The sequence below is a fragment of the Amborella trichopoda genome, chromosome 11 (assembly GCF_054954075.1).
Source record: "Amborella trichopoda isolate Santa Cruz 75 chromosome 11, AtrichopodaSantaCruz75HAP2 v2.0, whole genome shotgun sequence".
In the NCBI taxonomy this organism is placed as follows: domain Eukaryota; kingdom Viridiplantae; phylum Streptophyta; class Magnoliopsida; order Amborellales; family Amborellaceae; genus Amborella; species Amborella trichopoda.
Window position 1 is genome coordinate 41,391,339 of NC_142346.1, and position 60,948 is coordinate 41,452,286.

The following is a 60,948-nucleotide window of genomic DNA, read 5'->3' on the forward strand; positions in this document are numbered from 1 at the left end:
TGGTTGAGACACAAGTTGCAAAGAGCAACAACAGAGAGCTTAGAGAGCTCATAGAGAGAAAGAAAGAGAGTTCTGAGTCATAGCAGAGAGAGAAGAGGGCTCTGAAAGCAGAGTAGAGAATATAACACTGATAAGAGAAGAGAGCAGAAGAGATCAGAGCTCTGAGGAACAGAGCAAAAAGAAGAGAGAAGAGACTAGTGCTCTTAGGAGCAGAGCGAAACGAAGAGAGAAGAGAGCAGTGCTCTGAGAGCAGAGCAAAACGAAGAGAGAAGAGAGCAGTGAAGAAGGCTACTGGGGGAGAGCACTCAAATGCCTTTGGGTCTTCCGGCCTTCTTCCTTTTATAAACCATAGACCTGAAAAATTATTAACTAGCTTTATAATTATGGACGCCAGCTCATGAGATTCGTCGGTGGCACAGTAACTCGAGGTGATAAAAGGTGATCAGTGTTTGTCGGTGGCACAGTAACTCGAAGTGACAAAAGGTGAACAGCGTTTGGCAGCATTATTGGTGAACAGTATCTTGAGTTGTCGACAACATCCTGTAACAGTGACTTGAGGGGACTTAAAGTTGTCGGCAGTATTTGGTAATAGAGTTTTTTATCAGTATTTGACAATAATGGAGATATTGGTGTTGGCAGCATCTTTCTTTATTGTCGGCAATTCTTTATTCGGGTTAGGAAAAATAGGGTCGTGGTTGTGAAAGTCCACAATCTTCGTCCTCTTGAGCGTAATCCTCTTCATTATGTGTTGATGTGTACATAGCTTCTTCTTCATCAAATAATTGTAGCAACTTTTTCTTCAGTTCTTCCTTAGTGGTTGTTGGATTTTATTGTCGCATTTTGTTTATATAGTCAGCCATATTATTGACTTCTACCTTTGGTGTTGGAATATGAATCTTTTTCATTTTTATATTATTTGGTTCAATGGCCTTGTTCTCGTATACATCCCACCATTTTATGTATACTTGTTTTCCTAATTTGGGTATATATTTCCAATCATTTGTATAATTATCTGATATATTATAGGACCATTTCATGATCCATGATATTTGGTAGAATGCCATAAAATACATATGAAGATTTATTTGGGTATTATTATTGTTGAATTCAACAAATTTTCTTTGAGAGGCGTGTATTATTGGTGGTAGTATTTCGATTCCCGATCCCCATTAAGGAACCAGTACCAATTAAGGAAAACTTCTATTACTAACATCTTTATTTGGAGAAACCATGTATGGAAGTTATTATTATTTTGGCAAGAGAAAACTTTATGCCATGCATCAATACATTCGGCATATCTATAATATTTGATATTAAATCCTTATGCTTGCAATTTCCTTGTTTTCACAAGATCCATACCCTAGTCCTTATATGATATTGTTTTTCGGATCTGGAACTTGGAGTATGCAATTATATTTGTATTCTTTTTTATAAAAATGGACCAAGGTTATTGATCCGATTTCTAAGAGGAAGGCTTCATACCATTCTCGAGTTTTACTATTATTAAAGGGATGTAAATGATTATTCAAATAGATATTTGCTATTTCTTCTAGATCTTTTTCCAGATGAATATCATCTATTATTATTTCGGCTATAAAAGTAGTTTCCACAAATCTGGATTTTTCTCCTTCTTAGGTATTTATTAATATTGGTTCAGGAGAGAATACTATTTCTTGAGCTTGTCTCTTTATTAATGTATTTGGGGTTATAGGAGAGGATATTAAGGGGTTTTTCTGATGATGGAACTATTTCCATTTTCTCTTTCCCTCTATTTGGCATTATTCTCCTGTCCCTGTCCCCCCTGCAAAAATTAACGGGTTAAAAAGTCAGAAAGATAGTTTTTCCTTTTATATGTTCGATTTCAAATTCAAAGGATGATAATATTGCTTGCCAACGGGCAAAAATTTGTTTTGAGACAAGATTTTTTACATCTTTATGAATAATATCTTTTGCAGCTTTGCATTCAGCTCGTATGAGAAATATTTGGTTAAGAAGATCACTTTGAAATTTGGTGACACAATGAACAATGTCTAAAATTTCTTTTTTAACCGTGGAATAATTTTGCTGTGTTTGATTCCAAGCTTTTGAAGTGAAACGAACTCATTGTTCTTTTTCTAAAGTCTTTGGTTTCAAAATTCCTCCCAATCTTATTTCAGAAGCATCACATTCAATTATTTTAAATGCATTAGGATTATAGAGTGTAAGGTTATAGAGTGTAAGGCAAGGTAATTCTTTAGCCTTAATTTTTATTTTCTTGACAGGCAAGGTATGCATCCGTCCACTTTGGTGGATTTTTTTTTAACCTTTGAAATAAAGGTTTAGCATCCATGGCCAGATCTTTATAAAAATCGACAATATAGTTAAGACATCCCAAAAAACTTTGAAGCTCAGTTTGTTTAATATAATATATGGGAATTTATCAGCAAACTCAATTGCCTTATCAATTGTAACTATACTTCCTTGGAAGATATTATGCCCTAAAAATCTTATTTTTGTTCGACAAAGGCTAATCTTTTTGGCCGATACAACTAGCCCTGCAACCTTTATAGCTTTCATGAAAACTTTTATATGTCTGCGATGCTGTTCAATATTTTCAGAGAATATAAAACCATCATCTATATAGACAATCATAAATTTCATATAAGGATTAAAAATATCATTCATAATATTTTGAAATTCAGAAGGAGCATTTTTAAGTCCAAATGGCATAACGTTCCATTAATATTACCCAAAAGGGACATTAAAAGCAGTTTTGTATCTATCTTGTTCAGAAATCTGGATTTGCCAGTATCCTAATTTTAAATCGAATTTAGAAAATATGCAAGCATTCACAAGTCTATCAAGCAAATTCTTTTTTTTTGGGATAGGATATCTTATCCATCTGAGCACTTTATTGAGGGGTTTATAATTTATTACCAATCGGGAAGCCCCTCTTTCTTTTTCAGAGTCCTTTTCGAAGTAGAATGCCGAGCAGCTCCATAGCGAAGAACTTTTTTTGATAAACTGTTTCTGTAACAAATCATCAATTTCTTTTTTTCATGTTTCTAGAAGCAGATGTTTCATCTGAATAGGTCTTGCTTTTGTAGGTATTTTATGTTCATGGAAATCTGCCTCGTATAGTAAACTTACAATATATTCTTTCTTATTCCAAAAAGCACTTGGTATTTCTGTACAAATTTCACTTTCTATTTTTCCTCTAATATCTTCAATAAGTTTTTTATTCTCAAGCATAGAAAGTTTTTCTTCAATAATTTTGTATCTCATTCTTCTTTTAGATGACACATAAATTTTTCTTTATTATATATAGTTTTTTTAACATTATTAACTTCTCTAATTTTTGGCTTATCAACAAATTTGAATTTTACATTGTGGCTTTCTATATTTGGTTCAATCCCTGAGCTATCTATCTTTAATGGATATAACAAATTCAGGAATGGAGTTCCAAGGATTACAGACTGACTTAATCCTTTTACCATGATGAATGACATCTCAAAACAATTTCCATTGTTACATACTGCAGCATTAGATAATTTATAATTTATGATTAGTGTACTGCCATCTGCTGTATTTAGTATTTGGGTTGTTTTACTGAAATATTTTGTTGGGACTAATCCTTCATTTATACAATTTAGATCTGCACCAGAATCTATTAATGCTAATGATTGAAAACTATACTCTTTATGTACTATTATCCATACCAAGGTGAACCATTTTTGTGTGATTACTTTATCAAGCAAGTTCACATAGTTGTCAGATTGTATAGTGCTAGAGGATTCTGGTTTCTCATCTATAGGGGATAGAGGTATTTTATAATTATTTATAATATTATCAAATTCTAATTCTTCGTCTGTATTTTCAGGAGTATTTTGAAAATTAGATGCTAATTTAAAAACCTGTATTCTATTTTTAAGAGTTATTAGTTCATTTCGGACCTCATTTATTTCATGTTTTAAGTCAGCAATAGATGGTTCCTCTTGATTGTTTTTTTTGCTCTCGATTCTCTTAAGAATTCTTGCAAAACTATAATCTTCTTGGGTCCTAACAAGGGGAGGAGATTTTTTATTTTCTTTAGCTATTTGAATATATTGTATTAAGGCTTATTTCTTTGCTTATGGATATGTTATTTTGTTTATTATTTCTATGATCAAATTCTCTTCTTTAGAGAGTGTATTACAGAAGCAGTCATTATTTTCCTTTTCTGACTCAGAACTACTAAATACCAAATCTTCATCTTCTATTTCACCAACAAGTGATTCAGAATTGGAACTAGAAGAACTTTCATCAGATTCTTCTTCTATCTGTAATATTTGGTATAACTGATTTCTTATATTTTCTTCTATTGGTAAGGCATTTATTTTCTTTTTTATCCGGCACTTATTTTTATAATGCCCTACCTTCCCGCAGTTATAACAAACATGTATTTTTCTTTTACCTTTATATTTTCTAAAATTATTTTTAGGAGCAAATTTTCTAGTAAACTTTTCTTTAGTACTCCTTATATGGCTAAACTTATATTTTTTATTTTTATACTTTCTATCAGGTTTATTGGACATAGGCAAAGTATTATATCCAAACTGCTCGTAGAAGTCTCCTAACTTCTTTTTGCGTATCATTTTTTGTTTTTCTAATTGCCCTTTTAATTTTAAATCAGTGCACAAGGTAAGTCCTTCTGAGTATATTTCAGCAGATAATTCCCCTAATGTATAAAAAGAGTATGGGATTATTCCTTTATGCTTATTTTTAGTCTAGTTTTAACTTTCTCAACAAAGAGATGGGGTAGTCCAACAATAAATTTTTCCTTCCAGTGGTCGGCTTTACTATCTTATCTGGAAAGGAGCCGAGAAAAGAATACATCTTTATACTATTTATTAGGAGATAATGTTGGACACCTTAGGTTAGAAAGGAGGTCTTCTGACCTGGCGTCAAGGGCGCAGTGCTTCCTACAAAATGGAGAGTTATTGTATATATCAGGGTATTTACTGCATCACTTTCACTATTGGGTATGTCTTGTCCAAATTCATTTTCACTGCCCACTTTCTTGTTGCAAGTAAGTATTTCTCTTTTGGTGGTTTCATCTATATAGAAGTCCCACCTCCTCGTAACCAGCCAGTAAATCCACATACGATAACTTTAGCTATCTCTTGATCATGGTTTCCACTTATTTTGCATATTGTCGCATACATAGTTATATGTTTCATTGTATCTAATATTTGATGATCAGACATTCCGTCTATATTCCAATTAACTATTGTTCTACCTGAATAGGCTACGGTACTTGAAATCAAGTCTTCCTCAAATTGGATGTCTACAGGAGTAGGTCTTGAATAGTACATCCTGATTTGGGAAGTTGGTCTGAATTTTCTCCCGTAATCTATTCTATTAACTTCAAGGTTTTCTTCTTTGAAGGCTTCCTCCATTTCTTGTATTTCATTATTGGTTAGATCTTCTTCTTGCAGAACCACAGCTTCTTGATCAATCACAACTCCTTTTCCTTTTATACTTAGTTTGACTAGCTTTTTTACTAACTCATCAATTAAATTGTTATTTTCTTCTTTCTTCTTTATTTCGTCCAAGTTGAATTGTTTCTTATTTATCTCTGGAGGAGGTTTAAATAAAACAACTTTCTTTGTATCTTCTTTTTCTTCAGATACTGTTTGGGATTTATTTACTATATTCTCAATTCTGGTGGTCTGCTTTCCAATGATTTGCAAGCAGAAATTAGTATAATTATTTTGTTCAATTATGTGTGGTATAACATCTATTTTATGAGTATGATGTTCATTTTATTTTGGGATTATTTCATATGGAGAGGCTTTGGTTTCAAGTTTTTCTTTTATTGTTCCTTTTAACTGTAGACTTCTTTCTAGAGGTGGATACTATATATTTCTTCTCTTTTGGTTGTATGAAAGGCTTGATATTAATTTTCTATGGCATTAAGACCAAAGTCTGGGATTGGGATATCTTTTTTTTTAAAGTAGGTCTCAGCCAATAAAAAAATCCTATATTTTGTTTATTTTTCTTTATAAACTTATTAAATCTTTTATGGAGAGCATCTAGCAATTCTTAAAGGAATTCTGCTAGATACCAATCACGTATTTCTTTATTTTCTTCAGATAGATAGTCATTTTTGAGTGCTTCTATATCTATTTTAAATTTTCTTCTTTCTGAAGGGTTAAAATATTAAAATCCAAATCTAAAGGCGTTGGTTTATAAACTGGTTTGTGGATATTACTATTTGTTCTTGTTAATCCATCTAGTATGGGTCTCTGAGATATAGATGAGGTAGAATGTCTAGATGGTAAAGAGATCCTAGATGGGGTCCTTATAGAACTTTCCGAAAGATTTATTTCTATGTCTCCATCAGGGTATTCTATAATTTGATCAGGTTCTCTATTAATTGGAGTATTTGATTGTTGGTTTTCACAATGTAAAGACCACTTTTCAGGAAGGATTATTTGGAACCAACTTATAGATTTGGGTATGACTGTATTGGATTTTTTCATGTTGGTCTGAAAAAATACCGTTTGCCCTTTAGTATCTATCTGAAGAGCATTAGGGCATAAGGTATTCATAACCTTATAATAAATCCTATAGACTAAGGCAATGTTTTGTGATCCAGGGTTCATATCAAACCCTTGGGTTTTTATGTTTAGAGTAAGGACTTTTAGAAGATTAGGGTCTGTTAGTGAAACAGAAAAATTAGGGAAACAGTTGAAGTATATGGGTCAGTTACAAAGGCTGGATTCAACTATTCCTAAAAGGGAATCTGAAAATCTATTATGGCGGCTATCTCTTAAGCATAGGAGAACAGAATTGTTTAAACCTAATCGAGTTAAAGGTTTTATTGCTATTTGTATGAGTCCTATGTGTAAATATTTATATTCTTTAGATCGATGGTTCTGAATCATTCGTTCAGATAGAAGTTGGAAGCTTTCTTGCTCATTTATAATAGATATACTTTTTTCTACTGTTTTTATAGCATAACTAGTCTTTAATTCAAACGTGCCTTTTTTATAGATATCAGTTATAGGAACTTTAGGGATATTCCAATTCTGTATTTGCCTTTCAATATTATCTACAACTATCTCTTCTTTATTTTTACTCGTAATGTATAGTTGGATGAAGAGGCTGAAGTGTACAACCTTGTTTAGATAAGCTAAATGCACCAATGGCCCATATTGAAACTGGGCCTATCTGATGATCACAGATGTCCGGTAGTATTTGAATTTGAATTTTTTTTTTCTACAAATCTAAATCACTTGAAATTTGATGTGTATATTATTATCATCAAAGTGAACCTAGTAAAAATATAAAAAAATTATCTGCAAAAAAATAATTGATCAAAATACCCTCAAAACTTTACAGGGGTATTTTGATCAATTTTTTTCATGTAAAATATTTTTTTAAAATTTTTTTCAAATATTCACTTATTTTTTATGAACACACGCCTAAAATTTCAAGTGATTTGGATATGTAGAAAAAAAAAAAAAAATTCAAATTTTACCGGATAGCCATGATCGTCAGATCGGCCCAGATTCAATATAGACCAATGACGCATTTAGCATATCTAAGCTAAGCTGCGCACCCTATATAAATATATATATATATATATATAAGTATCTACAAAATGCCTATAGGTGAAGTTCTACATTACTTCACCTACAAAACGGCTATAGGTGAAGTTCTACATTACTTCACATACACCTCATCACTATCCAAAGTTCATCGTACGGTCACAGTTTCCGATAGTATTTGAATTTTTATAATTTTTGTACTAATCAGATTTATCTAAAATTTGGGGCGTGTGTACATATGACTAGTTTGCATCAAAATAAAATATTAAAAAAATAATAATCATAAAAATAAATGATAAAATTATCCCTGAAACTTTATAGAAGTATTTTATGTAATTTTTATCATTTAAATTATTATTTTTATATTTTATTCATGTGCATCTTACTATGGCGCATACACCTACAAAATTTCAGGGCATTATGATTTGTAAAAAAATAATCTTAAAATTCAAACACTATCAGGCATCTATGACAGTGTGATAAACTTTGAACGGTGATAAAGTCTCAGGTGAAGTATTGTAGAACTTCACCTATTGATGTTTTGTAATGCATTACAAGATGCACTATTTCCAAAACGTTTCCAATAGACGTTTTGTAATGCACTACAAGATGCACTATTTTTACCTATAGATGTTTTGAAAATTGACAGTCCAAAAATACATTACAAGATGCACTATTTTCATAACTTAAAATCCATTTTTTTCTCATGTCCATGCATCTTGAGGTCAAGATGATCAATTTGAGGATATTTAGACATCAAAATAACCTCTTCTAGTGAAAATTTTGAGGTGTGCTCTAATTTGATTGTTTAGAAGAGCCTCGCACTTATATAAACTTTTTCCAAACAAAAAAGCTTCAACATAAACTTAGATCTGCATGAAAGAAATCATGCCCCAGAAGTGCACATAAAATGCCAAAATTTTGGATATTCAAATATGTGTTCAGATATTCAAAAGATTTTCTTTAATTTTTTGAATAGTGTCGCATGTCTATACATGTTGAAACCTTGACACTTTTAAAACTTAAAGGCAATGGATCATATATCATATAATTAACAATTACACATGGCCTATGAAAATGGAAACGCCTTCCTAGGGGTCATACTATGTCTCGACAATTTTTTGACATCAATATGTGTATTGAAACCTCTAGAAATCTATATGATAATGTCAATGAGTTTCCAATACCCCGTCCGTGTCTTGTGACATGTTTCGACTTGAGAATGTGGCTTTTCTTATTTAGATATGTCATTTTCTTGTTTTTTTTTTTTTTTTTCGCATAGTCAAACCATTCTCTCAATGAAGGTATCCTTTTTTTTTCGGTAAAACTTCTCATATTTCTCTTTCTCTTGAAGTTGTGAATCTCCATCTCGTTTTTTTTTTTTTGAACGTTCTCCCTCTTCCCTTCTTTATAATCCTTAATCAGCAAAGGCATAAGACTTTGTTTACACAGATGGGATGTGTGATTATAAAAACTCGGTTATACCAATTATTCACCAGTAATTATCATTATTGTATTTTTTTTGTTTGAATCTAGCTTTCCTTATCATTATTGTATTCTTTTTGTTTGAATCTAGCTTCCTTTATCACCAGTAATCTGTATTTTAGTCTTAGTATAGTTATTTAATTCTTTTTAATAGTTTGTAGCAATTATTTAAAAATCAGCGAGTCGAACCGGACTCTCCCGCGGTTCGACTCGGGAATCGGCACAGCCCATGTCGATTCCAGCACAAAACCAGGAAACGCCTGGTTCTAAAGCAGAACCGCCAGTTCCCACCCGGTTCTGTCCGGTTCCCTCCCGATTCTAGCCTCAAAAGCACCTTCACACGTGTGTACGTGGCACACACTACTCCTACACTTATGTACGCGGCACACACCACTCCTACACGTGTGTACATGTGACACGAGCAGTACACACTCCCACACGTGCCACACACACTTCCACACGTGTGTACATGTGACACGAGCGGTACACACTCCTACACGTGCCACACACATTCCCACACGTGCCATACATGCGACACGCACATGCACACGTGCACGTGTGCACCGGTTCTAGCCTCAAAAACCCTTTCACACGTGCGACACGCGTGCATGTGTACGAATGCCCTAGTATTTTCACACAGTTATTTACATAGCATATTTGAATACTCATCATTCAATGTGGGATAATTTCTAAATATCATTAAATGAAAACAGAATGTAAATATATGCTATTACTCGGCAACTTTAAATATATATGCTAAAGATGCATGATGGTTATCATTAATGTTATTTGCTTTGACTTCTCCAGTTCGAATCCCCCTTTAGGCCATATAATAATTTATCCCTTCTTGAGCTAATTTTTGTTTCCCCTTGAGCATATAATAAATTAAAGTGTTATTTCCAAAATTTGTATGTATTTTATTAATTTTTACATCGATAATCAAATCTTTTATTTTATTTATTAATTTTTACATTATAAGTCATGTAATGTACTATTTTTTTTATAGTTGTCAATAATACATTTTAAATTAGATAATATTATAAAATATTTTTAATTTGTTATTATTTATCTAATAAAATAATTATAAAGTATAAACTAATAATTATAATTTCAGTATATAATATTATAATTAGTTAGGTTGTAATAATTTTGGATTATAGTTAGTTAGGCTGTAATAATTTGGGTTTTTTTAGTGTATTAGGGTTTTTCGCCAAAATGAGATTTTAATGGCAATTCTTTCATTGATTTTGTCTACTCTTTATTACAGTCCATGTATAATTATATATTTTATCCATGATAATTCTATGATTTTTCTTTTATGTGATGCAAATTTAATACTTAAGTTTATGCAGGGAAAGAACATCTCAATATTCACAATTTGATAAAAAAATGAAATTTAATAATGTAGTACCCTCATTTCTTATTGGATTCCTAAAAAACAACATTTATAATGAATTTTAATACTTTTTTTGGATTTTTTTGAAGCTTTTGTCCGACCGATTCAGCCGATTCTCGATCCAAATCGCCAATTTACAGATCTAGATCGATTTTTTAGGTGCCCGATCCGGGTCACCGATCCGCTTTTTAAACTATTGGTTTGTAGTGTCCTTGCATTGTCCGAGTATAAAGCACTAGGTTAAAAAAAAAAGTTTGATTGATAGTCTGTTGTACTTGAGTCTTTTGTCTTCATTTTTTGATATATTTAATTCTAAGTGTCCAAAGTATCTACAATATTTATCTTTATAAAAAAGCATGATGAGTAAAACGAGTCAATTTCACTTGAGAGTATGGAATAAAAATCACACAAAAATTTCAATATGTAAATATATAAGCACATACACCTATATATTGTATGGAATGTCATGTGTCTATATGATGCTTTTTTTAGAGTTATTGTCTTTGACACTCGCATCCATGTCAAAAATAGATATTCATCCGTTTCTATAAAATATTGCACAAGGCACATGAAAGGGTTCATACTAAACTCATTTTAAGTTATTGTTGCTCAATCTACCACCTCCCCATCTACTCTTTTTGTGTCATAAAAAGAAAAAGGAGAAGGTTTATATGAGGTTACAACCTTAATAATTATATATGTACGTCAAAAATCCATCGAAAAAGGTTGTTTTAATGTTAAAAATCCTTCTAACTGATCATCTCGATATTGAGATGTATGAATATGAAAAAAAAAAAGATTTTAAGACCCAAAAATAGTATATATTGTAACACATTATCTAGACCATCCATTTCAAGATTTTCAGATGTCTATAGATCTACTTGATTTTAACCATTTTTAAAGTTTAAAATTTTATAATTAGATGGGAAAATAGATTTTTAAATAATCCTAAAAATGTTTAACATCAAAATTACATGCTACATGCTATGATAAAATTTGGAGGTTCTCCTTAATTGGATTGTTTAAAGTTGCAACCTTATAGAAACCACACCCAAAGACAAATTATACTATCTTACAAAATATCATATTTTATTCATATAAAATAACTATAATAGTTTAAAAAACAACTATGCTTAATTTTTTATTCAAAAGTATAGACACTCATAACACTGACCCTTGGTCCGTGTACATGTAATACTCATGGAAGCTTCCTATTTAGACGTTTAAGAAAATATAAATAGGTGAAATTTATGGAGGCTGAAAGATTTCATGCAGTTGTGGGAGAATTTTCCTCCATTCACTTGGGTAAAAAACCCATTCAAGGAGTATTTCCACTTATAAATTTTTGGAGATATAACTTCTCCAACCCAGTGGCTAACTTAAAAAAAAAAAAACAAAAAAAAAAAAGAGGTAAAAGAGAGAGAAAAAGAAAAGGAAAGAGAGGGAAGAAGAAGAAAAGAAGAAAAAAAAATGTGGAATATATCTATTCCAACTATTCTTGCTAACCCTCATTGACGCCATAAAAGTGAAGATCCACCACAATGACAAAAATGGCCGGAATTATTGACCTGCGTGCAAAGTAATGTGTCCTAAAATCGTTGATCGGTTACTTCATTTACTTTTGAAAATGAGTAGCAAACTTTATACTGACCCTACCCTTTTTCAACACATATATCATTGTCTGCGAATTCCATTAGCCAGATTGTATCTATGTGGCTTCATGTACTAATTTTTACTAAGAAGTCGTTAATTCCCTTGAGATAGGCCTATTTGTTATTGTCAATGGAACACATGGGTAGCATTATGATAGCATAGTTTATTAATGTCCGATGATAGCATAGTTTTTTAATATCCGAACGCATTGATTTACACCATGCCATATAACACACGTGTCTAACATACTAAAGGCATGACTATAATTTTAAAAATTTAGACTCTTTTTTTTATTTTTTTATTTTTTATTTATCTTCTTAATATCACCCAAACTCCCACTTCGCTTAATTACAAGCCAGGGGCCAATTCTGGCCTAGCTCAAACTTGAAATACTGGGACCTAAGGCAAAAAATGTGCCCTCGAGTGTTGGGCCGAGGCTAGGCCGACAATAGGTGTCGGGTTTGCGTTTTTCTTTTTCTTTCTTTTTTGAATATACTAGGCATGTCGTGGCCCTTTGGCTTGGTTTGGGCTAGGCTCAAGTTGGCTCTATAGGGACTTAAGCTAGCAAGAGCTAGGCTCTACTTATTGCCAGTTGGGCTAGCAAAGGGCAATGTCTAAGGTGGGCTAGCTCTGGTTTAAGCCCGGCCCAGGCCATATAAGGCCAGCATGAGCCGAGCCTTGCCTGGACGGGGCCAAAAAGACTCTAACACATCCCAAGAGTAGAAATGAAAAAGTAGTTAAGATTAATGGTCAAGAAATACCTAAAAGAAATTGTTTATGATATATAGGGTTGATAATCCAAGAGAATCAAGAAGTTCAGGAAAATGTTGTGTATAGAATAAGAGTTGGTTGGGCGAAGTTGAGATGTGTATACGAAGTTTTATGTGATCGCCATATACCGTTGAGATTGAAGGGGAATTTCTATAGGACACTTGTAAGACCAGTTATGCTATATGGGATGGAATGTTGGGTGGTCAAGAAACAACATATCTATAGGATGAACATAGCTGAGATAAGGATCTTGACATAGACTGAGTGGCAAGATAAGAAATAATAAAAATCACAATTAATATATATATGAGGGAACTTATGTGTGGCTTCAATAGGTGATAAAATGAGAGAAATAGGTGGACCAGTCATGTATCACGTAGACTGAATACAACACGAGTTATAATGTACGATTTAGTTCCAGTGGAAGTTCATAAAATAACAAAGGGAAAGACCAAAAGAACATGGATAGAAGTAGTGATAAAAAATATTGTGACTTTTGGTCTTACTGAGTGTACAGAAGAATGAAAGAACAAGATTCATATAACCGACTTTAAATAACTGTGATAAGACTTGGACGATGATAATGATGATGATGTTTTGGAATATATAATGGTAAAATAGCCGATGCATATTGGATTTTGATGTGTTATATGTGGTAACAGTTGTGACGTATATCCGCTCTATCTTGCTATTATTTACATATTCTAAGCTGCAAGTATAAACGGACAGATATAGAAAGAATGCAAAGGACCCTATCTTTAGTAGAAAACTAGAACAATGGCTTTAGAAGTGAAAAAAGTTCTATTCTTAAAATCTGAATCTATTTCTCTCTCCCCTCTAAAATTAGTACATGAGATTCCTATTTCTCTCCTATTCAAGTTGTAAAACCCCTCTCTCTCTCTCTCAATTCCAAACCGTAAAACGAAACTATGTTTTCCTTTGGCCCTCTTTGGGCCAGTCGGGTCAAATACAATCAAAGGAAAACTAGAAGAAAAAAAACAAGGTCGAGAGTAGGCATGCCAAACCGGGCCGATCTTGTCACGGATTTGGCCTAGGCCCTGCCCAGCCCTATATTCAGGCCATGGTGTCCATTCTTCAGGCTAGGCCCTAGGTTTTTATTTTTAAACAGAATGCTACTTGTAACAATTTATCTGAATTTTTTATTTTTAATTGTTTATAGATCTGTTTGATCTATACCATCTTTGAAATTTTAAATATCAAAATTACATTTGAGAAAGGAATTTCAAGCCATCATAAGATTTCTAACACCTAAACTACATCTTCTAACAAAATTCAATGATGCACCTTACTTGCATAGTATAATGTCGGTACCTTATACAAATCTCACCCCGAAAACATTGAATTGTAAAAGGTAAAATTTGTGGAGAACTTTTCATATTTTAAAATACTTTAAGACCAATCACCGAATTTCTCGTAACAAATTTTAAGATGCTTCATAAAATCCTTTTTTTTTTCTTAAAAACAATTAAGAGGAATGTATTCTTTATGTATTTATAATCAACGCGTGGGCCCATCCTTATTTTCTATGGATATAGGATTTGAAACCTGTCCTAAATCATTGCAACAGCATTTTTGGAATACATGAGTACAGATCTAATGATCTACAAAAAATTAAAATGAACAATCCAAAACAAAGTTCAAAATATACTTTTTCATGAAATAAAATTCATTTATTGTTCAGATTAATGACGGGGTGGTCGAGATTATTGACTTGTGAAGTCGAAACTCACAAATATAGGGTGGGTCAACTTAGGCATCAAAACCCTATCTAGATATTATTGATGGGTGTGGTTTGTATGAGTCTGAGGGTCTAAACAATCAAAGTAAGACATGCTCAAATAGATATTATTGATGGATGTGGTTTGTATAAGGCTGGGGGTTATAAGGCTGAGGGTCTAAACAATCAAAGTAAGACATACTTTCAAATAGTGTCAAAAGTTGTTGCTTTGGTATTGAAAATCTTTGTGATGGTCTAATAATTTATTTTTTTCTCTAATTATAAAATTTAAAGTTTAAAAAATAGCATATTTCTATGAATATTGAAAAGGGATGAATTAATTTTTTATCATGTTTATACATATTGAGTTCGAGAAGATCGATTTGAGGATTTTTGAACATCGAAAGAACCTTCTCTAATAAATTTTTTGAGGTGCGCCTTAATTGATTGTTTAGCGCCCTCACCATTATATAAACTTTTTCAATTATTGATTGCTTCTGTTTGTTGAATCTTTAGTTCTTTATCTCTTAGACTGTTACAACGTAAATTATTGTCAAAATAAAAAAAGAAAAAAGAAAAGGTAACAACGTCGAATCACTAGCATATCGATGGGGTGGATCATCCGCCCCATAGATTCATGTCTGATCACTAGATTGTCAATCTAAATCGATCCAAAAAAACGTAAAATAGGGGGTTTTTTCTTTTGAGGGAGGCGTAGCGGTAACGATATCTTTGCGGAAGCAATTTGGTCCCGGAAGATCCTAGTTCAGATCTGCAATTCCCAATTTAAATCCAATTTAGATAAATGGGTTTTGAAAAACTACTTTAAAAAAACGTAGAAAAAGAAGAATATTTAAAAAATCAAATAATTGATTTTGTATTACATGAAGCATAAATAAAAATCAAAATAAAAAAATAAAAAAACCACATAAGGAAAATAGCAAAAAAAAAAAATCTAAATTCAATCTTAAAGAATTTTTAGTTTAGATTCTGAAAAATTTGTTAGTGCTTTTGTAGATCAGTGTGATAGAAACATTTTGGGACAAGTCTAAGGAATTTAATGAAACAATGATAGATAAATCAAATACTTTCAAGGGTTGCAAAAAGGTATATTAGGGGGCTCTATGATGAAGAATTTGAAAAAATTTCAAATTATATCATTGAAATTCGAGAGAGAAAATGTAAATAAGGTTTTATGCATGGAAATGAAGAGATTTTGTTGAAATGTATACCCCAAAGTGAAAACTATTTAAAAAAACAAACTAATTTTGGATCTCAATTTGGACTAATAGGAGACGGATCTTGTTAAAATTGATCCAAACTGGGGTTTATTTGGGATCAATTATTCATCTAAAAAATAATTAAAAGAATGATATAAAGCCTTTTCTTTTGGGTGTTTCAATTGAAAAAATGGGAACCAGGCTGACTCACTTGAGTCTAAGGGAGAACAGGCCCGATAAAAGACTCCGCCTCCCATACCTAGCCAACTCAGGCAATTCTGAGTTCAACTCAACAATTTTTTTTTAACATTGATTGAAGGGTGTTTATATAACGCTCCAATCTTAAAACAATCAAAGTAATGTACACCTCTACACTTTGACGCATATGCAATTAAGTGCCAAAACCTACTATGATGTTTGAAAATCTATTTTTATCCTTAATTATGAATTTAAAGCTCCAAAACTTATGCATATCAAGCAGTTTTATAAATACTTTTAATATCTTAAAAATTGTTGGTCAAGATAATGTGTTATAAGATGCACTATTTTTAAAAATCGAGCTTTTTTTTCTTCTTCATGATCATACATTGAGGCCGCGATTGTAAATTGGAGGGTTTTCCAGCATCAATAAGGCCTTTTTGGGTGGATTTTTGAGGAGTGCCTTATAGTTTATGGTAGAAGGCTGATGCATTAAATAAACTGTTTCCTTGATTGAATCCATGCATGACAGATGTTTGTATTTTATATATATCATATTGCACATTGATGCACAAAATACTTACCTGGAAAGAAAAAGCTAACATGGTAGATGCAGCCTCAACCTTCAAATGTTAACAATGTCCATACAGTGATATCCAAAACTTACTGCCTTAAGGAAACCCATGTATATGCGATTGATATGACATTGATATTGATAAGTTTTCAAAGTTTTTAATTGAAGCTTTTGATTTGCTTTAGATTCTTAATATATATAAGAATTGAGAAAGAAAAATGTGTACAACTCAATTGGGGTCACCATATGGAAGATGTGGCTTCTCAAGGGAGAGAAGCAACTGCCATTGCGTAGAGAGATAAGGCATCTACATATTAAGAAATGAGCTTCTTAGAGAGAGAAACACTTCTATAGTGCCTCTTGTAGAGTCCGATGTTGGTTTCTTGTAGAGAAGAGGTTCCCAAGAATATTTTGGATGGCATCCTCTTTTAGTAAGAGAAAGTCTTGACTGCTCTTAGTGCTCGCTTTTTGGATAGCACTTGTTGTGGCTTAACTAGAATTTTTCTTTTTTCTCAAAGAAATGTTTGCCTGCAAAGCGAAGCTAGGGCTTCTATGGGTAGGTAGCACTAGTGGAATGACTCTAAATAGGTGCTTTGGGCAACAACATTAGCGCTAGTTCTATCTAAACTTCTAAATGCTGCTTATTGTACTGAAACTATGACTTAGCGGCAAAGCAAAAAGTGAAGCGAAAGTGGCCCGAATATTTAGAAAATGCTGCTCTTCATTGACTGCTAGGAAATGCTATTTCGAGCTCAAATGGAAATAGCGACGGGAATGGATGATCCTATTGGGTTTCTGTGGCTATAAAAGACCTTATGAAAACATATAATCAATATTGTACAGTGGAACAATGAACTTTAGTAGGAGTGTGGTTTACACGGACCAAGAATTAAGGTCCAGAGGGACCAAAAGATTGTGGTCCAAAGGGACTAAAAGATTGTGGTCCAGAGGGATTGAGATAGGCAATACTATTTGGCGATACTCAGACTTGGCTTAATGTGCTAGGCTGGTTGCGTTGGAAAACCTTTAATTACATGAGCATAAAGCACAACCAATGAGGGTTAGCAGAGTCATCCTTTAATAAGGTCAGAGTTGCCTAGGGTAGAGAGCCAAAGGGACTGTGTGATTATGACATTTTATATTAAAAGTAAATAATCTTTAAAACACTTTTTCTTGGTTTATTTTAGTCACAATTATATAGTTTTACAACTTCGACGTAAATCCCTCAATTCAATATTTGTCATGAGGCATAAGTTGGTTCAAGTCAAAATATAAAAATAAGACAAGAGGTGGCTTAAAAGACATGGTTAGAAGAAATGAGAAAAGATACAATGACTTATTATCTCATTAAATGTATAACTTCATAATTTGTGGGCCTCAAATAATTGGAAAAAAAAAGTAATGATAATGATATAGGTTGAAGTGAAAAAGCTCAAAAATAAGAAGTAGAGGTAGATTGCAATTGAGAGAGATAGAGAGAGTCTATAGAGTGAGAAACGCAAGTCGTGGCTTTTTCAAAAAGTAAAATAAAAGAAAAATTACTGAAAACCCCCTAAAATATACTTTCTAGACACTCTACCTCCACCTTAAACTTTTATCACTTCTTTTTCTAAAAAACCATCCTTTCTAACTAATACCCCCAACCTAAAAAAATAGAAATAAAGACAAAATTACCCCCCCACTATTTTAACTTATACGTTAAAAAGGGCGTTTGCGTAGGCAGTCCGGCGTTTGCATAGGCAGTTTGGCATTTGCGTAGGCAGTCCGGCGTTTGCATAGGCAGTTCGGCATTTGCGTAGGCAGTCCGGCGTTTGCGTTGGTAGTTCGGCATTTGCGTAGGCAGTCTTGTGTTTGCGTAGGCAGTTCGGCATTTGCGTAGTGTAACAATCCTAAAATTAAAAAAAAAAAAAGGAGAAAAGATGCTTTTAAATAGGTGATGGTCTGTTTGAGTATGATGGTCCTTGGGGACCATCACTATTTTCAAAAACTTTTACTTCGTTTAACTTTTGCTTGCCTGTTTTGCTTGCTTGCTTTTGCTTCCTGCTTGCAGCTGGCAACGTCTTTTAGCGGACGTGGTTTTCGTACGTTAAAAGCAGACTTTTAACGCGACACCTCAGGTATGAGGTAGAGCGTAATAAAATAATATAATAATACGTTATAATAATTTAAATAGGGGATGTGAGCACTCCCACCCTAGAACAAAATTTTGAGATCTCTCTCTCTGGTCGAAACGCAGTGAACTTCTCTCTCGAACCGAATTTTTTTATCGAAAGCTCCCTCTCAAATAATTGTGGGTAAGTGACATTGTCTTCTTGAAAAATAGTTTGTTTTTAATAAATAGTGATATTTCTGTCCAGGATCTTTATTTTATAAGTTTTGTTTGTAAGTGACCTCATTGTCTCGAAAAATAATCCATTTTTTTTAAAAATGAAATGAAATAAATATTTCTGCTTATTATCATGAATTTTAGGCGCGATAAATTTTATGCGCACGTGACCTCATTATCTTGAAAAATAATCTTTTTAATAAAAATTGTGACATTTTATCTATGTTAGAAATTTTGAATGCTGTAAATTAGAAAAATAAATTTATTTATTTTTCTTGTCTATTGTTAGAAATAAATGTGATATTTCTGCTTTTAGTAAACTTGTGATATTTCTTTCTACTGTTTTGAATATTTAGACATTGTAAAATTCATGTGCAAATGACTGCCTTATTATTTAAAAATTGACATTTTTGCAATTGATTATAGTATTGTTGTGAAATGTTTATTTGTGAATTGATATTCCATAAATTGTGATAATTCTGTATTCTTAAATTTTTATAAGAGTTTTTCTATACATATTAAATTGGCAATTATGCTAGAATGCCTTTACAAACTGCTACCTTTTTAAATTTGAGCCCAAAATATTTGATTGGTTATTTTTGAAATGTTATAGAGAGTGACTGTTATTAATGGTTTAAGTGAAATTCATATTAATGGTTTCAGTGATATGTTGAGTACATGATATTGCTGCTTTCGAATGTTTAAAGAGATTTAGAAATAATTTAAGTATGCAAGTGGACTCATCCGGTTCGCCGGTGAGGAATAAGTGGACCTATCTAGGACGCCGATAGGGATTAAGTGGACTCATCCGGTACGCTGGTGAGGTATAAGTGGACCTGCAGGGATTAAGTGGACCTATCTGGGACGCCGATAGGGATTAAGTGGACCCATCAGGACGCTGATGGGGTATATAGGTGACCTACTTGGGACGCCAGTAGGGTATTTTGTGAAATCCTTTGAATTATGTACTGCCGTTAAAAGTGTTATAAACATTTCAATTACTCGGATTATACTTAATTATGCGATTATTGAAAGTGAAACTGTTGATGCATTTCTGTTAATAGATCTCATTTTGGAAAATATTGATATCTTTCAATCATGATTATTTTTAGGATTATGATGATCACTTACTGAGTAGCCAAACTCATCAAACTATGGTAAACATTTTTCAGGATAACTACGGATTCATTTTGAGTGCTAGTCAAGATCAACCTTGGAAGATACTGTTGTTGTGCTAGCTTTGTTTATTTACTATGTAAGACCTCGCCACTGTAAATTTGTCCTATCAATAGATGTATATATGTTTTGTCTGTCACATTTCAGGAATAACAGTATTGTAAATTCTTGGGGTGTGACAATTATGGTATCAGAGCAATAGGTTTAAGATCCTTAGGAAATTTAAAAAGAATGTACTTAAAATCACATTTATTGTATGTACAGACCGGGATAAAGTCAAGATCCAGAATGGCTGAAGCCAATATGGAAGGAATTCACAAAGCCTTGGAAAATATGGTTGCTCTAATGCAACATCAAATGAAAAACAACAATCCACCCAAGCGGTCAGTTACAGGAAATGGTGGGAGCAATATCGAACAATTTAAGAAATTAAACCCACCTTCTTTTAAGGGTGCTGTAAACCCACTGGAAGCCGAGGGATGGATTATGCAATTGGAAAAAATATTCGAGGTTATGGAATGTCCTGATGATAGGAAGGTGGCCTTGGCAGTTTTTATGTTAGAAGGTGAGGCACAACACTGGTGGCGAATGGCAAAAGGAGTATTGGTCAATGAAAATAAAACCTTGACTTGGGAAGTATTTCTAGAAGCATTTAATGAAAAGTATTTCCCAGATTTTATTCGAGACCAAAAAGAAATGAAATTTCTAGAATTAATCCAAGGAAATAAGACAGTAGCACAGTACAAGGCCAAGTTTACTGAATTGGCCAGGTTTGCACCACATATGATTAACAATGAGGCAAGAAAGGTGAAGAAATTTGAAAGGGGTCTCAGGCCAGCTATTAGAAGCAGAATATCAGTCTTGAAATTAAGAACTTATGCTGAAATAGTGGATCATGCCCAAATTGTCGAAAAAGATTTTGAAGATTACCAAAAGACGAAAAATCAGAACAGTCATGTTAGACCTACATCATCTAATCGACAACAGTTTGAAAGGCCAAACAAGAAGCCAAGGCCCTCGCCATTTCAAAACCCAATAGAAACATGTAGAAAATGTGGGAAAAATCATGGATCAAGCCCTTGTTATTGGAATACCGGAGCCTGTTTTAAATGTGGAAAATTGGGACACCAGATTAAACAATGTCCTAGCTTACAGACACAACAGCCTTCAAAGCAGGGAGAGATAGCTCCAAAGCCTCAGATGAAGGGAAGAGTATTTACGATTACCGAGCAAGACGCTCAGGCCTCAAAATCAGTGATCCAAGGTACTCTTACTATCTTCCAAAAAGTAGCTCATGTTTTGATTGATCCTGGATCTACTCATTCATTTGTGTCACAACACTTTGCATGCCAATTAAAGGTAGAACCAGAACAATTAGAATACATTCTAGAGGTAGCCACACCGATGGGAGATTCAATTAACACCAATATAGTGTACAAATCATGTGTAATAGAGATAGAAGAAAAGGAACTGTTGGTTGATTTAATACTCCTGGAAATTCAAGATTTTGATGTAATCTTAGGCATGGATTGGCTTTCTGCATACCATGCAAGTATTGATTGTTATAAGAAAATTGTTACCTTTAGTATTCCGAATCAACCAGTATTTTACTTCAATGGTGTCAAAGAAGACTCCCCATCATATTTAATCTCTTGTATTCGAGCTAATCGCCTCCTTCGAAAAGGGTGTCAAGGCTTTCTTGCCTATATCAAAGAAGATAGGAAGAAAGAAATAAATTTCGATACCACTCCGGTTATCCGAGAATTTCCCTACGTTTTTCTTGAAGAATTGCCATGATTACCGCCTGACAGGGAAATTGAATTCTCCATTGAATTATTGCCAGGGGTAGCACCAATTTCTAAGGCACCTTACAGAATGGCTCCTGCAGAACTTAAAGAACTGAAACAACAATTATAAGAATTATTAGATAAAGGTTTTATCAGGCCCAGTGTGTCACCTTGGGGTGCTCCAGTACTGTTTGTCAAAAAGAGAGATGGGACTATGAGATTGTGTATTGATTATAGACAGTTGAACCAAGTGACAGTGAAAAATAAGTATCCATTACCTAGAATTGATGATTTATTTGATCAACTACAAGGATCACAAGTGTTTTCAAAAACTGATCTTAGATCTGGATACCATCAGCTTAAGATTAAAAGTTCAGATCAGCAATTCCCAATTTAGATCCAATTTAGATAAATGGGTTTTGAAAAACTACTTTAAAAAAACGTAGAAAAAGAAGAATATTTAAAAAATCAAATAATTGATTTTGTATTACATGAAGCATAAATAAAAATCAAAATAAAAAAATAAAAAAACCACATAAGGAAAATAGCAAAAAAAAAAAATCTAAATTCAATCTTAAAGAATTTTTAGTTTAGATTCTGAAAAATTTGTTAGTGCTTTTGTAGATCAGTGTGATAGAAACATTTTGGGACAAGTCTAAGGAATTTAATGAGACAATGATAGATAAATCAAATACTTTCAAGGGTTGCAAAAAGGTATATTAGGGTGCTCTATGATGAAGAATTTGAAAAAAATTCAAATTATATCATTGAAATTCGAGAGAGAAAATGTAAATAAGGTTTTATGCATGGAAATGAAGAGATTTTGTTGAAATGTATACTCCAAAGTGAAAACTATTTAAAAAAAAAAACTAATTTTGGATCTCAATTTGGACTAATAGGAGACGGATCTTGTTAAAATTGATCCAAACTGGGGTTTATTTGGGATCAATTATTCATCTAAAAAATAATTAAAAGAATGATATAAAGCCTTTTCTTTTGGTGTTTCAATTGAAAAAATGGGAACCAGGCTGACTCACTTGAGTCTAAGGGAGAACAGGCCCGATAAAAGACTCCGCCTACCATACCTAGCCGACTCAGGCAATTCTGAGTTCAACTCAACAATTTTTTTTTAACATTGATTGAAGGGTGTTTATATAACGCTCCAATCTTAAAACAATCAAAGTAATGTACACCTCTACACTTTGACGAAGATGCAATTAAGTGCCAAAACCTACTATGATGTTTGAAAATCTATTTTTATCCCTAATTATGAATTTAAAGCTCCAAAACTTATGCATATCAAGCAGTTTTATAAATACTTTTAGTATCTTAAAAATTGTTGGTCCAGATAATGTTTTATAAGATGCACTATTTTTAAAAATCGATTTTTTTTTTCTTCTTCATGATCATACATTGAGGCCGCGATTGTAAATTGGAGGGTTTTCCAGCATCAATAAGGCCTTTTTGGGTGGATTTTTGAGGAGTGCCTTATAGTTTATGGTATAAGGCTGATGCATTAAATAAACTGTTTCCTTGATTGAATCCATGCATGATAGATGTTTGTATTTTATATATATCATATTGCACATTTATGCACAAAATACTTACCTGGAAAGAAAAAGCTAACATGGTATAATATTAATATGCTAGATGCGGCGTCAACCTTCAAATGTTAACAATGTCCATACAGTGATATCCAAAACTTACTGCCTTAAGGAAACCCATGTATATGGGATTGATATGACATTGATATTGATAAGTTTTCAAAGTTTTTAATTGAAGCTTTTGATTTGCTTTAGATTCTTAATATATATAAGAATTGAGAAAGAAAAATGTGTACAACTTAATTGGGGTCACCATATGGGAGATGTGGCTTTTCAAGGGAGAGAGGCAACTGCCATTGCGTAGAGAGATAAGGCATCTACATATTAAGAAATGAGCTTCTTAGAGAGAGAAACACTTCTATAGTGCCTCTTGTAGAGTCCGATGTTGGTTTCTTGTAGAGAAGAAGTTCCCAAGAATATTTTGGATGGCATCCTCTTTTAGTAAGAGAAAGTCTCGACTGCTCTTAGTGCTCGCTTTTTGGATAGCACTTGTTGTGGCTTAACTAGAATTTTTCTTTTTTCTCAAAGAAATGTTTGCCTGCCAAGCGAAGCTAGGGCTTCTATGGGTAGGTAGCACCAGTGGAATGACTCTAAATAGGTGCTTTGGGCAACAACATTAGCGCTAGTTCTATCTAAACTTCTAAATGTTGCTTGTTGTCCTGAAACTATGACTTAGCAGAACCGCAAAGCAAAAAGTGAAGCGAAAATGGCACGAATATTTAGAAAATGCTGCTCTTCATTGACTGCTAGGAAATGCTAGATCGAGCTCAAATGGAAATAGCGACGGGAATGGAGTGTGGTCTAGAGGGACCAAGAATTAAGGTCCAGAGGGACCAAAAGATTGTGGTCCAGAGGGACCAAAAGATTGTGGTCCAGAGGAATTGAGATATACTATTTGGCGATACTCAGACTTGGCTTAATGTGCTAGGCTGGTTAAGTTGGAAAACCTTTAATTACATGAGCATAAAGCACAACCAATGAGGGTTAGCAGAGTCATCCTTTAATAAGGTCAGAGTTGCCTAGGGTAGAGAGCCAAAAGGACTGTGTGATTATGCCATTTTATATTAAAAGTAAATAATCTTTAAAACACTTTTTCTTGGTTTATTCTAGTCACAATTATATAGTTTTACGACTTCGACGTAAATCCCTCAATACAATATTTGTCATGAGGCATAAGTTGGTTCAAGTCAAAATATAAAAATAAGACAAGAGGTGGCTTAAAAGACATGGTTAGAAGAAATGAGAAAAGATACAAGGACTTATTATCTCATTAAATGTATAACTTCATAATTTGTGGGCCTCAAATAATTGGAAAAAAAAAGTAATGATAATGATATAGGTTGAAGTGAAAAAGCTCAAAAATAAGAATTAGAGGCAGATTGCAATTGAGAGAGATAGAGAGAGAGTCTATAGAGTGAGAAACGCAAGTCGTGGCTTTTTCAAAAAGTAAAATAAAGAAAAAATTACTGAAAACCCCCTAAAATATACTTTCTAGAGACTCTACCTCCACCTTAAACTTTTATCACTTCTTTTTCTAAAAAATCATATTTTCTAACTAATACCCCCAACCTAAAAAAATAGAAATAAAGACAAAATTACCCCCCCACTTTTTTAACTTATACTAATAAGGGCGTTTGCGTAGGCAGTCCGGCGTTTGCATAGGCAGTTTGGCATTTGCGTAGGCAGTCCGGCGTTTGCATAGGCAGTTCGACAGTTGAGTAGGCAGTCCGGCGTTTGCGTAGGTAGTTCGGCATTTGCGTAGGCAGTCTGGTGTTTGCGCAGGCAGTTCGGCATTTGCGTAGGCAGTCCGGCATTTTGTGACCATCGATTCGACATCTGTGTTGGTAGTCCAGCATTTTATGAGCGCGGTTCGGCGTTTTGTGTACTGTAATAAAATCACTTCGATGTTTTGATGCAGTTGTTCGGCAGTGTATGTGCGCGGTCCGACGATATGTTTACTGTAATGTGGGCAGTTCGGCGATTTGAAGTAGTGCTCTGACAATTTACTTATTGGAATGGGGTCAGTCCAGTGTTTGCAATGTGCAGTCCGACATGGCATAATGGTCAATCTATCCGGCATTGGGAGGATGCAGTCTGGCAATATCTTACTCGCGGTCCAGCGTTACAGAATTTCGCTCCGGTGATTTTACTATTGGAGATGTAAGTCCGGTATTTCATGTTCTCGGTCTGGCGAACGTATCATTGGGGTCCGTCCAAATGATTTGTTCATACAGTGAAGGTATGGGAAGGGGTATTTTCGTCAAAAAAGATATCACTTTTTGAGTTGGGGGCTTATTAGTTAGAAAAGATGGTTTTTGAGAAAAAAAAGTGGGTAGAGTGTTTAGAAATATATTTTAAGGGGTTTTTCAATTTTCCCTAAAACACCGGAAAAAGTTTATATGGAGCGAGGCTCTAAACAATCAAATTAGAGCCCACCCTAACAACTTCATTAAAAGAGGTTATTTTGATGTCCAAATATCCTCAAATTGATTATGTCAACATCAAGATGCATGAACATGAAAAAAAATTGGATCTCAAGTTTTGAAAATAGTGCATCTTATAATGCATTTTTGGACGTCAATTTTCAAGATTTTTAACTTTTTATAGATATGCTCAATCTATGTTATTTTTGAAGCTTTAAATTTTATAATTAAATATAAAAAATGTATTTTAAAGCAATCACAAAGATTTTCAGTATTGAAACTATATTTTTGGATATCATTTAAAAATACGTTTTACTTTGATTGTGTAGAGCCTCGCCCTATACCAACTGCAGCCTACTTATACCAACTGTAGCCTACTTTTATCCTCGTAACTGAGGACAAAGAAACACGTGTGACACGCCAGTTTTGACCAACTCACATTCCGAAATGCTAATTACTGAATAGCAAATGTAATGTGTTGTTTCCAATGTATCGCCCAAACATAACAAAATTTCGGAATATTTCGTTAACTTTCGTGCGAAGCACGAAACCAAGCGGAAAAACTCAACTGATTTCGGTGCAAACCGTTGAAGTCCGATTCCAGTTAAGGAAACGAAGGACAAATATGCTATACTCCCTCGGGAGTATATTTCACATTTACTCCATTGAGATTTTTTTATTTTTTATTTTTTTCAATTTTAAATTTTGGGAATCACATAAAAATCAGTAAAACAATATCCTCAATAAAAAAAATTTAAAATTTGAAGCTTTTAATACTTAAATCTCATTCTCTAAAATAAAAGTAGTTTCTATTCAATCCACATTTTTTTTAAGTGCATAGAGGGTAAAATTAGAGAAAAGAATTTATTTAGATTAATCAGGTTGAAGATGCTATATCCCTAAAATTTGGGATCCTAAAACTAATCTTAGGTGGGAATTTATCTGAGGGAGTATATCAATAGTATACAGTTGAAGAGTATAAAATATTTTGCCGAAAACAATAGGTCGTGGTTCATTCAGGAGTAAAGTGGAGGAGAGAGAGGTGGAGAGGGAGGAGAGAGAAAAGGTGAGGTAAGAGAGAAAGAGGAGAGAGAAAAGGTGAGGTAAGAGAGAAAGAGGAGAGAGAAAGTGGAGCTTTGGCAACAGTTGCTGTCAAAATAATGCAACCACTGGAGAATCACACAAATGGACCATCCTCTCGCTCTCTCTAAAAACGCACGAATGTGGGCCATGAATTCTCTGTAACCCACCATTAAAATATTGCGGTACCTCATCCGCTGGATGCTCACGGTGGAATTCGATCTTTTTTCTATACAAGGCCGTTGATGCTCTGAAGACCCCTGTTTCTGCAATTTCTTACGCCAGAGGTCCCTTTCATTTCATCTCACTTTATTACTCTCTTTCTAGACTCTCTCTCTCTCTCTCTCTCTCTCTTGTTTTTGAGCTTTTGCAGGATGGTAGTCTAACCCATGATTGTGGGTATGGTGTTGTAGGAAGTAGGATTATAAAATCATGGTTAGTTCATGGATTAGGAGTAGAGAGAGAAAGACTTGGATCTCGTTTTGTTGGAGTAGCTCAATCTGAGGTAGAGAGAGAGAACCCTGAGTTGGGTCACTTTTCCAGTTGTGGCTGCATCTTGGGTAGTTTTTGGATTTGTAGTGGAAGGCAAGGTTTGTGGCTTTCTTCTGGTCTTGCATGAATTGGTATTCCTTTTTGAGTCGAGATTAGAGAAGAAGATAGTATTCTTTCGTCTAGGTTTATAGGGTTCATTGTTTCAGAGAGAGAGAGAGATTGAAATTTGAAACTTTATTTTGATGGGTTTCCTCTGTAAATTTGATGAAATGTGAATAATTGTTCAGAATTTGAAACCCAAATGCACAATTCTTTGATGGGTTTTCTTTGAGGCTCTTCTTGCTGGTTTCGACTGTAGAACATGGCGGCCATGGCTTGCCCTTTACAAGAGAAGCCAGTTCCTTCTCTTAGCTATGGTGGTCCTCTAGAAATTGGAGCCCATGAAGAGCTTGATTCCCAATATCAAAGCTCGAACTTCCTCCAAACGTTACCAGATGATGTGCTCGCGGTGATATCAAAATTTCTTTGCCCTAGAGATGTCTGTAATCTTAGCTTGTGTTGCAAAAGCCTCACTGGTTTCGCCGTTTCTGATAAGGTCTGGTTCTCTCAGTGCGAGAGATTGGGTGCTCTTAAAGCTGAGGATTTGATCCTATGGAGAAAATCCATGGCTTCTTATAAAGCCCTTTGTCGCTTTCTCCTTAGTGTTAGGCCTCTGATTGGAATGTGGGTTCATCAGAACCCAGAGCTTGGGAATGTGGTGTATGTCATGTGGGGCTTTCTCTCTCTAGTCGCTTGTCGCGTAATTTCTCAAGAACTCGGTCCTCAAGGCTTCAATAGCCCTCTACTTTGGGCCCCTGTGTTTGAAATCATTAGTGAATCAGATGGTTCACTGGTTTTCTATCTTCATGGTAGAGAGATAGATCAGGACTACTTTTATCCTGGTTCTTTGAAGCCCATAAACAAAGATTGTAATGTTCTTTTACTTGAAGTGGAGCCTAGGAGAGGCGAAATTCAGGCTTTTGATCGAATAACGAAAGGGAAGCTACTGCAGACTAAGAGCTCACTTAACTCAAATTCCAATCTTTCGAGATCGGTTTCTAGATCAGAGTCCAAAGTTTCGATATCACAGAGAGTGGAGGTACAAGAGGCTACTGAGTCAGTTCCCTTTGGTCGATTAGCATTTCGAGAGAGGCGTAAATTGCTTGAGCTTGTCGCAAGTCAAGTGCGAATGAGAATTTCTTCTTTTGTTAATGGACCGTTATTTCCTGGATCAAAAGAGTCTTTTAGTAATGAAGAGGACCCTGAAGCGAGTTTTCAAAGGGAAATTCTGCAGCTTACTGAACGGAGGTCAATACTTGTCGATATGTATAAGCTTGGGGATTCTAGTGACAGAACACCCACCTCAGGGACACAACTTGATGGCATCCAAATGGATGTTGCCGCTAAGGCACTGTGCCATACCATGGATTCTAAAGAGATAAAGTTTTCTAGAGATAGATTAGGCCTTGATGTAGGCAGAAGCATGATGAACCTCTCCGAAATGAGCTCTCATGTCTTGTCTTCAAACAATTTGCAGAAAACCAAAAAGAGAAGCCTAAAGGCATATTTCAAAGATGGCCTTAAACAGATACTTGGAAGGGGAGCTGGGATGGCTGGAACCTCAGGTCTAAGATGTAGGGGGAGCTCAAGCAGTGACAACAAGCACACCCAACTTCACAAGTTTCTCTCACTAGGAACTACAATTGGGCTGTGCTTGCATGCTTCGACATTGAAGCTATCTACTTATCGAGCATGGCCTATTATGCATGATAATCGATTTGCTCTCTACAAGCTTCCTGAACCAGTACCTTGTGTGGATCAGGAGTTTGCAGGCCTTTGGGGTGGGACCTTTGGTTGGCCACCAGGGATTTTGGCTCAGGATAAACCAGGAAAAGCCTTGTTTTTCCTCCTGATTTCTTATGAGGAGGCAGAAGAGGGGAGACTTCTTATTGCTACAAAGATATTGGAAGGGACCCATTATGTGCTTCATCCTAATGGGTCTCCAATGTTTATAGTGAAGGCTAATGAGCCTTCTTTCGATCCATTTCCATGGCAAACTTATGGGGATTCCCTCTCAGTGGAGATAGTTCAGGCTTACAGTGGAGAGGGAATTGCCAATGGCTATGGGTTTAGGTACCCTGGGTCCAAGCCAGGCACTTTGTTTGTGACTCAAAATGGGCTCCTTGCATTTGTATGGAAGGAATCAAATGCTGTACTAACATTGCAGAAATTGGACTTGCAATCGCTGCTTAGGAAGGGCGAGAGAGTGCCTGCTCTTCCCCCCATTGCCAACTTTGCTTATCTCACCAAGTCTTACTCGAATGTGTTTGCCCCTGGTGGCTCAAATAATCTGGTGCCTCTACAAAGGTTTGATTCTTATGCGCTTCTCTTTCACTTTACTTTTTTATTAAAGGGTTGCTTATCATGCTTAATGGATGGGTCATTTTTTGAGATGTGATGATTTCGTTGATTTCTAAGCTGTATATTGGAATTTAGAAAATCTATTATGCTTTTCTTTTTATTTGTGGCTTTGGGCACTCCAAAAACACCTAACTGAAAATTGTGAACACGATACCTTTTTGATCTATCATTAATTTATGATTCTGTTCATTGTGGAATATCCTCTTGATGAGGAGGGGTGGTTTTTCTTTTTTTCTTTTTTTTGGGTGGGGGGGGTGGGTTGTGTGGGGGAGGTGTCATTTGGAGGGAGGTCTCAGAAGACAAAACTTGGGATTTATCAAAGAACAAATGCATGACAGCTTACACAATAGAATATACTGTGCATGTTTCTAATAACCTTCTATCTTTCAGTCAATTTTATTTGTGTAAGACGCTAGTTGATCGTTTCATTTCATTGATTAAATTTGTGCTTGAGAAAATGTATCATATATCTCAAGGCGGCAAATTGAAAATGGTGAAAGTTCAATATGGTTCTGAATCCTGATGGCGCTAAGACTGTTGATTTGGTCCACAAAGTCCTGGGAGAACATGAACTTGGGATCATAAAGTTGTGTAGATAATAATCAAATATAGTTGATGCTAAAAAAAAAAACATAGTTGGGTCACATCATGGCGCTAAGACTGTTGATTTGGTCCACAAAATCCCGAGAGAAGTGTGGTCGCAAAATCTCCAAGCATCAAGGGCAACCAATCGTAAACATAAACTTGGGATCATAAAGTTGTAGATAATAATCAAATATGGATGATGCTAAAAAAAAAAAAACATAGTTGGTCACATCATGGGGTATAATCTGTTCATGTTTCCAAGACCAGAGGGAAGGGACAGGGGGGTATTAAGGTCTCAATCTTTGGAAAATGATAAGAGGCTTGCTATAAAAGACTAGATCCATGAAAGGTGTGGCGATGTACAGGTCTGCTCCCATTCGTATGTTATTGGAACTGAGTGACAAATTCAGAAGGGAAGCATCAAAAGGCTGTGTACCGTATGTCCAGGATATTGGTCGTGGAGATGGTCGAAATGCGGGAGAGTAGCTCAATGGGAATAGAATGGAACAAATATCTTAGTGAGGTAAGGTAAGTGTTGTGTGTGACAGTTGTGGTTCTGGTATGGCTACTTTATAACAATTGCACTCAGTGATCAAGTCAAGTAGATGAAAATATCAAAAATGAGATAAATGAAGTTCTTACGTCCTTGGGGAAAGGAACGTGAATGTGAATTCGATGATTTTACCCCCTAGCTTTTGAATTGCCTCACAAAAGTACACCAAACGATAGTAATGGGTGCATGTTAAGAGTTGTTGAAATGGAAGAGTTCATATGATGAGCTGTCTTCAACTAGGTGAACGTTATCCACATGACACGAGGAATGTTTGCCGGACAATACATGCAACGCTTTATTAGCTTAGAATGATTTACTCTGCTTGTCTTAGCCTTGTTCTTAGTATATCTTACTGATTTGGAAAACTCAAAGGGCATTTTAAAATTTAAATGTGAGACATTATACAGTGTGTGATTTGATGACACTTTTTCCTGTGGGTGCTGAAGTGTCTATTCAAAGAGTTTTGAATATGTGTTTCAAGGATTAGATGTCATGAATGCTGTTTTAGGCAATAATTTGTGTGGAAGTTTTATTTTTTTATTTTTTGTGATAAATCATTTGTGTGGAAGTTCACAAGGAGATGTCATGAATGCTGTTTTAGGCAAGTGAGGATTTTTTTTTAACAGAAACAGGTGGTAGTGGCATGCTTGGCTGCATGGTCAGCCAAATCCATCTGAACTATTAAGTTAATGTTGGGCACTGTGCATTAGACCATTTACAAATTAATCTGTCTATCCTTGTGTGCATTCATCTTGGAGCTACAGTTTTTTCTAAAGAATAATTTGAAACATCCATGGAGACAGCTTCAATTTCAATTCAAAAAGATTATTTTCTCATGGACAATTTAAAATATTTTTGGTATGAGGTGTGGGGGAAAGCATGATAACTTAATAGGCAGTTCACAGATTCAAGTGAAGCAACTGTATGATTGCAATTTAGTATTGGATGGAATTGTTGAGTAAGAGTGATGCATAATCCTACAAACTTTCACAAACTTATATAAAAGAATCTCAGGCTCAAACAAGATGAAGATGAAAGGCTGCAAGATATTAAAGATGTAGGAAGGTTAATTCAGAGTGTACTTATATCACCATATACTGTTAAAAGAAAATAAAAAATTCCTCTCCATACAGAATTAATAAAACAAACTCCCACTGTATCCAAAGGCAGACATGATATTGGCCTGAGAGCAAGGAGTTAAGGTTGCATCCAAATTGGGGTGGCCTCAATTATGGACTGAACCAGATTCCCTGGTGTAATTCATGAGCACATGATAGAAAAGATAGTTTTATGGCATTGCTGCAATATATTGAAAATAGGATGTGCTTGCTTTTTATGTACATCAAGTGAGGAATGAGCAGATCATCTATGAAATCTGGTACTTAAATGGCAGCTTCTAAGAATGGATTTTGATATTGTGTTCTTTATGAGCTGATCTCCAATGAGATGCTTTAGCTCATTAAACCTTAGTTGCAAGAACCTCTTATTCAAGGAGCTTCCTTTCCAAAACCATGATCTTGCTCCTGATCTTGGTGTTACTTCTGAATTTTATTTGTGGCTGCTTTCCACCCTAATCTTTCTAAATAGTGATGTTTCCTTGCTCCATCATTTCCTCCTCCCTCCTCTGAATCTAATCTTCCTACATGCACGGTCCAAAAAGTGTAAAGCATCCATCTTAAAGATGGATGCAAGTAGGTGTTCCATCTAAAAACAATGGAAACTAACGGTCCAAATGTTTTCTTACTAGAATTATTATTTCTATTTTTAAAATTTATTTATTTATTCATATTCATGATCTCCATGTTAGAGATTACATGTCCTTAAAATTTAAGTCTTAAAATCCATCTCAAAAATAGATTTATTAAGAGGCCCGTATTTCTACATATGCAGCCTTGGCCGTATAGAAACGGGTCCAAAACTAAAAAAGGACACAATGAGGAAAGAAGTGGACACGTAGCACAAGAATGAGTGAGGAGCCTTGCTTATTTCCACGTTGAACACCTACCTGCCTCCTCCTTTTCCACTCAACATTCCCCAAGACATCCACAGCTAATCGAATGAGTCCTAGAAACCATCTCTCTTCAAGACTTCAAAACCACCCAAGGTGCCCTAGTTTTAGAACACTGAATGCTTTGACACCATCAGAAAATTTACCATCTTCCCTTCCATGAGGGCCTGTTAGAGAGCTTCTTGCACAACAACATCACTACCCATTCAGAGTCTTTAGAGCCGAAACCGTCACCTAAAATCTACAAGTACTCCCAACCTAGCTACTAGCCCATCACCAAAACCTCTTACATCCTCATTGGCACCCAAAGTATTCCTCAACCCCTTGCTTCCCTTACCTACACAATCGGACTGCCTCATCACCAATACCAATCAATCTCCGACAAACACCAAACTCTTGAGACCAGAAAAACCAGACCCTCCAAATCATGTACCTTCCCTGAAACATCCATGACTGGCAAAAACAAGCTCAACATATCAGAAACAGAAGGCTCAGATGAGGTTTTATCTGTTGGTGTGTTAGCGGATTCAGACAAAACGGAAAGAATCTCAATGGTGGAAAGTAGCATCAAAGAAATGGTGCAATGGGGGCTCTCTTAAGAAAGATGTTTTTTTTTTTTTTTGATAATGTTAACCTAAGAAAGTTCAAGTGTTTAACCAATGAAATTACTGGTGCCTTTTAGATGAATTCCACCAAAGTACACTCCAGCCATACCAGTAATGCTAGGAAGAAAGAAATGCAGTAAAGGGAACTAAAAAACCTAGCGTGCAACATCAGCTATGACAGAAAGACCACAACTGAAACAGAGACAGCTCCTCTCGTGCAGCGACGTCATACCACGAAGCGCAACCAATTAAACCTCCCATTCATTGAAGATAATTGCTTGGAGCATTTGGGATATGGGCAATCATGTTAAAAAGAATTCCATCTGAAATTTCGATCTAAAATTCGATCCAGAAATTTTGGCCATGTCAGAAACCAAACATAAAGGCCTCAACCCTTGCAAAATTTTGAGAAATCTGGGGAAGAAGACCTGCTAACTGAAACACCCTCCCAGCAGAAGGTGCCTTTTGGGGAATCTGGGTCATTTGCGATCCCTCTTAGTGAAAGTAAACTCCAGATTGGACAAATTCTTTGTCCTTGTAGATGTTGCCATTCACAACTTTCTATGGCCCCAATTACCCATAGAAACCTGTACAGTCATTTTTATCCACCAATGGGCAGGATATATGTCAACAAATTCAAAAAGAAAAAAAAAAAAGAAAAAAACATATCCAACAGAAATCACTATCCCATACCTCAGAGAGCTCCCTAATCCTCACTTTAGGTTACCCCACCGGCGGGCTGCATTAAACTGAATGTTGATGGCAGCTCAAAGGAAAATCCCAGCAGTGCTGGTTTTCATGGCCTTTTTGTTGAACATCAGGGACTGCCTTTGCTGACATATTCAGGGCCTTTGGGAATGTGCGACTCTACAGAAGCTGAAGCTCCAGTCCTGTTGGCTGGCCTCCAAACAAACGATAGATATTGGGGTGTGACCTGCTTATAGAATGAGACTCAAGGAATGTAACATCCTGGCAACAAAACAGCCTCTGGCCCCTGCATAGCATACTTTTTTACCAAATTCACCAACTTTGCAATGCCTTAAATGTCACTTTGTACATGTGTGGCGAGAAGCCAACAGTTTGGTGGATGCAGTGGCCAGAGGAGTTGATCTTCCTGCTATCCTAAGTACCCTATCTCAACTTCAAACCCAACCCATTCCCCACACCACAGAAATTTTGTAAATCGTTGAATTGCCACAATTTGGATTTAAAATTTGGGAACTCCCATATCCAGGGTCCAACACTCTGTAAAAGCGTACACAATCAATATAATTACTAGGTATCCAGGAAAAAAATAAAGAAAGAAAAAAGATGCATATCACACCCATGAATTCTTTTTAAGGAAAATTTAGTTATTGTTGAAAAAGGATATGCATGTCCATTAAATCAGTTTAACATTCTCAATCTTTCTATATAGTACAGTTAAGCTATTCTATCTGTGCCATTTTTGCTGCTGCTTGTTTGATTGCCTCCTTTTTTGGTTTTGGTGCAGGTCATAGCGGACGATCGCAGGGTCCAACTTTGGCTCATTAAGTTTCAATTTGGTTGCATCCATACTCAAAACTCATTATGTATATGCAGACGATTGTGCCATACCGTGGAAATTCGTTAACATGCATGGAAATAAATGTTCCTAATGAGAGAAAAGGTGACCAGCCACTATTAGAATGCTTTCCGTTAGAAGTAACTTCTGTATTTCTTGAGTTTGTCAACCCATATTTCATCAACATGTGATCCCGTCTCTTTATAAATTCATGTGGCTAGTACCATCATTTGTAACTTATCTCATGAATAGAACAATTCTTAATTCTATTGAGTGAATGAAAAATTGGCATGTGGTCTCTGCATTTGGCTCAAACACACACATGCATTCATGTGATTTGAGTATATGAATGTTTTTCGTGTATTGCATTGCCTCTCCTGTATCATAATTTTGAAGTGTTGAAGCCCCATCAATGATTATAGATTTGATGTTGAGTGGATGCATTTTTTATCGAGCGAGTTATTCTTGAAATTCATCGACATGTCCATCCAATCTTATTAGAAACCCATACCTAAAAAGTGACTGAATTCTTGTGCTTTGGATTGAGCTTGGAGATGTAATACACATGAAAGAAACAGATGCAGTTAGTTATGGATGAGGATGTGCATGCATAACCTTTTTGCTTGATTTTCTTTCCTCATGTGCATACACAATTCTGCAATCACATGCAACCACCCACTCCTACATGGTCATGAATATGCATGGATGCGTACGTTCACGCACACAGCATATATGGATTACCATTTGCAGGCCATGGTTCCCACTTGATGCCAGGGCGATCCTACGTCTCTCCTGTTTCCTCTATGAATTTGATGGATATGGATGCTGAGCTTACTGACTAGTGACCAAAAACATGTCATTCATGTAAAAGAAAAAAAAACAGAGTAATTATGGAAAATTTGGTCAATTTAATTTATGCGAATTAGAGATATTTTGGTCAATTTAATTTATGTAAATTATTTTTTTGATATTTTTATTAGATTCTATTATTATTAAAGAATATATGTATTCCAAATTTCAAATAATTTGGATTTGTAAAAAAAAATTCAAATTCAATTACGAAATACAATTGTGATCATTGGATTGGTTCAGATTCAATCTGAACCGTTGGACTTACAGTGTTCCATGAGCCCATGGGCTGACAGGAGCTTTTTCCATTAACCAAAGATCTACATGTTAGAGTTGTATTTACAATTTGGGTTCGCGGTCCTTTTATATGAAAATATTGTCATCAATTTTCCTTTGTTCTTTTTAATTTAATTTTCTTTCTTTGTTACAATTTCTTTGGGCAAAGCATGTAACCAGAACCCGTCGCACAAAATTTCAAAGAATCTAACAAATCTGTGAGTGTTGTGTGTGTGTGGATGCGGAAAGGGTATATTTGAACGAGGATCGCTCAAGATTGTTTTGGTAAAAAGCCCAGACAAGCCTCGACCAAATTCAGAAAAGCTTCATTCAATTTGACGAGAACATCACCTCAACCAAATTCAGAAAAACTTCATCCGATCTGACTGACAAAAACAATCCCGAACAAATGAAGCTAGTGAGTTTGAAATGCGAGGAAAAAAAGACTATTGAAACTGCTGATCTTGGAAAAGGAATGCATCTCTAGATATACTTTACTAAAATGCTCATTTGATATTTCTCAGGGAAGCTTTTAGTCATAAAGCGACTAAATTTAGGGTTGTCTGAAATTTAACTAAATTGGGGCACAAATTTCATTCAACGTGCATGGAATTGGTCAAGCATACAATTGGCCAAAAACGAAATGAGATAGAAAATAGTTTCAAAAAGCCTAGGAAGTATTTCAGCCACAAGAAAAAGAACTAAGGCTTAATTGGTTAGCACTTGATGATTCCCTCTCCCCACTTACCAAAAAAAAATGTGGGAACATAACCAGGACATTGGTCATTGTACACATCCCCAGTTTGAAATTAAGCTGAACGTAGAAACCAAAATTCGCTAAATATTCGAGTGTTGACTCCAGCTGCACTCAACCACGGCTCTCAACCTGAAATTCTCCAAAATATTTTTTTTGTTTTTATTTATTTTTATTTTTATTTTTTTGAGTTGTTCGGCGGGCGGGACGAATCAAACTTAGGAAATAATATTTCAATCATCAACACCTTAACCAGTCACAGATCCCAGGAAACACCCTCGACTTCAGAATTTTTATGACAACACATTTCCTAATCGATGACACGTTTGTAACAATCTGATACAAAATAGGAATACATATTTGATGTACAAATAGACTTTTCCAACGAAAATTTTAACTTTCTTCGTTCTCGATAATTTAATACATAACATCATTAGAGATCATCCACATGCATTCTTTCTTGAGATATAGAAGTACCCACATAACCCTTTGACTCGTTTATTAACGAGCTTGAAAGCCTTGACAAGATGAGCCTTGCCACATTCTCAGCTGCAACAGCACTGGTTTCCATGGTACTAGCTGCATTTTCAAAAGAGTTGATGTAATACAAGTGTAATTGGTCCAAAATGATTGGAGCGAAGATCTCTGGTGCCCCATAGTGGGGATAAGCAGCCCAATTTATCCTCACCACCTCTTTTCTGACACTGAAACAATAATGGTAAAAGTCAACTTTTCATAATCCTTACTCCGTATTACTCTCAGGCTTGGATACGTAAAATAAGAGAATTTTTACTTGGCCGAAAACAAAAAAGAGATTTTCCTTGGGAGTGGAGTGCACAAATCTGGAAAAACAAAGTAGCTTTTTCTGTTAATGTTGATGTAAAGGGGTTTCGAAATTTGACCTCGAGGTTACAGCAAGAAGCAACCCCCTAATATATAGGAGACCCGTTCATGATAATTGTTAAAATGCTTTTTCTTTGGCATGTAAACTAAGTTTTGAACCCAAAACACAGTTCTTGACCCTTGTGTCCATCCCCATTATCCAAGAGACGAAATGCATCATAAGAGACATGGGAATCCTACAGAGAAGGGGAGGTCACCTGAAAATAAGATCCAGCAGATCATCATTCATTGGAACGCGAGAAAATACTTTATAGGCCTTGTCTTCATTGCTGTATTCCTTTAGAACAGAGATACTGGAAAATGGCAGATCCGGCACTTCGACGGTGCCAACAAGGTTGGGAATCTCAGATATGGACTTCAACCCAAAATATCCCTAGGAAGTAATAACAAGCAATCATTAGTAAGTAAGGAATTGTCATTTATAATATTTGGAGAAATAGTGGGTATTAAAAGATTTTCCTTTTAAGAATGTGGAGTGCATTAAGGAAGCTCAGTAAGAGCTCAATGTTTCTAGTATTATTATTTTTTCCGCAAGGAACAGCGAGTTTCCTTAATACACTCTATAATCTTAGCAAACTTTTTCATTTGCTACACACTACTTATCCTAAATTATTATAGTAACTCTATTCTATGATAAAAACACATATTACATGCATATGAGTTTCAACTAAAGGTACTCGCTGCAAATAGCATTAGCTCTCCTATGCATAAAATTTCACCCAAGTTGGAATTCAAATAGTGCAGTCAATTTGTGTAAGTATGAACAGTGATACACATAAAAAAGTTTCTCCTTGGATCAAACAATAAAGAAGATTAAGGGGGTGGTGACAGGTAGAAGTTACAAGAGAATATGCAATTCCCAAACTTTTCAAAAGTTTTGGCCATTAGTTGTATATTTAGATATATGAGAACAGATTATTTCATAACTACCAATATTTTTTCATAGAGAAGATGTTGATTACTGGGCAGTTAACTCATTGAAATAAAATTCCCCACTAATTACCAAATTTTCAAAAGATATTATTATCACTGAGTTCTTTATAAAACATGTACAGGATAAATACAACGTAAACCATCAATACTCTCGTGCAGAAGAGTATAAAAACAAGAGGAGGAGGCTCACTGCATTAGCTCTCCTATGCATAAATTTCCACCCAAGTTGGAGTTCAACTAGTGTACTCAATTTGTTAAAGCATGCACAGTGATACAATTCTTTTGTTCCACATAAAAGAATTTCTCCGTGGATTAAACAATGAACAAGATTAAGGGAGAGGCAAAAGACAGACGTTCAAAAGAATAAAATTTTGGCTATTAGTTGTATATTTAGATATTTGAAAACAAATTACTTCATAACTACCATGATTTTTTTATAGAGAGGGTGTTTGATTTTTTTTCCTTGATTCAGTTAACTGTTATCTTGAGTAGAGGAAGAATTACACGTTTCAAAAAATAGGCTTCCCACAAGCCGGGAGCTCAATATAAAACATAAGCTCATAGAGAAGGTGTTGATTACTGGGAAATTAACTCACTTAGTTTCTCCATTAATTACCAGATTTTCAAAGGACATTATCATTATGAGCTCATTATAAAACATGTACAGGATCAATACAAAACAAATTACAATCCACCAATGTTCTTACCTAAAAGAGTATAAAAAGAAGAGAAGGCTCACCGGATTCAAAACGCCCCTTACAAATGTTGCATGTGTATGTTGCAGCTTCCTTTTTGGAATTGATATTGGAGGAGAAAAACTAATGTTAAGCTCATCTAGAGGGGTGGCAACCACTGTAATGTTACAATGATAAGAGTTTCCTTTGGTTGAGTTAAGCTCGTAATAATCTCCAAGATTTGAAATAGACATTATTTCTTCTTGAAGAAACAAAGAAGCATTTGAGCGGTCGATCAAGCCAGCAGCCATCTGCCAATTGCCTCCTTCCACAGCCCAGAGTCCAGAATCAGAGCCTGCCAAAGAAACTGCACCAGCCATGCCACTGATGTTTACATCCTGACCATAGTTAATTCTCATAATAACCTGTGGGAAAACATTCATCCAAGAATTCATAGGCACATATGAGAAAAATAAATTAAATAATCATACATAAACAGGGATGGACTCACATAACACGATTAAGGGAAATAAACATCGAAGGCATCCAACCAATTGACAAGAAGAAAATGACTGAACAAGATTTGGACATGACAATAAATGCTTCATTACTGCAAAGAGATATAGTCTCAGAAGGTGGGTTTCTTGGATTCCCATCAAATCCCATGTACATGATGAATCTTGACATATGATTAACTCCAAATATGTACTTATGCACATTTCCTCTTCGAATTTCCCATAAAAAAGGCATAGTTCAGGGAAATTCTGTCATCATCAATTGAAAGAGAGAGAGAGAGAGAGATTTTCCATTACTCCAGGGGTTTGTAGTGGCTATTACGCCTTGATTTGGGTATGGAAGCACTCTCACCTTTGGAGATTTGGCGAGTAATAGAGAGCATAAATTCAATGGTTAGTTACTTATGAATCAGTAGAGGATGCATGACAATGAGAAAATTAGTATAACCGAGGAATTGCTTTCCGACCCACCTGATACTGATTTGTTTCTTAAATACTGCAAGCCTAAATTTTGGCAGGGGTTGGCATGGCCACCATACTGGAACTCAAAAACTACAAAGCTCCTAGGTAAGAAAAATAAAAACAGACTCCTTTCTTGCTTATTGTAATCCTCAAAGGATATACAATAATTACAAGAGGCTCTAAACAGTGACACAGAGAAGTTGAACGCCATATAAAGTGAAAAACATATGGCCATTACTCTCAAGATTTTGACATGATCAAAGCATCACTGAAATTAAGAATACTCGTGCACGATGCGATAGATCAATTGACTAGTTAAATGTGAAAAATTAAAAGTTCCTAGGACTTGATAGAGGATCCATGCCACAGAAACATCCATTGTTACTCTTCTTTATCTAAAGGTACAAGGAAGCATCCTCAAAAAGTCTAGTGCATCCAGATCATGGTCAGTATGGTACATCACAAGAAAAGGAATTGTGAACAATCCAAAGTGGTGGCAAAGGAAACCCAATTTGTGTGCCATCCCATAAGGCAATCTAAGCAGCCTCACAAAACAATGTCTCTTGTTTTTTAGCCATAAGGCAATCTCAGCAGTTGTGCTGTCATAATCCCAAAAATCCTAGTTATCCACTGGTACCAGAATTGAGCAGAAGTATCACCAAAGCTTTCATGTCCTGGAACCGAGGAAATGACAAAGCCATGCATTGAAAAATTGGAATTTTCGCCATAGAATAGAGTATTCATCTAGGTTCTAGTGCGCACTAGTTATGAGTAGAAACTCTTTGTTTGGGTGCAACGGGCTCAAACCCAAAACAGTTTTAAGTGGGAACCTATATTCAACTCTCTTATTAAAATGACAAATTGCTAATGGAAGCAAAAGTGAAAAATGTTCATAAATAGATCTCTAAATTTTTTCGTAAGTAAAGAGATCTATAAGCATTCACTACAATCTGTAGTTTAAAATAAGGAAAACAATTGATACAATTTGTCACAACTAGAACACTGCCCTCAAATACCATGATCTTACCACTATGATAAGTTGTAGAAAAGAGAAAGTCCCCCACCAAAATCAAGAAAAGACCCTCATCTCTTGCCCCTGATACTCATCCCACAGGTAAGAAACTTCCTAGCCATTGGCTTCATTGTACACATTTGAGAAAGAGATAGATACCCATCACTCTATTCCCTCCATGATGATATTAGGTAATCTTTAAGAGCAGTTTATCACTCAGAAAGCCCATCACATGACATTAAGAAAATTTTCCGCAAAATCAGCAGGCTTGAGAAGTAGCAGGAGAGAACCCTTTGGCTAATCAAGAGGGCCCTTTCTTCCGCTTCCAAAACCTGCAATCCCAATAGGCCCTGTGCCCCTAATAAAGTAATGAAGGTGCTAATGTGATCATCTCTGATTAAACCAGCAAACATAGATGACCTTCGCTTACTCCCAAATGGCCCAAGGTATAATCAAGCCTATCCTATATGATACAGGTTACTAGTTTCCATTTACAAATTGGGTCCTTCGCATTGAAACATAATAATGCTAACGATCCACTTTATCCATATGATTAAATATTGCTTGATGCATTTCACAAGTATCATGAAATCAGAATCTAGTAATTTCTTTGTTTTTCTTTCAAGAATCCCACGAGATAGCCCTGCATAATTTGTAGAAAAAGCATCCTTTCCCAGGAAGCATTGTCCGGGATGAAAGAATCAGGAAACACTTCTCTAATTTGGACCTGATTGAAGACATCTTACTTAAGGAATGAATCCCCAAATCCAACGTTGTAGAGACCCACTGTTTGATTCGCTAAACAAGAAACAAATGCTATGGGTTTGTCATCCTAATCTTTAGAGGTAGTCTAAAAAAAAAAAATCCTATCTATGATAGTAGTCAACCAGACGAGGAGCGATGTGGAGCGGGAGCAGGATGAGGCTACCCCATAAAACAACAAGAGATCCATCCCTATAATACATTTTGTCTTTAAGGATCTGAGAGAACGGGTACCTTTTTTAGAATAAATTTTTCCTGCAGGCACCCAAGCATAGAACATAAATATTCTATCTCCTCTTCGCTCAGGTTCCTCTTGAAGTGGGGACAGCACAGTTCTTTCTCATTTAATTGGTAGGCAGCTGCATAATTCTTCCTCCATTCATCTTGAAACAATCCCAAAACAGTGTTCCAAGATCAGAGGCTAATCTGGACAAGCGTGAGACCCTGCCTCTCCATGCCCCCAACATCAAAAATCTCTTTGTATCTACCACGGTCTCTCATCCCCATAGGTGCATCCAGTGCTTTGCTTGGAGAGATTGAGGTTCTTCCCCAAAATATTAATACTGTTTTGCCAAAAGGGCGTTGTCATTTCTTTCAGGTGTTTGATCCCCATCCCACCATGGTGATTTGATTAGCAAAGATCCTCCCACTAGAACATATTGTATTTGTGTCGTAACACTTCCATCTCTCCTAAGAACTCCCTTTGAGTCCTTTTTAAGTTCTTGGCCACTGGAAATGGAATTTGAAATAGCAGTAGACATAATTTATTGGACTGTTTCAAAGAATGGTAGTGAATGTACCGTTTCCAAAGAGACAAGCATGGCTTTTCCAAGGCACTAGTCTCCCCTCAATCAGACACATAATAAACCAGAATCGAGTCCAATAATTTGCTTAACTTAAAGAGATTATGCAAGATCAAACAAATGATGGAAAAGAACAAAATTGGATACAAGTGATTAATCTTTCACTAGATGTTAAAATATATCCCAATAAATACCCATTATATTTTTTATTTGTTCCTTTTATCTATATATGCAAGTGCAGCACAGACCTAATACATCACCTGTTAGGAGCGGTAATTTAGTTCAAGTGGAAGGCTTTAAAAGGGCAAGTGGAAGGCCCAAAAGGATTTGGATGGAAGTAGTGAGAAATATGGTGATTTATAGTCTGACTGAGGATAATGGAGCAAAATAGTAGAACATGATTCATGTAGCTGACCCCAAATTGTTGGGATAGAGGATGATGATGATGATCTACATATGCAAGTGAACACAAAATTTAGCATAATGACTAGTATGAAGCTTGTCTAGAGTAAAATGATTCGTGTCATATTGAGGGCATCCTCGTTTTTGTTCTATTGTGTAAACTTGGTCTGTTTATCTAAAACCTACCATGCCCTTTATCTAAGCAATATAGTGCAAAGAAAGAACAACTGCTATGACTTTAGATGCATTGGGAAGGGTCATGTGCCTAAGATAACTTTATTGAATCATGTTTCTAGACTCGATCGAGTCCACTAGGACTCAGCAGCATAACTTGCCCTTATCCTATTTGCAGGGCGAGGAAGGTGCAAGTTGGAATGTCCAACTCGCAGGGGCACCCAAAAATAGCTAAATAGTACAAAAAATATTTAAAAAATGCAAAACATTTGGAAAATAATAATATATTATTTAGAATTTTTCTTTTAGATAATTTTGATGATTTTTAAGATGATTTGGGAACTTTTTCTGAAATATTCAAGGTATAAATCAAAATGTTCAACAATCCATCTTTTATGGTTTTTTTTCATCTTTTTTAGTCTTCTAATCATTTCTATTGCATGCTTTATTGTTTTCTATTTTCCACTTTTTTTGGCAAATTTACTTTTTTTGACTTTTTAACAATTTTGGGGGTGTACATAACTTGGCCTGGTCGAAGTAGACTTGACTGAGTTACTCGCCTCGGCCAAGGGCCGAGTACCTTGGCCAGGGCGAGCTTTAAAACACTGATGTTGAGGATGGAATTGCAGTTATACTTTCATGACACTTTTTGCGTCTCAAGGCCAATCTTCTATAGCTACAGTTGCAAAGTACCTAAGGTCTTCAAGCCATTTATGTTGTTCCAAATATTTATTTGAAATATGAGAAAAAAAAAGTAAAAAAACATATACAAGTAATAAAATGATAAAATTATTTAAACATAGGGAAAGAAGAAAAGATTATCTTACAATAATAGCACATTCAAGTTTCAACAAACTTGGTGAAGTGAACAATTATGGTAAGAAATCTGCGACGCCTCTCAGGATGCATTAATTACCGTGACAGGTCTACAAATAGCTAGTAAATGGGATCCTAAACACCAACAATTTCAGGTGATATAAAGACACCAAATATGGAGCACTTTTCATTTGGCCAATAGATGTAAATAAGCAATCTGAAATATCCTAAATAAGATCATTAAAGACCTAAAAGAGTATAAAGACACCAAATATGGAGAACTTTTCATATGGCCAATAGATGTAAATAAGCAATCTGAAATATCCTAAATAAGATCATTAGAGACCTAAAAGAGCTTTAATCACAGAGGAAGTATCCCACCAAATCTTTCTTCTCAGATACATAAATGAAATGATCAGTGATTGGAAACACCAAATCTTAACAAAAGAGTTACAACTAATAGGATAGGATATATGTGGCTCTCTAAATTATAAAATAAATAAAGGATTAGACAAAATGCTAACGTCATTAATTGCTTTCCACTCTGGTTAAGTATTGGTAGCAGGGACTTGAAGAACTGGTAATGCCAATCCAAAGGGTTGATCAAAATGGATTAGAACTGGTAGTGCTCTCTAAATTATAAAATAAATAAAGGATTAGACAAAATGCTAACGTCATTCATTGCTTTCCACTCTGGTTAAGTATTGGTAGCAGGGACTTGAAGAGCTGATAGTGCCAATCCAAAGGGTTGATCAAAATGGCGAGGCTGCCTTAAACAAAAAACTTGTGGGATATTGCACCAATTAAGAATGAATCTCAATTTTCACACATCTGAGTATTCATCTCAAAGAGGTTGGAACTTTGGATTTCAGCCAAGTGTGCTCCCAGAGGGAGGACATGTTTGAGAACATCCACATAGCTTTCATAAATCAAGATAACAATCATATATCGATAGTAGCTATTAGCCTCAGGTTCCACATTTCTAAGTCCGACAATGTCCTTCACAATGACCCTTGTTATGTCTGACTTTGAATAAAATAGAAGAAAATAAAAAAACCTAACAATCTTAAGCCAAAAATATATTACTGTAAAGTTGCATCCACAATGTAAAGTTATAGCAATAATAACAAAAACTTTTTACGTTGATGTACAGTCATATTTCCTCTAGAATCTGTTACATTTACTACTGGAAATGCAACTTGCGATGCTAAAGAAAGGCCATATGAATGGAGTAGAGATACTTTATGCTATACAGATCACCATTTGCCAATGAGAGATGCGAGCAGATAGAATCCCTAACATAATCTACCAAACAAAGCTCTAACTTAAGACGTCAAAATGTAGGACAATCCAAGTTCAGGGCTAGTCCAATATAAATTTAATTACATGGAGAAATAATGTTACACAGAAACAGGAGAGGTTTTCTTTTGTGATAAATGGTAACACAGGACATATATTCTTGATCAAATAAAAGAATAAAATTGAATAAAAAAGTCAAACAAATTAAGTTTTGGCTTGGGGTAGGTGGATTACAGTGACAAGCTCTGATATTAAGCGATCAGAGAGACCAGCTTGTTCCAATTCGACCTGCAATGGCTGAGTTGTAAGTCCATACAACCCAGCCCACTTCAACATCTCCTCCACTGACTCAAAAATCGGCCGCGAGTCTTCATAGTACTTCAAGAAATTCGCCACTGCACTCTGTGAAAACCGTCATACCCAAAGGTCAAAACTTCAGCATGTCCAATTCATGTTCGATTTGAACAAATAATTAAACCACTTTAGCCGAGGGTACAACAAAATCAAACAAGAGAAACACAAAATCAAACTTGAGCTAAGAAAAAAAGAATGGCAAACACTCACAGACTAAAACCCAAGAATAAAGTAAATTTGATCCTAAAGAACCCAAAAAAAATGTTAATGTGCAGAGAGAGACCAGGGTGAAGCTCTGCATCCTGAGGAGAGAGAAACCATATCGACCAAACATGAGGAGAGAATTGAAAAAAGACGCCAATTTCCTGAGAACCACCCATTGACATGGAGGCATGGTCTTGAACACGAACCCCTTTCCATCCCACACACCAAACCATGAATCATCGTTATCTCCCCTCCGCCCGAGCCCAAGAAGCTCAGTGAAATTGAGAGCATGGTAATTCTTGGGGTGGAGTATGGAAGCCCCTGCTTCAAAGGTATCACCTGCGAGCTCCACAGTGGCCATGCGACCACCCACTTTCTCTCTCCTCTCGAAAACAGAGATCTCAAGGGAAGGAGAGAGAGAGTAGGATTTCAGGAAATGGGCAGCAGAGCTCCCCCCTATTCCGCTCCCGATTATGCAGACACGATGGCCTGAAGCGGTGATGAGAGAGAAAGAAGTAAGGGAGAGGAAGAGAGAGAAGAGGAGGCCCCATTTCTCCATGCCCATGGACTCCCTCACCAGCCCATAGGCAGGTGATCAAGGCCGCATTTGTCTACGAATGTTGTACAGTATAAAAATAATAAAAGGATGTGGTTTATATAAGGCTGAGGCCCTAAACAACATAATTAAGGCGCACTTTCAAATAGTATCCGAACAAGAAATCTTTACAATGGACTGAAAATTTATTTTTATCTCTAATTATAAAATTTAAAATAGTGTGGATCAAAGTGGATCTATAAACACTTTTAAATTTTCAAAATTGATGGTCTAGATAATATATTACAAGAGCACTAATTTCAAAACTTAAAATCTTTCTCTGTTTTTTTGATAAAGTTAACGTTGTATTAAAAGGCCGAAAAGATACATAGGTAGACCGAGAGGACCCACATGCTGGGCCTTTCAGTCGAAGAATGAGGAAACCTCAAGGGTGAGGTGTTGTGCAAATATGATGTCTAAAAAGAAAGCCTAAAACTCGTAAACAGGAGCAGAGGTTGAAACACCAATGTAAAAAGACAAGCAGCGATAGTTGTAGCATATATAAACACAAAAGGTAAAAGTACTAGCTAGTAAAACTGAGCCATGGGGCTAAGAAGTGGCAACGGCTTGTGTAATCGCTCCCTCCTTAGCTAGTCAGTTTGCCAGGCCATTTGATTCCTTCCAAATATACATCTATGAGACGGCTATATCCCTGAAGAGGTGGGAAATTTCGTCAAAAATCAAGACGAGGTACCAGGGAGGAGAAACAAGACAAGCAGCCGAAGAGATTATGTTGCGCACATCCCCTTCCACCAGGAGGGGTTGACCACACATAGGATTGAAGAGGTTAATACCCATGAGCATAGCCATGGATTCTGCAAACTGTGAGCCAGCCTAACCTACTTGTTCGGAGAAAGACGTGAGGGTGTTCCCCTGGTGATCTCTCAAAACCCCCCTATCCCCAAGGGACCAGGGTTACTACGCGAACAACAGTCAAAGTTGAACTTAATAGCATCGGGTGGAGGAGGTGACCAGCCCCCAGGGCGAGTGGGACGATTGTGTTGGAGCAGGAGTAATTGCTGTTAGTTCGTGAAGAATTGAGAGGTAGGGAGATCCTTGAAGGCCTTGTGATTGGTAGTCCAGAAGATCACGAGGGTTTAGATCTTGTGAAACAAGGCATGGGTTTCACTATAGACTCCACGGAAGATTCTTGCATTCTTTTTCATCCACAATGTCCACGTTGTGGCCTCTATAGTTGCCTTTCAAAGAAGCTTCCCAGTTTTGGGTCAGGGAGAACAGTCGGTTAAGTGGAAAAGGCCGTAAATGGAGGTTGGCATAACCCATGTCAAGCCAAACAGGCTGAGGAATCTGATCCACAAGTTGTAGGCTAGGTCACAGTGAATGAATAGGTGTGGGTGATTTTCTTCTTCACTTAAGCATAGAATGCAACGATACGGTATAGGAATGCCTCTGCACTTAAGTTGATCCACTGTCAGCGCTCTTTCAGAACAAGCAATCCAATTGAAGGCTCGCACTTAAAATCTCTTTTTTCCATATCCATATATCATGAGGTCGAAATAGCATTGAACCAACCTCTTATAGTGAATATTCGAGGTAGGCCATAATTTAATATTCAGAGCCTCACCCTTATATAACCTTTTTTCACAATAAAATAGGGTTGTACACTAGGAAACCATTTTATAATTTTTTATCAATAGGTCACAATTATCCTTAAGTGTTAAATATTCAATTAAAATTTCATTTTCTTTATTGAGTTTTTGAACACTAAATCTAGTCAACGATACTCTTATATCCACTTGATTTGAAATCTGATAATAAACAAAAAAAAACAATCCACATCCTTGTACCAAAAGTAAACAATCCCTCTATATACTTCTCCTAATAAAATTGCATAAGAATGGACAACAATGAATGCACAATTTAATAGTAGGTGCCGGTTGGACAATTTTTTAGTTGAATGTTGGCTAGTAGGTTTTATGAGGTGAATTGCAACCAATGTTTTAAAATACAGCGATATCTGATTTGGATTGTCTCGATTCTAATAGAAATCGATTGTGTGGGTTTGGGATGGCATAGATCCAGGCCGATTTCCCTTAAAACCCTCCTTTATATAATTTTTTTTTTTTTTAGCTTATGTAATATTTTTTTGGGTCTCCTCTAAATCCCCACTTGAAAAACCTTATTTTCTAATTTTTTTGCTTTTAGCTTTTGGGATACAGAGTGGATCTTACATACTAGGTTTGTCGCTCAAAACTAAAACTAGGAATCTCTCTCCCTCAAGTGGAACTATTAACTATTTTTTTCCTCGCTCCAATGCTTCTCTCTCTACACAAACATATTCGTTATTTTTTGTATCTACCCCAAGCCAATCCTACTCTCTGCATGAACCCCAATTGTTATTCAGACCCTCTCCCAACACCCAATCTGGGACCGATAGCTAGACCCGACCCGGGTCCAAGTATGGGTTCTGGGTCCAAATCTTGGACTTGAACAGTCCAGTCGTGTTCAGGTCCCACATTTCTCAATTTATAAAAAATATTTAAATATATTTAAATACATATATTTTAATTTTGGGTTAGATCCAATCGGGTCTAGGTCTAGACTTAGATCTGGGCTTCACATTATATTTTCGAATCCAGGTCCCAAATTATATTTTTGGATTTGGGTCCTGGTCCTCCCAGACCTGGACCCGACCCAACCCAACCCATTGCCACCCCCAGGCAAAGAATATGAGTTAAAGGTGGTCTGGTTAGACCACCATCTACGTGCCCAAAAAAGGCATAGATTAGGTGGTCCACAAGACCGAATTGTACGTTTGATGCGTGCGGTGCTAACTTATTCGATACTCCCGCAAGAATAAGCGAAGGTCTATATTGGGCGGGAAACCATGAAAGTTTTAGTTTGATAAGGCTTTCGCACTCATGGCGTAACAGTTACAGCGAACCCTAGGGTTCCCTGCACTTAAGCACTTGCTTTTGCTTCTCTAATGCTATAGAAACCAGTATTGTTTCCTCCATTAAAGCGCTTACTTTGCTTTTTTAAAGCATAGTTTACAGGACTTTGTGAAGGCCTTTTCTGCCATTAAAAAGCTTTATAAATTTCGTTTGCATTAGATGTATTTTTAATTATTTGTTTTTGTTCTTTTGTTTTGTAATTTTTATCTACTCCACCATTCAGTCATACATAAATAAAAGTGATTCGATTCTATAAAATAATAAAATGGAAAAAAAACCCTGTTTTGTGGGCTAATGATAATTTTTCAGTCACATGAACCTACATTTATATATGCCATTTTTAAACCATAATAAACCTTTCTACACAAAGATAAATAAAAATCTCAGGAACGTAAAAAAACTCAACCCAATGAATAAAAATATGAAACCCCAATAAACTATTAAAAAAAGGCCTTTTCTTTTTTTTCCTCAAAAAAAACAAATAAAAGAAACAAGAATTCCATGAATCGCCATATTTTCCAAATCTACAGTAAGTATGATTTTTACAAACCTCAATAAAATAAAAACCTCAAAGATTGTAACCCGATAGAATGACAGTAGTTACACTACTTGAAATCCAACATTCACTGATTTAAATTAATTAATAACTCGAAAGAAAAATTCACAGTAACTTTAGAGAGAGAGTTTCAAAAGGCGCATAAAATGAGCAGGGAAGAATAAGCGCTCGAAGCCCTGAACTTTCAAATTGGGTTTTGGAGGCTCTGAGCGATTCAAGGACCTTCATAACCAAAGTGGTCTTCCCATTCCCCTGAAGTTAGAGAAAACGGCATGACATAAATAAATAAAAACACATATAGTTATTGGGGGATCCAGGGGAAAAAGGATTCAGGGTTGTGAACTCACATGAGGGCCGGTCACTAGCAGGCATTTGCAGGAGTTCCCATGAGATCGTATTACGTTTGGTTTCACAGGTAGTGAGAGACTGTTACGCCATGAGAGGGAAAGCTTTTATGAGATCGTATTACGTTTGGTTTCATAGGTCGTGAGAGACTGTCCCGCCATGAGAGGGAAAGCTTTTGGTGTCGATGAGCGAGAGTGGGAGACAGTAAAGGTTTTGCAGAACAGGAGTGGGTTGGAGAGAGAGAGAGAGAGTTGGTTTTATGTTTGAGGCGAGAGAGATTGAAAAAGTAGTACCTCACACAGTTAAAAATAATATTAAAAAAATAAAAAATGCAACTCATAAAATAATATTAAAAGGTAAAAAATGCAACCGGCTGCTTCAACCAACTGAGAATCTCAATTATCTACGGCTCTTAATTTTGTGATCACCTTATTTGAAAGGTAAATGGTCATAGATTTCTTTTATTATAATATAAATTTTATTTAATTTCATTATTCTTTTTTCTTTTAACATGACCTCAACTCGCATGAGTTTTTCACACTCAAGCTGAGGAACACACTCGGGCCGAGTCGATTTCGCTTTTTTTAACACAAGGAGAAATGATAGAGAAAATGATAGAATTGGGCATTGGGAAATACTGGAGAAGTTTTGGAAAGGTTTTTGCAGATCTTAATGTGCTGATGATAATGCACGGTGACTTTCTCTTTATTTGATCGGGAAGGAGCGTCTCTTTATTCAATTTGATGTGAGTTTCTCTTGATTCGACTGGGAAGGGGTGTCTCATTATTGAATTTGAGGAGCGGACATTGAAGTGGAACACCACAAAGTATAGGTATTTCTGCAGGCTGCTTCTTTACAAACTTAACTTAGCAGTGTTGTCGAAATCGCTTTTGCTTCAGCTGAAAAAGGTTGAAGCTTTCGAATTTTAGGCCACACTGAAACATTTGGCTTTCAGCAACATGTCATATATGTTTCTTCTCTCTATCCAAGATCCATCTCCAATTGAACTGTTGATACAAATTTATTGATAGTGGTCTACGCTTACTTCCTCGAATTTTATATTTGTTTGTTTGTCCTTTCCAAGGATCTTTATGTAATTGAAATGTTGATATATATCTTTTTTAATTGCTTTTGTTTCCTAATTGGATTTTCATTTGTTTGGCCTTTCGAGGGATCTAATTCTAATTGACTTTTAGATAAATTTATTTGGTTTATTTTTATTTTCGTATGTGTGTGAAAGAGATCTCCAAGGAAGTGATTTCTCCTTTTAATGGACCCGTTCCCCTTTTTTAGTTATATCTAGTTGGTATGGTTTGTTTTGAGGAAATCTTTTATATACAGTTGTCATCTTAAAATATAGAATTAAGGTGCACTTTTAAAAATCCTTTGAAAAAGGTTGTTTTGATGCTGGGAATACATCTTTATAGGTTAGGAGGAAAAAGGAGATTTTTTTAAGTCTTAAAAGTAGTTCATCTTGTAACACATTATCCGTAAAAGTCGGACTATATAGCCTGGGTAAGTGTATACCGATTACAATTTTTTTTTTTCTTTTATTTTCACCCCCTGGATTACTCTCAAGTCCTAACACATTATGATAAATAACTAAATAAAAACACAAGGGGTTCTTAAGGACTCTCTCTTGATGCCACTTTAACAATTCTTTATTACATAATTGAAATTGCATAAACTTGATCTTGGAATCATGAAGCACATAATACTCAAGGGAACAAAAAAAACTTAATATTGCAAATCATAAAGAATTACCTCAATAGGACTTTCTACATCCTACTTTGGGTCTTATTTTCCAATGGTGCACGGGATCAATGGTCTATTTCATATCTTTGAAGTATGAGAAAACCCTCATCCAATAGCGCACGGGATCAATGGTTTATCTCAGATCCTTGAAGTATGAAAAAACCTTGACTAAAACCCTTAATCTAATATGAGAGCAATGAAACGATAGCACAAAGCTTAAGGCTTCAATGCGAATGGGGCATGCTCCCACTTAACACCTTGCGTTGGGCGTGCCCCTTTTTTATTTCTCAGGTGCTCCCTCTTACCACCTAATTTTGGGTGTGCCCCTTTTTTCTTTTTCAATAGTTTTCTAAATGAGAGATAGAGATCCTAGATAGATGAGAGAGAGAGGTGAGATGGTGGCGTGGCAACCCTTACAGAAGACAGAGGTTAGCACCTAGCTTTGGGCATGCCCCTTTTTTCTTTCTCAATATTTTTTCTGAAGTAGAGAGAGAGATCTTAGATAAATGAAATAGAGAGGTGAGGTGGTGACGTGGTGCCCCTTTTTTCATTCTCAATATTTTTTCTGAAGTAGAGAGAGAGATCTTAGATAGATGAAATAGAGGTGTGAGACGGTGACGTGGTGCCCCTTTTTTCTTTCTCAATATTTTTTTCTTTCTTTCTCAATAGTTTTTCTAAAGTAGAGAAAGAGAGATCTTAGATAGATGAGAGAGAAGCGCGCTGGTGACGTGGCAACCATTTGGGAGAGAGGTAGAGAGGTGTGAGGAGAGGTAGAGCGAGGTGTGAGAAAAGTGTAGAAATGACTTCTATTAATAGATTTTTTCAAAGGTTAGGATTTCTTAAGGTTAGTCATCTTTATGGAGATTAGATCCAGACCATTGATCGGGACCGTGTGGGGTGAGATAGTTGAATTATCCAATCTTTAAATCAGCTATCATGATTTAAATAAATGTGCTAGAACCTTCTCCTTTAGTTTCCTAAACCTAATCCCATCAAATAATGAAATATGAAAAAAATATATCATAGTTTTCTATCTTATGAGTAAATCTCTTATGCATACTATCTTTGACTATTCAAGCCTTCTTCAATATCAAACTTTTCAAAAAAAAAGAAAGAAGGAAAGAACCCCCACTAAATGGGGTGTGCCACATATGGGCCCCTATGTGGGCCCCGCGCAATCACAATGGTGGATTTTGTGGGCCTCATGGGCCCTCATAAATATTTATGAATTTTAAAAATATAAAATTGATTTTTAAAATATCGAAAATAATTTTAATTTCTTTTTGAATATTTAAATACTGAAAATTCAATGTCTCTCAATTTTTAAATTCATTTTGTGAAAATAAAATATCAGAGGCTTCTAGAAATTCAAATAATCAATCTAAAAATCATTTAACATTAAAGTAATTAGTTCCAAGTAATTTTGATGGGAATCGAATCCAACTAGGTCTAGGAATTATAAGATTGCTAAAACATTATATCTTCTATTATAGATATAATTCACACTTGCTTGACCCAGCACTTCCAATGACCCACAGACTATTGCAGGGGTTCATGATTGAGTTATCAAAGTCATCGAATAAGCAAGGGGATATGATCCAAGTCTATGAATTACAGGTTCTCTGCTTACCATCACGCAGAATAGTCACACAATCCCTTGACACATTATCCTGAGCAACTTCGACCTCATCAATGTATGGCCCTGCTAACCCTCATTGGTTGTACTCTATGCTCAGGTAATAAGGATGTATTACCAGGTAAGCATGTAAAGCCAAGTCTGAGTATCGGCAAATATATTTCTCCATCTTGGTCCAATAGGATCATACTCCCACTATCTTTATATTCCACAATGTGAAAATATTGATTACATGCACTCAGCCTTTAATTCCCACATAAACCCAATAATCCGAACTGTCATTTTCAAGATTAACACATGTTTATAGATGTAGTTGATTTCAACCAATTTTGGAGTTTTAAGTTTGGAGGCGCACCTTAATTTGTTGTCCACGTAAGTTTGGAGGTGCACCTTAATTTGATTGTTTAAGGTTGGGACCTAATGCAAACCACACCCTTGTTTTGACGGTTATAATTTCCACAATAATTTATATAAGGTTGCAACCTTAAAATGTAGAATTACAAATGCATCTAAAAAATCCATCAGATTATGTTGTTTTAATGTTGTAAAATCCTCTAATCGATCATCTCGACATCAAGATGTATGAATATATAAAAAAAAAAGATTATGAGTCCCAGAAATAGTGCATCTTACAACACATTATCTAGACCGTCCATTTTCAAGATTTTCATATGTTTATAGATCTACTTGATTTTAATATCTTTAAATTCTCTTATATTCATCTTTTATATCTTCTTGATCATTTTAATCTTTTTTAAATCATCTTTAGATTTATCTTGATCATCTTTTATGCCATCTATATCATTTTTTTTAGATTTTCTTTCATTAATGCTTATCATCTTTAGATCATACGTATCTTCTTTAATTACATCTTTATCTTTTTAGAATACAACTTTTAGAAAAAATCTTTATTTCTTTTCTAAAAAAAACGAAAAAAATTTATCTCTTTTGATAAAATAATTAAAAAAAAAAAAAGATTGATCAAGGTTTTCTCAGCTTTATTAAGTCTATTGCCTAGTCTAGACCCCTTTGGATGACTAGACCTAGCGGACCTTATGGCTCAGTTCCCTGAGCCTACCCTGTCTCAGGTTAGTCGATATCGAGTTTCAGCGGGTTCATAATCCCACACCCAGGGCTAAGTCTAGCTAACTCATATGTAGTTCAACAAGTATGAATGGCTTGAGCTTTCAAAACAGTCAAGGCATTCAACCTCAGATTAAAGAACCGGGGTTTGAATACACCTTCTTCTTCAAAGTCTTGGTCTAGGTCTAGGGCTAGGAAGATGTTGCCCCAATCAGAAGCACACCTCCCACAAATGTCCAAGTCAAAGGTTGATGATGCCCAACTAGAGGGACACCACCCATCTATGTCAAAACCTATAGTAGATGCTACCCAATTAGGGGCACACTTCCCACCTCCTCAAAAGACCCATTCTAAGAGCCACTAACTTAGTAAGGTCCATAGCAATCCAGATGATGAGCTCATCAGGCAGGCTAACCTGTTAGACTTAGAGTACTCCGAAGATTAAGTCAGGGCTCAAGCAAGGGTAGCCACCGAGGAAAAAACTAGAAAGTCAAACGTCTTCGCCTAAATCCAAGAGTTTATCAAGTCATGCATCTTTTCCTCAAGGTTCACCCTTATCCAATTCTATAGACTACGAGTCCCTTTCAATCGAGTGTCTTCAGAACTTACCGAAGGTCGAGGCTTTCTTGAGGCCTGTTGACCGTATTGAGCCACATACCCCACCTAGGACATCGAGTTGTTAGTCAAGTCAAAGTCATAAAATCTTTCTAGCTCTTGACCATCAAAGTCATGTGAGTTCCAACCCGTCGACGAGCCGGCATTGCTAATACAGCCTCTTCAAGCAGCCCTGGTCCCACGTCATTATTCACAAGTGGCCTATACAACCTTTGTTCTAACTCAGTATCCCCTGAGTCAGTCGCACTTGTCAGCTCTATACCCTTTGGCAACACATTCGGTTTCTAGTCATCCTTACCTGAGATATCCAATGCACCATACCCCCATTATCTATTTTTAGGCGCCGGCACTGGCTTTCCTGCCCCCTGCTCTTCCAGTCCAGGTAGCTTCTCAGACCTACCCATATTATCCCCCCGACTTAGGCCCTCATGTATGCACCACCTCTCTATTTGAAACCAGCCATCTCACAGGTTCAGGTTGCCTCTAGTCTGATGCAGCTCATATCAGCTGTATCTCTTGCACTACAAATTGTGCCATTAGTTCTGGGCAACCAACATACTTTTGAGGTCAAAACCCCTGAGTCAGTTGAGCTCGCCCAATTGAAAGGCGAACTAACCACATTTAAAGAGACCCTGGCTAAGATCGGAGTTCCAAATATGTTTCCTTCAAGATCTTACGTCAAGGATGTTTTTGAGGATGTCGAACATCTTCCTATGCGTTTCGAATTCTCTCAGTTCGAAAACAAGTTCAACAGGAAAGGTAATCTTGAAAATCACATTAGTGCTTACTTGTTAACTGTTCCTGAACTTGAAGAGAAGCCATGCCGTCCAAAGGCCATGTTTGAGAGCACCCTATCCGGACAACCCTTGACGTGGTTTCGAGAGCTGATGTCTAAAAATATTGAATAGACTCCCGATGAATTGTTTCAACCCTTTGTCGAGGAATATCACTGGACCAGAGAGAGATCAAAGACCCTTGGCGAGTTGGTATTCACCTGACAAAATATGACGAGTTGTTCATAGAGATTGTCCAAAGATTTAAAGAGACTGCATCAAAAGTCATTGATTGCACGCTTTCTAAAGCTTTGAGATCAGTATGGCCATAGAGAATGCTTCTCCTGAGTATAAACTTTACTTCAGTAAAAACATTTCGCCTTTCTCTTTCGACTCAATACTCGAAATGGTTTCACATTATGAGAGAGCAAGGGAAAGGGCCCGAGATCAGTCACCAATCACAATGGGGCAAGAGGCTGATGAAACCATATTGGGGCAAGAGCCAGATGAAGTCATGATGGAACAAAACCCTACTACAATGAAGATTCATCTGAATGTAACTCTAAAGAGATGACAATTGAAGAATTTGAAGTAGATCCCAAGTCAGGGCCATCCTCAGAACCGCTAAGGGATATAGATGGGGCTAACTTATGACAAGACCAGAAGATGTCAAACGATATGAGTGAAGATGGAGAAGTCTTAGCCGATATCAATTTGATAAGGATCGACCAGTCAATAGTCATATCTGAACCTGGAAATCATCCAATATGTCATTGGGGCACAAGAATAAACCGCTCTGAAAATGACCACCGCAATGATAGAGTGACATATTTTACTAAGGAATTTCAGAAACCAAATGATGAGAATTGCCTTAACCCAGGGTCCATGATCCAAGAGACAATAGAAGAGCAAACTACCCCACAAAAAATTCCCATTGAAGTGGAAGGAACAAACTTGTAGAAGACTCAAGACACCTCTATCCTAGATAGTGGGGCAGAGGCAAATGACTCAAATCCTGAGGCTATAGATTTTCAAATTCCAATTGATGAAAGTAACTGTAGTCAGAATTCTGAAACTCAATAAAAAGAGAAAAATTCAAGAAAAATCTCTATTCCGGTTGAAGATACGAGCGTACAGAAAGTTCAAGACATCCCTGTGATACATGTCACCACAAAAGAAAATGACCTAATCAATCTCATCTTTCAAATAAGTGTAATGGGTGACCTGTAGGAGGCTCAAGTCATCAATGAGCTCAATCGAGATCCTGAAGCTAGGGGTTCCCAAGGCTACAATTGTGAGGAATGCCTTAATCTCGATAGTGCAATCCATAAAGAAATGAAAGAGTCAAGCTTAAAGGATTCTGCTGAACTATTCCCTAAGGTGAATCCAAAAGAACATCCATCCCCTCAAGAATGGATGAAAGAACTTGAACCTCTAGAGATCCTAAGAGGTCCACCTGGGCCACCTTCACTTGACTTCTTGGCAGACCCACCTATTTGGGATGAAGAACTGAGCCTAGAGAATTCAATTACATCAGACTCTAAGATTGATCTAGCAATAAACATTGAAGAAGCGATGGACCCAAATTTGATCATTCCTGAATATCCAACACCTCTACAAGAGTTAAGAGAAATCAAAATCCTCAAAGTTCTAAGGGGACTACCTAGGCTACTTTCACATGAATAACCCGCATATGTGAGATGAAGAACCAGTTATTCCCTCAAGGGAAACTATTTCAACAAGAAGACCTTACAGGGGTAGCCACACCAAACCACTTCATAAGGGTACCCTCACTTGATGCTGAAAATAAAGTAGGGGCAACCGGTGAGGCCCACGCCTTATCTCACGACCCCCAACATGCCTTGAGGCAATATACTCAAGAGCAACATGAAGTTGCAACTAAAAAAGACTATCAAAAAGACGTGAGGTGATCACTTACTCCTCCCTTTCAAATAAGCTAAGTGGGGCATCCATGCTATGCTTAGACATCCTACTCCGAGGTATTGACAACCTAAGGAGTCGGAAAAAAAAAAAAAAGCTTAGCCAACCCAATAAGAGATTTAAGGACTAGGAAGCTAAAAGTGACTCCAAATATGAAGATTAAGTCTCGAGTGAAGCAATTCAAAGAGAAAAGACTCTATAAGAATTTGATAATGCTATCAAGGAAGTATTACATACCAACTAGGGGCAAGGAAAATCTAAAGATAACCACGACTAGGGCTTCCTTGCCACTTGGAAGAAGGAAGGATGATCGAGCTTTTATCTATTTTCTAAGACTAAGTGCCAAAAAAAAAAAAAAAAACACCACTGACTCATATTTATCTCCTCCTCTCTCTTCATATTCTTCAAAAAGCACAAAAAAAAAAAAAAAAAAATCCGCCGGGATGGAAAAAAGAAAAAAGAGGAATCCTTAGCGTTGGAAAAAAGGCCACTGAGCTGAACACTCGAAAGGGACCTTAGGGGTAGAATAAATAAATAAATAAATCCGATGGGCTAAAAATCCGAAAGGAACCGCGAGCGTTGGTAAAAAGGCTATGGTGCTAAGCACCTGAAAGCGACCCCGGTGCGAAAAAAATACATAGATATTCTCAATCTTTTCGTCTCTTCTCCAAAATCTCTAAGTAGTTTTCTCTTCTCAAGTTAGAATGGTGTCAGAAAACAAAGTAAATTGAATGCATCAGTCCAAATAAAACCTGAGAAGCCTCGACTATCTGAATTTCAAAGGAGTGGTAGTGGATAAACAAAATTAAAAGTCCAAGGATATTCTGAGCACCTTGGGGCAACATCCCATATTTTCCAAGATACCAGTTTGCTCGAAAAACAAAAAAAAAATCTTCCTTGAATAGTTACATAAGGGCCAAAATTGGAAGATGAAGAAGTACTTTGTGATTCATCGTCCTGAAAGTTCCATGTAGAGGCTCGGCAAGTTCATGTTGAAAAAAAAAAAAAGAGAAAAAAAGGAAAAGAAGGAAAAAAGGAAAGCTCGATGGTTAGAATGAGCCTAAACTTCTTACCAAACTTGTTTTTCAAAATTTCTCATCCATCTACAAAATTTCACATATGTGTTTTGTGAGTTTTCAAAAACCTTAATTTATTTAGTTAAAAAGTAGCCTGAAACTCTGTTTCTATTTCAAAATTGAATCTATCTTCAAAACCTTCTAAAATGTTTTAAAAAACAAAGGAGTTTCATGGAGAATTGGATATGATGCATCCGCCGCCACCAAATCCTGGATTGCCATTCTTGTAAACCCTTAGGAAAAACAACCAACCTATAGGTTCCAAACTACTGAACCTGTGGATCCCAAGAATCGGAATCAAAGACGAACCAAGAAGTTCAATTAGCCAAGAATTCATCATTCCATCATTTCTTCTAAATCAAACTCTCATTTGATTGGAGAACCAAACCCCAACAAAAATATCTAAAGTCAAAGATAACTACACTTGCAACAACCCGATAGCATTATGGTGACTACAACAAGAAATGTCATCGGTTCAAAGATATCACGGTTCATGTTGTCTGTCACTTTAGATCTCGATTGTCGGAGATAACAGTGTCAATTCGATGCCTTACATATCAAAAGTATCTATCAGCGTACCGCCTACCCAAGTGTCTCATGTCTCTACTTCTTTGTCTCATGTATCTACTTCTTTGTCATTCACCTTGGTACCCCAAGTGAATGCCAAAGAAGAATAACTGTAGACACCCCTCGAAATTCTAGCTAAAGGAACTCTTAAAACCCTCGATTATGAGCCAAAAGATCACAAAAACCTTAGAAGACCATAGCGAACGTATACCAATATAATTACCCCAAAATGGCCTAAAATCTATCCCAACTTGAAATAAACCCCGAGCGCTTTCCTACGGTTCAAGAATCGCCTGAATTAGACATACGGATAAAAATTTCCATCAAATGACAATTTAATCCCTATGAGACCCAAGTGTGCGCTGGACGGGCCGTGACATAGCCTAGCAAGCCCAGACATGACATGATGATGCAGTAAACACATTTTCTTTAATTAGATAAAGCAAAAACTTCGAGATAAATCCAAAAAATTCAAAAAAATCAAGAAAAATCAAATCCTATAAATAGTCGTTCCATAACCCAAAAAGGAGAACCAAAAATAGACGAAAAAATCCCTAGAGGTTCCTCCTTCTTGCTTAATTTAGTTTTGTTTTCTTCATTTAATTCTTTGTTTTATTTTATTTTTTATGAAAATTAATTGATTGTTAA

General features: G+C 35.9%; 2 protein-coding genes and 1 long non-coding RNA gene across 3 annotated transcripts; 1 reads left to right on the forward strand and 2 right to left on the reverse strand.

Annotated features, from left to right (window-relative positions):
* Nucleotides 1-27,381: 27,381 nt before the first annotated feature.
* On the forward strand, nucleotides 27,382-35,566 carry LOC18432902 (F-box protein At5g39450). Its single transcript, XM_011624574.3, has 2 exons — nucleotides 27,382-29,903; nucleotides 35,201-35,566. Exons 1-2 carry the CDS (start codon nucleotides 27,859-27,861, stop codon nucleotides 35,205-35,207), a joined length of 2,052 nt encoding a protein of 683 aa, XP_011622876.2. The 5' UTR covers nucleotides 27,382-27,858; the 3' UTR covers nucleotides 35,208-35,566.
* Nucleotides 35,567-37,420: 1,854 nt separating this feature from the next.
* On the reverse strand, nucleotides 37,421-47,026 carry FCLY (farnesylcysteine lyase). Its single transcript, XM_006843000.4, has 5 exons — nucleotides 46,523-47,026; nucleotides 46,120-46,287; nucleotides 39,706-40,065; nucleotides 38,231-38,406; nucleotides 37,421-37,834 (listed from the first exon to the last, which is right to left on the reverse strand). The coding sequence occupies exons 1-5, from the start codon at nucleotides 47,006-47,008 to the stop codon at nucleotides 37,564-37,566; spliced, it is 1,461 nt and encodes a 486-aa protein (XP_006843063.2). The 5' UTR covers nucleotides 47,009-47,026; the 3' UTR covers nucleotides 37,421-37,563.
* A 3,540-nt stretch (nucleotides 47,027-50,566) lies between these two features.
* LOC148779910 (uncharacterized) lies at nucleotides 50,567-51,082 on the reverse strand. The gene is made up of 2 exons (XR_016044817.1): nucleotides 50,857-51,082; nucleotides 50,567-50,761 (listed from the first exon to the last, which is right to left on the reverse strand). It is a non-coding gene; the product is annotated as an uncharacterized LOC148779910 (long non-coding RNA).
* Nucleotides 51,083-60,948: the final 9,866 nt, after the last annotated feature.

What these genes read in the sequence shown, in the direction of transcription:
- LOC18432902 (XM_011624574.3), top strand. Translation starts at nt 27,859, where the DNA reads ATGGCGGCCATGGCTTGCCCTTTACAAGAGAAGCCAGTTCCTTCTCTT.
- FCLY (XM_006843000.4), bottom strand. Translation starts at nt 47,008, where the DNA reads ATGGGCATGGAGAAATGGGGCCTCCTCTTCTCTCTCTTCCTCTCCCTT. An exon ending in GGATGCAGAGCTTCACCCTG is followed by an intron (nt 46,288 to 46,522) that starts GTCTCTCTCTGC and finishes CGGTTTTCACAG; the next exon opens with AGTGCAGTGGCGAATTTCTT. An exon ending in TAATATCAGAGCTTGTCACT is followed by an intron (nt 40,066 to 46,119) that starts GTAATCCACCTA and finishes GTTTTCCCACAG; the next exon opens with GTTATTATGAGAATTAACTA.